Source organism: Hevea brasiliensis, chromosome 7 (assembly GCF_030052815.1).
Source record: "Hevea brasiliensis isolate MT/VB/25A 57/8 chromosome 7, ASM3005281v1, whole genome shotgun sequence".
NCBI classification, from domain to species: Eukaryota; Viridiplantae; Streptophyta; class Magnoliopsida; order Malpighiales; family Euphorbiaceae; genus Hevea; species Hevea brasiliensis.
In genome coordinates this window covers 104,244,225-104,305,172 of record NC_079499.1, presented here as the reverse complement: position 1 = coordinate 104,305,172, position 60,948 = coordinate 104,244,225, and the positions used below count along the sequence as shown (strand labels likewise).

At 30.6% G+C, this 60,948-nt stretch overlaps 3 protein-coding genes across 6 annotated transcripts in view; all 3 read right to left on the bottom strand.

Annotated features, from left to right (window-relative positions):
- Positions 1–1,634: 1,634 nt before the first annotated feature.
- Positions 1,635–9,797, bottom strand: LOC110664049 (uncharacterized). Of its 4 annotated transcripts, none has more exons than XM_058150413.1 (8): positions 9,672–9,797; positions 4,753–6,577; positions 4,565–4,655; positions 4,243–4,400; positions 4,091–4,142; positions 3,902–3,981; positions 3,722–3,815; positions 1,635–2,591 (listed from the first exon to the last, which is right to left on the bottom strand). In XM_058150413.1, exons 2-8 carry the CDS (start codon positions 5,698–5,700, stop codon positions 2,029–2,031), a joined length of 1,986 nt encoding a protein of 661 aa, XP_058006396.1. In that variant the 5' UTR covers positions 5,701–6,577; positions 9,672–9,797; the 3' UTR covers positions 1,635–2,028. The 4 variants fall into 4 exon arrangements, with proteins under 4 accessions (XP_058006396.1, XP_058006398.1, XP_058006395.1 ...); XM_058150415.1 differs by lacking the exon at positions 9,672–9,797 and adding an exon at positions 7,924–8,135; XM_058150412.1 differs by lacking the exon at positions 9,672–9,797 and adding an exon at positions 7,174–7,485.
- A 13,600-nt stretch (positions 9,798–23,397) lies between these two features.
- On the bottom strand, positions 23,398–25,065 carry LOC110664050 (U-box domain-containing protein 28). The gene has a single exon (XM_021823576.2). The coding sequence runs from the start codon at positions 24,948–24,950 to the stop codon at positions 23,694–23,696; it is 1,257 nt and encodes a 418-aa protein (XP_021679268.2). The 5' UTR covers positions 24,951–25,065; the 3' UTR covers positions 23,398–23,693.
- A 15,642-nt stretch (positions 25,066–40,707) lies between these two features.
- LOC110664042 (protein TONSOKU) overlaps positions 40,708–60,948 on the bottom strand; it is a 21,808-nt gene continuing 1,567 nt past the window's right edge. The window contains exons 2-21 of the mRNA XM_058150411.1: positions 60,306–60,948; positions 59,339–59,515; positions 58,974–59,065; positions 57,710–57,808; positions 57,306–57,496; positions 57,041–57,220; positions 56,918–56,961; positions 56,722–56,820; positions 49,678–49,822; positions 48,854–48,970; positions 47,108–47,208; positions 46,872–46,992; positions 46,615–46,724; positions 45,989–46,100; positions 43,758–43,862; positions 43,608–43,674; positions 43,393–43,513; positions 43,113–43,286; positions 41,720–41,837; positions 40,708–41,629 (exon numbers count right to left, since the gene is read on the bottom strand). The exon at positions 60,306–60,948 is cut by the window's right edge and continues 155 nt beyond it. Coding sequence (XP_058006394.1) covers positions 41,088–41,629; positions 41,720–41,837; positions 43,113–43,286; positions 43,393–43,513; positions 43,608–43,674; positions 43,758–43,862; positions 45,989–46,100; positions 46,615–46,724; positions 46,872–46,992; positions 47,108–47,208; positions 48,854–48,970; positions 49,678–49,822; positions 56,722–56,820; positions 56,918–56,961; positions 57,041–57,220; positions 57,306–57,496; positions 57,710–57,808; positions 58,974–59,065; positions 59,339–59,515; positions 60,306–60,948 — 3,358 coding nt within the window. The 3' untranslated portion in view covers positions 40,708–41,087. The remainder of the gene's footprint in view (positions 41,630–41,719; positions 41,838–43,112; positions 43,287–43,392; positions 43,514–43,607; positions 43,675–43,757; positions 43,863–45,988; positions 46,101–46,614; positions 46,725–46,871; positions 46,993–47,107; positions 47,209–48,853; positions 48,971–49,677; positions 49,823–56,721; positions 56,821–56,917; positions 56,962–57,040; positions 57,221–57,305; positions 57,497–57,709; positions 57,809–58,973; positions 59,066–59,338; positions 59,516–60,305) is intronic.

Genomic DNA, 60,948 nt, shown 5'->3' with positions numbered 1-60,948 from the left:
TTTCAAAAATGAAAATTTTTATATAAAAGGAAACAAACTAAATGAGAAACTTTTAAAAGGAAATTCTAATTATGGAATGAAAGGCTAAGATTATCAATGAAAAAACTTAGAAAATTATCTTCTTGCCAATAACAAATTTAGCTTTGGCAATATCATCACCTTTAATTTATTGTGGAAAGCCTAGTTAATATGGAATTTTTTTTTTCAAAGTTATTATTATTTATATATATATATAATTTCAAAATAAGATAATATTACAATTTTCTACAATATCATCAATTTGATAATTTCTATTCAACTTATTGGAAACTAATTAAATATCACTTTAATAATTAAATCAATAAAGAGTTTAATTAAATTATTTCAATAAATTTCTTCATAAATATATTCATATTCACTTTTTTGTTCCAATTCTTTCTAAATATAAATATACAATAGTAAATATTTTCATAAATGAGCTATTGACTTAGAAATTTGATCCCAAGTTTTCATTTTTATTTGTTTTAACATCTAATACTTGATTAGATAATGTTGAATCCCCAAATAATTAATCTCCTTGTCCTTTGTTTTTGTGTTTATTGACATAGAGTTGTGTTAGAAGCTTTTGAGTGTGAATTGGGATGTTAGAGTTTCAGACTTCCTTGAAAATAAATTATTTTTTGAAAAATTCAATTTAATTTTCATATAATTATATTTATATTTATTTTTTTAAAATATTTTTAAATTAAAAAAATAAATTCTTTTATTTAAAATATAAAAATTAAAAAAATTAATTAAATTAAATTCGTGAGGAAGCTAACTTCTGAATAGATTGAACAATAAATTTTGCCTTTTCTCTTTTGTCTTTTCAGGGAAATTTACTTTTCCCAGTCTCCTCTGGTAAGAATAATTGCGTGGCTTTCTTTTTTTTTTTTAATCAAAGTGGCTTTAGCATTACTTAGTGGAGTTTTATAATCTTGTTTTCACAAGCAAGCTCTTTGTTTTGGAGCTTTGCTCCTCCTTATCTAATAATAATAATAATAATAATAATAATAATAATTAAAGAAAAAGAAATTAAGTTAAAAGGTTGGTGTAGGGAAAAGAGAAGTATCCTCTTTGTGTTCATGTATATGATATAAGGATTGTGAGGCCACATGAAAGGTTCCTTTATAAATTATTCCATAAATTAGTTGCCGACATGGTTAAAAAATAGGGTTTAAGTAAGGTGACCATGCACGTTTGAAATTAAGTCTCTTGACAATAGCTGAATTCTTTAATGCTTTCATAACATAAATTAATAGAGTTCTCTGTATAATCTATTTTATATTTACGTTAATTTTTTAATAACTAAGTTTATTAATGTATTTAAGTTATTATACAACTTACGATTAAAACCCTTTCTTTTTTTATTTTAAATGTGTAGTTTTTTACGTTCGAATCGAGAGTAATATCAAAAGTAGTATTTAGGTAAAGTTGAAAATGAAAGCTGCAAGATTCTTATCTCTCACATTGCAAGTAAAGTTTATCGAGAATCGACCCCGGCCCTTCCTTTATGCAGACTCGATCAGTAAATTTTAGTTTAGATGATTATGATTGGTTTCTGCAAGTAAATATATTCTCTGGCATCCAAGAAGGGCTTACTCGTTAGCGAAAAGTAAAATAAATATTGTATTTTTCTGTGGCATCATATATATGTAAAATATATTATTCACAGAAGGCAAAAAATGAAAAGAAAAAGCTGTGCCATGGCTCAACATCAAGCATGACTCTTCATAAGTCGAATGACATGGAAAGAAGTCAAAACAAAAAATACCAACTTACAAAGCATGTCAAAAGACTCATCCTGTATTCCTACCACAGATTTTCAGCATATTCTCCAGGATTTAAGAAGAGATCCAGTTACTTTAAGCTGCTGATTAGCATGCTTGCAAGGTAGATGACCCTGGATAAATCATAAGGTGACTATCGGATAGCATTGCAGCATATGTTAAAAGATTTTCAAGTCCCTTCATTAGCAAGGCCAGCATGACTGGACGGGTTAATACTCTGCTAGAGCCTTACAGACAATCCATAGTTGTGGAAAGTCTTGATTGTTCCATCACACCCTGCTGTCACTATAACAAGTCCCCATGCATCGGATAAAGCAGCGTGGCCATTAGTGTTAATCAGCTGCTGCTGCTGCTGAAAATCTTCGTAATGCTGATGTTGACATTCCTCTTCTGCAATTGCTACGTCCCAACAAGGAAGTCTCTCCTCAGGCCATGTTGCGGAGCCCCCTCTGCATGGACCATCCACGAAGAACCAATTGCCAAGAGAAAAACGTTCTGAATCTCTCCTCCGGGAAGCACCATCTTCCGTTTGCATCCTATTCTGAATGTTACCACCATTTACGCTTTTCGGTTCTGCTCTCATGCCTGACCAAGGTACTGCAACAGAGACACCTTCAGAGAAGAAATGCTCACAAGATCTCACAGATTTTATGTGTTTAGATGATGGGGTGCACAATCCATCATAATTCCAGACATAAACTCGACAGTCCTCTCCAACTGAGATAATATGTCTCCCACTTGAAGTAAACGAAGCCGACATCTGACTTCCTGACCTTGATAGACCTGTAATATTAAATCACTGCTTTACTGTAATTGCACCACATGACTAAATAATGAATAATTCTATATGAACTGACAAGAGATGCATAGGAATGCGATAATTTTAAGAGCTAGCAAGTCATTCAAATGAGTTCAGATTCATTGTACTGCGCCAGTGCATACCATTGAGAACAAAAATCAGATTACCAAGCATAACAGATCATTGCATAAAGTTAAATGATTCTATATCCAAGCAATGAATACAGCTGGAGATGCTAGTTGAAAAGAAACATGGCAAAACGTTGATGATGTAGTCAAGGAAGTTAGATACAATGCATGTTTGAGCAGGGTACATTGTCCAAAGGCCAGTGTGAGTTTTTCAATAGAATGGACAGGCATTGATAATTGTGAAAGATCAAGAATGATGATCCCAAAGAAGAAAGTCTGAAGAAGATGCATCTTCTCCAACCAAGACACAGAGCAGTTGGGGGGGTGTGTGTTGGGTTGTGGGCGGAGGAATAAAAAAGTAAAATTTGAAAAGCTTTCTTACGCCCCCACCAAAAAATAAAAAACAAAAATTGGATTAAACATTATGGTTTGCTAATGGTCCAATTTCGAGAGATATTCCTGCAATAAGCTATAACATGGTTCCACAATCAATTCTTTTCTTTAAAAACAGACGGCCACAAATCATCTTTCCAATCAATCGGAACCCATATTAGGGCTATCACAACTATCATCCTCAAAATGTGCAAATTAGTTATAAGAAGTGGAAGCTGTAAATATTCAACTGTCTTGAACAAAGATGTAGCATGAAAAGCTACTTTACATGGAGGATAAAGTTATAGCCAACTCACATAACAGATAAAACATTGTGATTTGGGATTATAGAATAAATAATTAATAAACAAATCAATAATTTGCCCATGAAAGCATTGTATTTGCTATCAGTCACCCTCTTATGTGAGTTGATCAAGATCGAACGTTTGTCTTGACCAAAATATTTATGAAAGCTATTTGTATAAATTTTTTGAAACGAATAGCACTGCTGTAATTTAAGAGATAACGAAGTTCCCTCTTAGAGATAGAAAATTGTGATTGAGATCAGAACAAACAAATCTAGTATAGAGTTGAATATAAACAATAAATTTTACCTTTAAATTTGTGAACAATATCAACCCCATCAAATATGCGAAGCTTCGAATCTTCAGAAGAGATCATAACTCTTTGAGATCCTTCCTGGGAATACTGCAAGATGGGTAGACACCAAATGTTAATGATGAACAAATTATGGCAAGCTTAACTTTCTTAATAAAAAGACCTTCAAGAATGACCTGAATGCCAGTAATTCTGTTGCCTAAGGTTTTCTTTCTGCCTTGAACATGTATCTCTGATTTAAGCTGGAGATCATTGCCTACACCACCATACATCCAATTTAATCACTCTTCAAGGGAGAAGAATAAAATGAGACTCATTAAAAAAAAAATTAGTAAAACTCTTCAGAAAGTACAAGAAGTATTCACCTGATGCTTCATAGAAACGGCAAGTGCCTGAAATAGAGCCAACTACGAAGCCCTGCATGGATGGAAGAACATGATACGGTTAGAATTGCAATATAGAAAAATTAGTAGTGTAGAATAAGTTCAGGCAAGGAATGTCAAGATCAAAATCATACTTTTCCATCTGGCCGGTAACATATAGCAGATGTTACATCACGAGCGTCAACCCAATCAACTACTCGCTTCTCTAACACTCCCCAAATTCGAACTTTTCCATCGATTGAGCCACTGATGAAATAGTTTTCATCAACTGGATTGAACTGAATACATGTCACTGTTGCCATTCAAAGAAATGACACAATTTCAGCCTAGAATTTATCATCACATGATAGAATCAGGAGGAAAATAAACAAAAAAATTGTTAAAAGTAATAATCTGCTCCCGTTGAAATAAGATCACAGAACGTAGTGGTAAAAGGATAGGTGTTCTCATATTTACCATAATTAGTATGGTGAAAAACATTCAGACAATGATCACAACCCACTTGCCACAGGCGAACAGTTTTATCCTCTGAAGAAGAAAGAAGAAACTGCAACAAACTTTTCAATTTAGCTTAACAGCTCAGCCAAAATCCACAGATATAACAATCATGCAAAACTTATGGAAAAAGTTTCTAGAAGACTCACATTGGAATTGGACCATGCCAAGTCTAAAACATCACTGGTGTGGCCATGATATTCATGCACCGGTGAATCTTCAATCTGAAAAATCTTCTTAGGAATGATGACTGATGCATGGCTCATCTTTTTCCTATTCAAACCGAGTTTGCTTTCTTTCAAATTGCTTTCAGATGCAAACGACTTGTAAGAAGCATCCACAGATGTAACCCGCCAAATGCGCAAGATCTGATCTTCTCCACCGGTTGCCAAATACTGGCCATCTGGACTAAACTTCATAGTCCAAATAATGCCTTTGTGAGCTTGAAGCTCTTGTCCCTTATAAACACCTGTAAATTCCATGCAACTCTTCTTGTTCTGCTTCACCTTCATTTTGTTTGTTTTGGTTGCCTCAGGATTCAGCTTTGATACCTTAGATACGCATTTACCTTCTATTAGCTTCCTCTTATGTACAAAAAATTTCCACCAGCTCTTCATTTTCTGCTTTCCCTCGTCAAAATTTTTACATTCTTCTTCATCACCATGTTCACATTCTAACATGGAAGATGGAGATCCAGAATTCTCATTTTCACAAGCTACAGTTGTTTTATCAAACTGTTCTTGCTCCATTTCATCAATCATAGAATTGGCTTCAGAATTTCTTTCCCTACCACAACAAATCAAATTTGTCTCTTCTCCATATGTACACAAAGCTGAAGAACTTGATACAGCCCCACTGCAATTGGCAACCCTATCGAAGCCAACAATTTCATTACTGTTAGAGGCCAACTGAGCCAGACCCATTCCACGCAGAAAACTTTGGCGTCTCTCCTCAACACTTTTTGGCTCATTCAACCAGATTTCATACTCTGAATTATCACGCCCCAAGCCCCCTTTTGCTACAATGGACTCTTCAAGTGACAAACAATCCGTAGAATCAAAGAACAAATCATCCTCTCCCTCATCAGAATTCAGCATGTCTTGAGCAACTTAACACCAATATTCCACATAAAAAACCATTGTCCTAAACACTCCCTCTAGTTGGCCAAACCAAATGCTAATAACCTCCCTATATAAACCCACCAAGGCCACAGATCACGGACCGAGTTTTGCTCTTTATGATGTATAAAATAATATTATTAGCAACTACAGGGTCAACTGAATATACAATTCAAAAGCAAGGGCAAGTACTAGGAACCAACTCTAAACTCCACCACAGCCAATGACGAATTGACAAGTATGTTCTTAACCACCAAAATAATAGAGATCCCAACTCAAAATATATCAAGAAAACACTCCTAAAATCCGGAATTGACAACAATAATCAAATGAAGGAAACAGAGACCAAAGCTTCTACTAACCTTGGTTTCCATGCAAAGCAAAGACAATCCAAGACTATGTGTCACCGACTCTCCCTTGAATGTGGGTTGTGTAACAACTCAAGACTAAGCTTTTACACAACTTCAAGCACATATAAAACAAAGCCCATCTATCAAACCCAAAATTTCCTCAAGTGCTATGCATCGAACCCAATTTGCTAACTTACAAGAGAAAATGGCGGAGAAAGGAAAGTTGCATACATAAATTTAACCAATAAATGAAAATAACAAATGTCAAATCACCAATCGTGAAAAGTGTCCTCGAGATCTGGACTTTGGAGGAGGGTGAGGCCGTGAGGGTGAGTAGAGGGTGGAGAATTTTTATCTTGCAAGCGCACGAGCGACAAACCCGAGCGGCTAAATAGGCCCAGGATTCAAGAAGAAGATAGTGTTGGGGTTCAGCCAGCCAACTGTTACTGCATGTATTGCTTTCTTTTGTGTGCCACGATGATTCTGCAGCAGCCAGCCACCAGTGTCTGTGAAAAGAAAAAGCCAAAATTTATTAATATTGGTAACTAAATTAAGCAAGTTTGATAAGGATTAGAGGAAGGCCTGAAACTGATTGATTAGTAATCCAGTGAAAATTATATAATATTGCCAACCCAAAATTCACATACCCACAAGAAGAATCTACAGCCACCCAATTCAAGAAACTTTTAGCAGACAATAAAGCAGAAGGTTGTAATAAATCGCAAAAAATTCAAAACCCAATTGAACTATTTGAAAACGAATTAAAATCTTGGTAACCCACTTGAGGAAATTCAAATACAAAGCTGAAAGTCAATCTCAAACCGGAAAAAAAAAGTTAGTAAATAAGACATTAACATAGCCGTTTAATTAAGGCTTTGCAGTGGGTTGTGTGGCTTTTGGTTGAGAGTTTCTAAAAAGGCATTAATGGTGAAGTTTACAACAGCATAACAAAGTAGAAAATGAACCAACCAAAAGCCTGTGTGATACTACTAGTAGACCAGTGGTAGTAGTAATAATAGACACAACTACAACAACAGCTACTACCATCTTATAGCCATAGAGAAAAAAAAGAAGCAGAAAGCGATTACTCAGCAGTACTCACTTTACTAAGGCCTATAATAACCTTGGACTTCGTGTTTGCAATGTAATGTTTATTTTTAGCATTAAAAGATAGCTTAGAGACAGTAAAGAAGCTACTTGGCCACCAGTTTCTGTTTCTGGGTTCCTCTGGATTTTCTGTATTTGTTTCGTTTCTTTTCTATTTAGACAACACAATTCCGGGTTTTTGGGCTCTTGTTGGCTTGTAATCCACACAGTGAATTACTTCTATCAAGCAAGAAACAACCATTTTATACAAAAAGATAAAAACTTTTTTTTACTGATAAGAGTTTTGATCCAATAGAGCATCCACTAGTACTTGCAAAATCTGGTTTTTTTTTCAGAGCATTTGATCACATGAACTCAGCTTGATATCAATCTCATTGATTACAAATGTACCCTTTTCATTTTTGTTTGTTTCTATTCACTATATCATGTAAAACCTCTCAGTTTCTATCTCAGATTCTACGGAATCAAATCCCCATCTCTCCTTCTTACATGCATAAAGGGGCTTTCTTTATGTAAAATGGGTAATGGAGACCATTTATTTCTCTGTTTTTATTCTCAAATAGGATTTTGTCTTTTCCTGGTGATGTATCTGCTCAGAAATCTAGCTAAGGAACTCACGTGATTACTCGAATTCAAAAAACAGAAAAAGAAAAGAAAAGAAAAGAAAAGAAAAGAAAAGGGTCGTATAGAAATCAAAATGAGAATCATCAGCTATAGAAAGATGCGATTTTTCTCAAATACTCACATTGTTCACCGAAAATGAAATGAGACCCAGAAGAAAGAATAAGAAGACATGATTTTTCACCAAAGAATTGTACAGACAGCATGAAATTTTAAGCTTTTGCGGGCAGAATTGTACGAACAGGACATGGGAGGCTTAGGAGTGAGAATAGAAGGACTGCGAACAGTGAATTGAAAAGAGAAGGTGAGAGAGAGATGATAAGACATGCAATGGTGTAGTATCTATCAATGTGGATAATTCATTATATCATTTTATTTTGTGTATAACAAAGTAATGTGGGGTTATATGATTTGATATTTGGAAGCTTCTTAAGCCTCTTTCTTGGTGTCAAAATCTCTATGGCCCGCAGTTTTTATCCCCCCTTCTTCAACCGTTGATATGCAACGGACGATCCATGATGGTTGTTGTGTGTTTTGTATGGGCCCCAACCGAAATTGTACTCCAACCAATCAAATTCATAGGAAATCATGCATAATCTTGAGCAAATATTATGCAACTCGCAGTCTCAGCGGCTAATTATACTATCCTTTTACGGTAGTTAATTAGTTACTCTACAGAAGACATAATCAAATATGATAGGAAGTGATATCATTATTTTTAAATCATTGCACTCTTAAAACTACATAATTTTTTTTAGTCTTTAAAAATTATATTTTACTGTATAAACCTTTTATTTCTTAGCATTGGAGAGTAAAAAAATTTTAACTAAATCTGATCAATCATAAATATAAGATACAAGATATATAATGAAGTTCACGTAATAAATACGTTAATCTCATATGTCTATTTCTTAACTATACGATAAATCAGGTTAAATAAGAAAAATTCATGTAACTATTTGGAAAGGAAAAAATTTATTTTGATATTGGTAATAAAGATTTTAAAATATATATTAAGAGCATGTTGTTTACATATTTCATTAATCTAATAAATAATAGTAAAAACTTAATTTGAAACTAATAATAATTAAAAAAAAAATTGAAGAGTGTTTGTGGGCTTGTGCTCCCTACCTGGCAAAGCCATTTTTTTCTGTTTTCAGTAACCAAGAAAGATTGCAACCCACACGAGCTCTCCTTCATCATTTTGCATGGTTTTATATTTATATTTATATTTATATCTCAAACATAAAATATCAGAAAATAATTCCAACATATTGGATTCAATATTGTAATTCTTTATAGCTATAAAATGCATTAATTTTTTTTTCGTTAAATTACTTATTATGTACTACAAGGGATTAAAAGTTTAAATTCTGTATAATTTATTTATTTTTTATGATAAAATTATTAAAAATAACAGTAAAAAAAAAAAGAAAAGAAAAGAAAAACCCCAGTTGTCAATAAGTGGGATGCACATTGAAGCTGAGAGTAGGTCCTACTTTAGACATCAAAAACGACATTATCTCTTCAATTATTTGGTGTGTTAAAGCCCTAAAGTTTCATCTACTCTTGCTCCATTTCCCTTACTGTACAAGAGAGAGAGAGAGAGAGATTTGCTTCAATCCCATGGGATGGGACTCCATGTTTATCGGACACAAGAAATTTTCTCTCTTAATTTTTCTTTGTTAATTAATCCCCTCATTTTCCCATGCACCAAACAAACAAACATAACAAAACATAGAAAGATAAATAATTAACCCTTTAAGCCATATGTAAACATATCAAAACCAAGAATGAATATATATACATGAAAGAGTTAAAAGCCCCAAGAAATCAAGAGTAGTAGTGTAGGAGCAGAGAAAGATCACTAACCTCAAGTTGCTTGGGTGAAGAGAAGGGCATGCAGGCAGCCTTTGTAAAGGAAGACCAGAAGTCTTATAGCATATAAAGGGAGAGAGGGAGAGAGGGAGAGAGAGAGAGAGGTAGGCCAATTCTACAGTACCAAATGGTCCCTTAGCTGGTTGTTGTTAAGGGCAAATGATCTCTGCTCTATCTTCTCTCGATTTGCTCTCATTTAATTCCAAAAGTTTGCTTGCTTATCTTTTTCAATATAATTAATTATAATAATTAATAATAAGTTCTCTTTGCTTAATTATGGAGCTAGTTGTTGTTAAGGGCAAATGATCTCTGCTCTATCTTCTCTCGATTTGCTCTCATTTAATTCCAAAAGTTTGCTTGCTTATCTTTTTTAATATAATTAATTATAATAATTAATAATAAGTTCGCTTTGCTTAATTATGGAGCTAGGGAAATCCACATTAATTTTTTAAGGGATTTTGCATGCCAAAGCCAAATCCCTTCCTTTAATTATCCAATGCATGCCTACCCATATTATTCAATATATAATTACCAACAGTAAAGTTTTGAAATCTCATCAATAATAATAATAATATAAAAATTTTGATATATATATATATATATATATATATATATATATATATATATATATATATATATATATATATATATATATCCTCCAATGAATTCTCTCCATTAAAGCCAAAATGTGCACTTTGATTTCTTATTGTCTGCACAAAAAAATTTCTTTCCAATTTTATTAATTGGTTATAGATTCATGTATAGCCTTTTTCATTTTATTTCAATTGTTCCCCAATTCTTTAATTATTTTTCAATAAAATCCTTTTTTATTTAAAAGGAAGAGAGGAGAAAAAAAAAAAGAATTTTTATCTACCTTAAGAAATGCACTTTCCATTAGGTGAAATGTTAAAATCTGGATAATTTAAAAAGAAAAACAATGATATCAATGAACTTAATAATAATAGAATAATCTCTAAAAGTGAAGTATTGAGTTTAAATTTTAATAATAATAATAATAATAATAATAATAATGATAGTTTATGCAAGAGAAGAAAAGGGCAAGAAGGAAAACAACAAAGCATAGGGACACTTGTTAAATCAAAAGCATTTTTGATTCTCATATTATCAAACAACAGTTAAGCATTGATTCTCACTGGCTTGCAAAATCTAGGGATTGTATGAGGCCTTTATTTATTTATATTAGACCCCACTCACATGCTCTCTTGTTGGCTTCTTCACAGCCTCACCTCACCTGACTTGCTTAGAATTTTTTTGATAATTAAAACATAATTAGAGATTGTCCTCAAGATATGAAGATCCTAAAATTTGATAAATTATAGTCAAGTAATTTAAATGAGGATCAATGAGGCCATGTGATCATATATTTGGCTTACCTACTTGATGATTTTTCTAAAATATAACTGATTTACTGATAAGATAATCCTCATATTAATCATGATTAATCATGGGACTGTGCAATTGGATAATAACACCTATTACATGGCATCATGCATGGTAATTATTTCTTTATTATAGTTCTTGTTTCATAGCCATTTTAAACTTAGAAGATTGTTCTAAAATATTCAAGATGAAGCTTCAAATCTAATAGATATATAATACCAAGATCTTCAATGCAAATACATAATGAGAAGGGAAAAAAAATTATAACTCTGCGATGTTAGTTCAATTAGAAAGGTTATAAATTCTCTATTTTATTAATTAGAGTTCAACTCATAATTATTTACTTTGAATGCGTTAGATTGATATGAAAGAGTATATTTTTAAATTTATTTTAATTAAAATTTAATTTTAACATAAAAAATTAATTCAAGAAAATCCGTAAATAGAAAAGCAAAAAAAAAAATCTGTGTGTGTGTGTGTGAAGATAATACCAAGGAGGACGTTTGTGCAAGCACTCAACTAAAGGGGTATTGACTTTTTAGTGGCAATTGGCCGAATAAGAAGAGCACCAAATGGGCATGAAAATTGATATATGTTTTCAACTTTCAACTCAATTTCTGGCTGAACTAACTCTACATCTCAACCCATAATTTTCAAACATGTCATGAATCACAGGATAAATTCAGGCAAATACTTAATTGAAACACAAAAAAATAATAAAAAGTCTAATTCTCTCTCTAGCTCAATGAGCCAGCATCTTATTCAAATCTCTTCAATCTATAACACTTAAACTTTTAATTATAAGTCTCTGCTAACAGTTTAAGCTTTTTGCATAGTAATAAACATTCAATAATTATATTATGTAGTTCATAAATTTTTATAATTCGATCCATTAAACTTTTATTTAATTTAAATATAATACTTATTCTATTATACATTTACTCAAAAAGTCACATTATACATTTTTATGAGTATCTTATAATTTTTTTTCCCAACAAATAACATGCTAGTCTCCTCAACTCAGCATAAAGGTTGTATTGGGTCCCAATCTCAAGAAATGGAGATTACAAAGTGGCCTAAAGCATTTTGGACATAATGACCTATAAATAAAAGGGGTCATAGTTGTACAACCATTAATGTCCCTACAAGAAAGATACATGCCAATCTTCACAAATTTTGCACAAACTTTGATGGACCTTATATAATTTAAAGCTTTCATGTAATGGGCGTGGCACTACTTGGTTCATATTTTTCCCAATTCAAGAATTTGCCACAACAAGTTAAAAAGAAGCTATCAAGAAGTTGTTTTCCTTTCCTCTTATGTCACTATTTCTGAAACAGAAACAAATCCATCTTGAGTTTGTGTACATATAATTAATGTTGTGAGGTAGTTATACACCCACAAGTGCATATCTGTTGTAAGGAGCCTTCTTGTCTTGTATTCTTTCATGCAATTCTCAAGGAAAAAGCTTTATCATTCAATATCAAGAGAAATCTACCCATTGACATAACAACCCATTGGAAATTAATATAAGCATGTACAAATTTGTCAATATTCATGATTTTTTGAGAGATTCAATTTCATGGATTTATAAATATTTAATTTTGATTTATATTTATTACTGAAATAAATTTATGTATTAAATGTAATTAAAAATCTCTAGTAAAAATATTGGTAGGGAAACAAACAATCACCCTATACTAATTGGAGGCATAGAGGCTTGGGGGTGGCCATGGCTCTCTCTAGCTCCTACATAGGTTCGCTACAAATTTGTCATTAACTAAAATGGAAAGATTTTGAAAAATTTGTTGATTATCTTACCTTTTTATATATTTAAAATATCTCATTGAAAATATATCCAATTAAAGCCTTGATTTGTATGAATTAAATATTTTATTAACTTGTGAGTTAATAATTAAAAAAAAATCATGAGATTTGGAAAAAGATCACCATCTTAGCTGCCTATCATAACCCTCTAATGAAATTAAATTAAAAATCTTTTTATAAATCGGTAAAACCTGTTTGACATTGAGTTGAGAAATAAAAATAATTTCTGAAAGATTATTATTTTAATGTTATTAAAAATTAATTTTAAATTTTTTATAAATAAAATGTATTAAATTTAATTTTAAATTATTTTAATATTTTTAATTAATATATTAAAAAAAGCAATTTTTTTTTTTAAATTCCAATTCTATGGATAATGCAAAACAAATCCTAAAAAGCAAGGACGCAAGATTGGAAAGTGGTGGTTCACATCACATCTATAAAATGATACGAAATTGTACATTGATTGTGCTCTCTTTAAGCTTCATATGTGACCAATGATGTCCTTGGATTGATGGAAATTGCTCCATTTTTCAATTGTTCTCATCACAAAGCTAACCGATGTAGGAGCTTAAATTAATTATTTAGACCATACATCCAAAATCTATCATTCTTTTCTAGCCTATGCATGCCCTAGTCTAATTTTAGGCCAGTTTAAATTTATGAAAAAATAAAAATAAAAAAGAAGTCAACTTACACCAAGCAAAAATGAATTTCCCTTTTAAAAATTTAAAAAAATAAAAAAATAAAGATAAATCATAATTTATCCTTTTTTTCATATAGATTTTATAGTAAAAAATAAGTGGGTGGTTTTTTTTTTATAAAATATTTAGTAATTCATTAATAAAAATTATAAAATAGGTACGTAAAGAGGAAAAAAATGTTCAAGAAATCATGGAATTATCTAATTCTTTCATTTTTGAAAATCAGCTTGTTTCCACACTTTCCACAAAAGGAAACCCATCAACTCTAATGGGCTAATACGCTCCTTTAAAAAATAATAATAATAATTTTTATAAAATAATATGATGACAAAAAATTATTTTCAAAGGTTTGACTAATTGAAATGTTTCATCGACTCGATTTACACATGTCATTGTCTTATTTGCTCATTTTATTTTTCCTTTTCAATCCTCTGCCCATCTTTCACCAACCATCGACCGTCCAAATGGAAACGGCACAACACTACCGTACCGTCTGTGTCTGGCCCATTTCAAAAGTTTGACCACCCTCCCTTAACACCGTTTTGTTCAACGTTTTCTAGTGTACTTAATTATTAACCATATGCTTTTATAGCTCATTCTTCAAGCAAATTTTGAGGCTAATTGATTGATTAATTATATATTTTTTTGTAAATGAAAATCATCAAAATGAAGTATAAAATTATTAACTTTGCTTGTTTGATAGTATTATTGTTCAATAATCTAAATTTCTAATTTTAAATTTATAATTAGTACATTATATACCCATTATTCTAAATTTATATTCAATAATTAAAAACATATTATTCATCATAAAATCAAGATTCGAGTGAAAAAAAAAAATCACAGGTTATGTAAGGCAAAGCAAAATAACAACAAAAGCAAACAAAGCCCACATTATTGAGAGATTTAACATCTCAATCTCTTCGTAAGTTCTTACAGAGAGAGAGAGAGAGAGAGAGAGAGAAAGAGAGAGATCAATGAAAACAAACAACAAAGAACAAACAAGAAAAGCTTCGACAAAAGAAGAGCTGTAAATATATATGTGAGTGCATGTGATAACCATCGGATTCTTTCTTTCCTGGAGTAGCTGAGCTATGGATTTGTAGAGTTCAGCCTATTCCATCAACCTCAATGATTTTTCTCATTATAAAAATCCAATATCCATCCATCATCATTTTTTCTGTTTTTCTCCAAGAGGTAATTCATTCAATTGAAGAAGCTCTCATCATCAATCAAATAAGAAAAAGGAGTCACATGAGATTTTCATTTTGACCTAACATATAGCACCCCATGAAGATTAATTATTCTAGCTGTAGGTTTATAAGGATTTATGATTTGTCTGCAGATGGAGGAACCTTCACAATGCGTAATTTTTTATGTTGGTTTTACCTTTTTTTAAAATATTTAGCTGCAGATTTCTGCTGTCAATTGGGTGATTGATCACAGATTCCCTGCATAAATTCCAGGATCATAGCTACTTCAACTGATTTCTTTATCCTAAAATACCCATGTCAAATGAGAGTACTTAAAACATAGAAAAAATCAAGAACAATGCCAAGAAGAAAGTACAAAATGATCTGAAAAGATCACCTTCTATATGCATCATCAATATCAAACAAATGAATTTATGTTTTAAAAGCAGGATTTAGTTAAAGATTTAAAGAAATACTTTGAGCACAAGGTTGCTATTTGTCTATGCTCTTGAATTCTAACCTATGAAACATCCAAAGCCAAAGCCTTTTTTCGTGCATAAAAATGTAGCTTCATTGAGCCATTTTCTTGGTTGTTAGAAAAATAATCCTGTCAAATAAGCATCATTTGCAAGTACTCAAAGCCTTTAAACATCATTTTTTTAAAATATTTTTGAAATTAAATTTTCTTCTTCTAAATCATGGGCTTGATATTGTGATTGCTCTTCATGTTTTGCTAGATCTTTTTCTTAAACCCAGCCATCAACATTTCAATTTTGTTTGTGACTGCAGTTTGAACGACTGATCTGGTATCTAATTTTAAGATGTAGGTTTATTTTGAGGGCTTTATGATCTGTCTGTCTGTAGATGGAAGAACCTTCATAATGTTGGAAATAAACATAGAAGCTTGAGGGTCAAGAGTATACCTGTGTCACATAATTAAACTAAAATGGACAATCCCCGGAATACAAGAAGTTCTCCTGTTTTAACAACAAGAGCAGGAACAACAGTAAATCCAGTAAAGAGAGAAGGGAAAAAGCAGCTACTTCCCTGCTCAAATTCCAGGATCACAGCTACTTCAACTAATTTCTCTACCCTGAATTACCTATTAAATCAAACATGGATATGAATTATGAAGCTTTGGCACTTCAAATCCCCAGACGCATAAGTTCTTTGTCCTTGTTAATTTGGTGAGAAAAAGCATCAAGAAACAAATAGGATGAATCAAATTCAATGACAGCAAAATCAAATTCAGGATTTTAAAAGACTATTTATCTATGCTCTTGAATTCTCTTCTCTCTAAACATTTAAAGCTGATATAACAGTCACATGAATTTAAGTACACATACGCACTCACACAACTATGAAAAAGAAACAAAGGCTTTTCAGATCAAATCATAATTCTAACCCATAAAAAATTATATCCAAAATTCAAGTCACATCATCTTATCCTTCTTGGGTGCATCCATTTTTGCTTCCTTGAGCCATTTTCTTGGTTCAATATGGAAATATGATCCTGTCAAATGCAGGTAACAAACCAGCAAAGGATTCCTGACGCCACAGAAATGGAGAAAAGAAAAAGAAGATGCTCAGTGAATACAGAGATGGAATCTATTACTGCTTGTATCTCCCACACCCCATGCCCTCCTGTGAAATCTTATCCCAGAACTTGAAAAAGGATAAGTGAATTAGCCAGGAATCAAACTCTTTGGACTCTCATATTAATGGTCAAATGAACTACAGCTTCGCAAGCGTAAGCTTCTGCTATCAGAGAGTGAAGTGCAAGTCTTCACACATTGCAAACCATCTACCAAATTACCTCTGCATTCTATGAAAGCCACCACTGCTTTCCTTTCTATGAGCTGAGGTTGGGGACTTGAATCATTGAAATAGCAATCATTTCTAGCTTTCCAGATGTGCCAAGCCATGAAGATAATATCTTGAAAATTTAGCTTCCATTAGTAATATCTTGCAAATTACTTAATATAATTTTTATTAAGCAATAAATATAATTTTTAAAATTTATTAATAAAAATAAACATATCACTTGAAATATCTTTTTTATTTTTATAATTGATTAATTTAGTGATTTATTTAATTATTCATTATTGAGTTAAGTAAAATATATTTAATTATAAAAAAAAAAATTTGAAGTACAATGAGCATAGCATGCGTCTCTCCCTTTTCTGTTCTATGTGAGGCAAAGCAAAGGAACAACAGAAACAAACAAAGCCCAAATTATTGATTGATTTCACATCACTCATTCTTTCAATTCTACTTGAGAGAGACATTGCTCCATGGAACAACAAAGAAACAAACATACAAGAAGGCTAAAACAAAACAAAATATATGTAATTATAGGTTGTCACATCTAATTTAATTAGTTTAATTTAAAATTAAAATCCATCAAATTAAAATTAATTAATTTAATTTTAAATAAAATTAAATTTAAATTTTTTTAATAAAAATAATTTTAAAAATTTTAATTATTAAATTCAATTAAAATTTAATTAAATCAAAATTAAAATTGAAATCGAAATCCTTCCATTCGAATCTAATCCTCTAACCCTATAATCAAAATCAAATTAATAAACTATTTATTTTCTTTGAACTTTTTTAAAATTGTGATTTAAATGTATTTCTTAAACCAAATTTTATATATTATTGAAAATTTTTAAAAATTATTTACCTATTTTATAATTTTTTAAATAGTTTTTAATTAATATATTTAAAATAATATTTAATAATAATTTAAGCAATAATATCAAAGAATCCTTAATGAAGCCCTATTCTAGTATTCAATCAACCTCAAAATAATTTTTTATTATAAAAATAATAGACTTTAATCCACGGTGATGATCATGCAAGGTCTCACTTAGAAAATTCAATACCCATTAGCTTTTCTTCTTTTTGCTTCAAGAGGTACAATACAAAAGTTAAAGAATACAAGAAAGCTCTCTCATCATCAATCAAATAAAAAAAGGTCACATGAGATGTCTATTTTGACCCAACATGACACCCCATGAAGAATAATGACACCTCCACTAAAGAACAATCAACAATTTGCAACCTTCCAACACTAATTTCAAATCTCTTTCTTTAAATGTTAATTAATTACTCCTCTAATTGTCAATCTAATGCCCATATAAATTAAAACCCACCCCACCAAAGTATAATGCTTGAAAAAAAGGAAAAAAGTAAAAGGACCTAACTCAAGTGCTTGGAGAACCATCCCTTCCTAACTTTTTATATGCATATGGCAACCAATCCCTTGCTCTTTTCAGGACACAAAAAGCCCACTGCAAAAGTAAAAAAAATTATTGGGTATTGTCAAAGAGTCCATATTAAAAGTTGCAAGAGGTTGAAAGATAATATAAATAAGTGGAAGCTAAATTTAATTAACTTATTTTGGTTGAAATAATTTTAAACTCGATTGAATTATGTCAATAGTTTTTAATACTCTTCGAGTCAGAATTTCATATATATTATTTATTTGTTAATTATAGAATACATAGGGTGTATTAAATTAATTTTCTCTTTTTCTATGATAATAAGGAGTGAAACTCATGATTTTGTATAAAAAAAAGCATGTGGTGTTAGAGCATATAATAATTATTTGTATAATAAGTGTATAATTGCATTTAATATAGTTTATTAATATAAAAATTACAATTTTTATGACAAACTATATGGGAAACTATGTTGAGCGCAAATTACATATAATGAATTATAAATTATACTATATCTATTCATTTGTATTTATTATTTACAATTTTTATACAATAATTAAAAAAATAATTAAATTACTTAAATTATAATAAAATATTTTTTTAATTTGATTAAATTATTATGTTTCTCACCTAATTGAGTTTAAAAAATTATAGAAATAATTATTGTCATCAACTTAGATAAAAATAAAATTAAAAAAAAAAAAAACTAGTGGGTAGGCTTAATTGTTTTTAATTAAGATTGAGAGTCATGTAGATGAGAGAGATTGGAGTGGTCAAACGTCTATGTGTATCTTAATATTTCTCTCTTGAGGAGATTTCTTATGGGATTGTGATTCATATCCCTATCTCACTCATTTCTATGTGTGCTCAATCAAACAAGTTTTAATTAATCATCAATTGCGGCACTTTGTCTTACTCTAAATACTTAATTAAATTTTCTTTCTTTATTTGTTTACTTTCTTGTTCTTCAATGCATACAAAGTCGGTTTTATAGTCAAAGTTTGTATCTTGTTTTCAATTCCTTCCATTGCAATGCCAGATCAGAGTTTCAACCCTTTATATTTTAATATCCTCTTGCTTATGGTTTTAATTTTCCTTTATTTTTTTTTTAAATTTGGATTTAACCCATCAATCAGAAAATCAATTTTAATCGATTTAATTTTAAATTTTAAATTAGACTGATTCAATTATAATTCTAATTCAGATAGTGATTAATTTGTTTAATTTGGTAGGAATGGCTAAAGATTCCATATTTTTTAAATAAAATTAAATTGTGCATCCTTCCTGGTAGTAGGCACAAAAATTCTTTTGGGTTAGGTGCACACTCGTACGTGAAAAAGGAACAAAAATAGGAATCCCAAGAAGAGTGCAGTGAACCCAAGCAAACTACTCTATGACTTTTAAATAACAGTCGGAAGACAATGGATATATATATATATATATTCACAAACATTATTTATTTAAATTTTAACTAAATTAGTATTTTTAATATTAAAACTCATCTTGTATTAATTAAAATTTACCATATATTAATTAATTGATGCATAAATTTATTTGATTTTAATATTTTTAATTAATTATTTACATAGCTTTAAAGAAATACTGTAGATTAAAAGGTTTTAAATTAAATAGAACGAAAACAGAATACATATATTACAAGTTCATTGAAAGTCGAATTAGTGATAAGGAAGTAGTTAGTTTGGATGTAATAGTGTAATGATAAAAATGCATCACACTTTAAAACCATAGTAATTTTGAGAGATCTTTATTTTTATATAATCTAAACACACGCACACATTACCTATATAATCTAAATATACGCACACTCTATAATCGAAGGATACAGATCTTATTCATTTAAAATATAATATTTACATATTATATAAACAAATTTAAACTCCGCCTAAGTAGTTTGCGCTTAGCCAGTCCCAAGCCCGAATAAAGGAGGAGGGTTGCGGTAGATGACAACCAGCTTAAAAATTTTGTCACACCCTATGATATGAATTCAAATGATATAAACGCTGGGGCGTCCTCTACTAACGACGCGCTACATCAGAGTCCGGGTGTAGTGAGAAATATGCAAGGGTGTAGGGCATTCACCGAAAGTGACGCGCCATGCCGGCGCCTGGGTGTAGTGTTAAGTGAGCAAGGGTTCCCACATTATGGACGGGTGTGGGTAAAGAAGTTAGTCCATAGGACAGATAGTAGAATAAATAGTGAAACAGAACACAAGATAGAAATAGAAAACAATAGAAGATATTATAGAAGGAGACCAATTAGGAAGGAGCAGAATAGTAGGAGGATCATGGTTGGTACTTGGAATGTTGGATCACTTACAGGAAAATTAATGGAGCTTGTGGATACCTTGGAAAGGAGAAGGGTGAATATTGCTTGCATTCAGGAGACTAAATGGGTAGGAGAGAAAAGTAAGAAAGTGGGTAATTCAGGGTACAAACTGTGGTTTACAGGAAAGGAGAGAAACAAGAACGGAGTGGGCATAATCATAGACAGGATATTGAAAGATACAATAATAGCTGTGAAAAGAGTAGGAGATAGAATTATACTAGTAAAGCTAGTACTAGAAGGAGAAACAATAAATATAGTTAGTGCTTATGCTCCACAAATAGGACTAGACAGTGAGAGTAAACAAAGGTTTTGGGAAGATATGGATGATTTAATGCAAAGCATACCGAATGAAGAGAATGTTTTCATTGGTGGAGATTTGAATGGGCATGTAGGAAGTGATAGACAAGGTTATGAGAATGTTCATGGAGGTTTTGGTTTTGTCAGTCGAAATGAGGAGGGAAAAAGCATCTTAGATTTTGCTATGGCATACGACCTAATACTAGCAAATACCTACTTTATAAAAAGAGAGTCACATTTAGTGACTTTCAAAAGTGGGCAACATAGAAGCCAAATCGACTTCCTCTTAACTAGGAAGACAAATAGAGCTCTATGCAAGGATTGCAAGGTCATTCCAGGAGAAGCTTTAAGAAGTCCACATCGGTTGGTGGTCTTGGATGTCAAGTTTAGGAACAATTCAAATAAGGTCAGAAGAAATAGTGTAGCTCGAACAAAGTGATGGGAGTTCAAAGGAGTAAAGCAAGTGAAGTTCAAAAAATGAGCTTCTCGAGTCCGAAGTATAGAAGCTGGATATGGAAGCCAATGATATGTGGATACAAATGGCATCAAAGATTAGAGAAGTAGCTAGAAAAGTACTTAGAGAGTCTACAGGACATGGACCATCCTCAAAAGAGAGATGGTGGTGTAATGAGGAAGTACAAAAGGCAGTGAAGAGAAAAAGGGAATGGTATAAGAAATTACCTAAATGTGATAATAATGAGGCATATGAACAGTACAATATAGCAAAGAAATAGGCAAAAAAGGCAGTTAGTCAAGCAAGAGCACAGGTTTTTGAAAAGTTATATGAGAAACTTGGAACTAAAGAATGGGAGAAAGATATTTATAAATTAGCAAGGAGGAGATAAAGGAAATGTCAAGATTTCAATCAAGTTAGGTGCATTAAGAATAAAGAAGGAAATGTGTTAGTGAAAGATGAGGACATTAAAGAAAGATGGAGAAATTATTTTAATGATCTCTTTAATAATAGTCAAAATGGTAATAGCGTGAATATAGATTATAGAATAATAGAAAAGAATGTGAATTATACTAGAAGGATTAGATCTTTAGAAGTAAAGGAAGCACTTAAGAGAATAAAAGTGGGTAAAGCCTGTGGGCCCGATGAAATACCAATTGAAGTGTGGAAGTATTTGGGAGATATGGGAGTGGCATGGTTAACTAAATTATTTAATAAGATTCTAAACTCAAAGAAAATGCTTGATGAATGGAGGAAGAGTATTTTAGTACCTATTTTTAAAAATAAGGGAGACATACAGAGTTGCTCAAACTATAGGGGAATTAAACTCATGAACCATACTATGAAGTTGTAGGAGAGAGTTGTGGAGTATCGACTATGTCATGATACTTCTATCTCTCTCAATCAATTTGGTTTCATGCTTGGTCGTTCAACTATGGAAGCAATATTTTTCATTAGAAGCTTGATAGAGAAATATAGAGATGTGAAGAAAGATCTACACATGGTTTTTATTGATTTGGAGAAGGCTTATGATAGTGTTCCAAGAGAGGTCTTATGGAATATGTTAGAACAAAAGAGGGTATCTATTAGGTACATACAAGTATTGAAAAATATGTATGAAGGAGCAACTACTATTGTGTGCACAGTGGGAGGGGATACAAAAGATTTTCCGATCTCAATTGGATTACACCAAGGATCAGCCATAAGCCCTTACCTTTTTACATTAGTTTTAGATGAACTGACGAAACATATACAATAGAGTATTCCTTGGTGCATGATGTTTGCGGATGATATTGTTCTGATAGATGAGACGCAAGAAGGAGTCAATAGAAAGCTAAAACTTTGGAGAAGTACTCTAGAGTCAAAGGGTTTTAAGTTAAGTAGAACGAAGACATAATACATGCATTGCAAGTTCAGTGAAGGCCAAACTGGTGATAGGGAATGAGTTAATTTAAATGGAGTGATACTGCCCCAAAGTAATCACTTTAAATATTTAGGCTCAGTCCTTCAAGTAGATGGGGGATGTGAGGAGGATGTTAGTCATAGGATTAAAGCCGGATGGTTGAAGTGGAGACGTGCCGCGGGAGTTTTATGTGATCGTAAGATTCCCAATAAATTGAAAGGAAAATTTTACCGTATAGCCATACAACCGGCTATGTTATATGGTAGTGAGTGTTGGGCATTGAAAGAGTCGTATGCATCTAAGATAAGAGTTGCAGAGATGAGAATGTTAAGGTGGATGAGTAGCCACACTAAACTAGATAAAGTTCGTAACGAGAGTATTAGAGAAAAGGTAGGAGTGGTGCCAATTGAAGATAAGTTGAGGGAATGGAGATTGAGGTGGTTTGGTCATGTGAAGCGTAGACATACAGAGGCTCCAGTTAGACAAGTAGAGCACATTAGGTTAGAGGATAGAAGCATTACACATTTCTGAGGATTTAACCTAAAATCATTCAAAATGTATAAAGCAAATCCATATAGTCAACCCAAAATTTTTGGGATAAAGGATTGTATAAATAAATTTAAATAGTAAAAATAAAATTTAAATCTGATAAAGATATTATTTATTAAATTTAAATTTATTTAAATTTAATTACATATTTTTAAAAAAATTATATGGTCAAAGCAAATATAAAAATACTCAATTAAGGCTGTGCACCCGATTCATCGTCATGACGAAGTTGGGACAATCAATAATCCATTCAAGAAATTAAGGAAATTTTCTGATAACAAACAGAAGAGAAAAGGCAAATTCAAACTTGAGCCTAAGATCAAGAACAAGAACAACTTGTATTGATTTGTATTTCTGTCCAATTCTTTCTGTGTTTGATTTACAGAACAAACAAAAAGAAAACATGAACAACAAAGGAAAAAAAAAATTAAAATTGAAATTTTTCCTATGCAAAATCAAACGAATTTGATTCTCTCTTATATTCACTAACAAAATCTTTTCCTTTTGGATTTATAATCTGTTTCTCTATATGCACTATCTCTCAATTTCTTGCACCAAAAAAGAGAGAAAAAAAAAGTGAAACTTGGCATATATCCCGTCCCATGGCGTTTGGAATCAAAACGGCATAATATGGGTAGTCTTAGTATCATAGCTGGAAAGGCAAGACTTGGAATTCACCTTGAAAATTTTCAACAAATCCGCCGACATCTGCCTCACCGCCGGCGAGCAATTACTCTGCATCAGCAATAATATCTTCGTCAACCCGTTACTATTCGTCACCGCCTCTCTCGCCTTCCCGTCTCTAAACAAATAACATACGCTCCACAGTATCGTCACGGCATGCTCCGTCGCCTCTACCGATACTTTGAACAATTTCTGCACCACTGCTTCTATGCACGCCATGTCACTGCACATCTCTACTCTCCCCTCCATGCAGGACGACACCGTTTCGAGCAGCTTCAACGCCTTCTCAGTGATCGAGTTTGAAACTCCTGTGTTTGGCTCAGCCGTTAGTATGTTTTTCAATTCTGGAATTGTTTTGAGATGGACTAGCTTTACTTTGACGCGTTTCGACTTCGAAATCGCGATTAGACATGATAAGCTCGCTTCGATTAAGCTCGGATCGGTTTCTAGGCCGATTGATTTTACTAATTCGGATAGTAATCCATCTTTTTCGGCGATTAGCAAATTCGATTCTGCATCCATGGCGATTGATTCTAGAATTCTGACCGATCCAATTCTCGAGTCCACGCTTCTTCCTCGTTGAAGAGCGAGAAGGAGCGAGGACAAGCAATCGACATTTTTGTTCTTCAATAGCAATGTCATTAACTGCTTATAGTCCCCCATTTTGATTAAGATCAATTCTAGAACCCTAATTACTTGCTCAATGAAGTCAATGCTTTTATTATCGCCGAGAAAATCAACAAGCATTTGCACGAATCCGTCCATTTTTGCTAGAAATTCCCGATTCTCCACCGATTCTTCGGCGAAACACAGAATTTTCGATAAAGCGTCGAAACAACAGCGATCCGGATCTTTTTCCGTTTCAATGTCCTTAACTATGCACTTGATTTCATCCTGTGAAGGAACTGAAGTAGTTGCTGAGTCAACTCGGTGAGTGCGGTGGTGCTGTACCGAGTCAGACCAGGACTTGATGAGTCGCTGTAAGTTGCGGTTGGGAACGACCTCCTTGCTCCGGAGGACCTGCATGGTTAAAGGGCAAGTGTTATTGCCGTTGTCGAGCCACCGCTGGATGCTAGTGCGGTCGTAGGTAACGCCGGTGCACAGACTAACAGGGGATTTCATCACGTCCAGTGAAATCGGGCACCGGAAAAGGCTAGGAACCGTTATAAACAAATCATCCCTCACCATTGTTTTGTTTGGCCAGAGAGAAAATTCGGCGAGAAAGTAAATAGAAAGCAGAGAGTGGAAGACAGAAAGAGAAAAGGTGGAGGTGAGGGAACGGAGAGGTGGGGGTGGGTTTAAAGAGGAGAGAGAAAGAGTCAAAGGTATAGTGACGCAAGCATTTACTTTCTTACAAGGATTTTAATGCTATTTTAGTAATATTCGTGTTAGGCTTTAAGTCTTTGGTCAAAGGAAGGTTTGCTTCTTTAGTTGGCGAGAATCTTTTTCTATGTGGTTTCGCGTGTAAGTTGTGGACTATATCTCATCAAATAAGAACCGCTCGATTATTAAAAGAGAGTTGTGATTTTCAATGATGCACCGATGAAAGGTACACGGATGGATGGAGGATGGTGTATTGAAATAAATGCGTCTGATGAAGAGGGGAACGTGGGGGGTGGTGGGGGGACCACACAATGGGTTAGGTTGGTCCGTCCGATTGCACACGTTGAGTAGACCAAGAAGAGAGAGAAAAAAAAAATATATCATGTTGGAAGGGGCATTTTGTACTTTTGTGTTTCCTGCTCCTTCTTTCTTTCAAAAATAATTTTGAAATTTCAAAATTATTTAAAAAATTACAAGCTTTTTCATTAAATGAAAATAAAACATAAATATGATTATAAATTCCTTTCACAATAAATTTTCTTAATTTAATATAATTATAAAATTAATATATGCAATATTATAATTGAGCAATAAAATTTACTTGTAAAAATTTCATATTTATTTGATTGAAAGGTTAATATAAAAAATTATTTCTAACCAATCGTCCTTTTCTTGAAAAAACATCTAAATCCTTTAATCGACAAGCCATCTACATCATTCCCTTTCAATATTATCATTAGTTTTAAAGTGATTATTGAAATTTTTGTAATAATTTTGATAACACCATTAAATAATATATAATAATATTAATTTTTTAAAATTATAATTAGGAAGAAAATGACTTTAAAAAATAAATTAAAAAAAAAAAGGGAAAATCCCATCCAAGCCATCATATGTGCACTCTATTATTGGATTAAAGCTTTACCTGGCGTACGTGTGAAAGAAGAGACAAGCTACGAGAGATATAATCATGTGATAATAACCCCACGGTAAGAGATATGATTACAATTCCAACACCACCGAAAGCATTTCCCTACCCTGTAGTAATAATTATTATCTACATTCTCTCTATTAAAGTTACCATCATTTTTTCACGTTTTACCTTTAATCATTTCATGTCATTTTTTTTATTTAAGAAAAAAAAAATCATTCCATTTCAATTAAATCTTTATCCCCACATTAATTATAATAAAAATGCTCATTTTCTTAGGATTTAAGGGGAAAATGCTATCCTGCTATAGATTTTAGCTTGAATTTTAAATTAGACTGAAATTATTTGAAATTGAAGTTAAATTAAAATTTTATAAATTTAATTGAAAAATTATAAATTTTACACCAAACATAGCCTAAATATTCATTATATAGTGGGCAGGAAGGAAGGAATCATATATAATAAAAGTTGTGTTTTGATTTTGCTTCTAATGGATGATGTTACTTATATTGTTAATTAATATGATGTCACATGCCCATGTCCAATGAGTGAAATTATAGCTTTCATTTAGAACCTACACTCTCCACATTTTTTGCTTATTGGGGAAAATTTTGGTGGGTGAAATTTCACATCATGAAAAAGCTTATTATTGCTAATAGTGAGTAAATAGTTGAGTTTGCTCCACACAATAAATAAATAAATACTTGAGATTTATTCCTAGCCTATTCATTGCATATTTATATTTTATAATTTTATTTTTAAAACAATAATTTTTTGAATGCTTATTAACAAAAGATAATTATTATTATTGTAAATTTTAAATCCCTAAATTAAGATAATTTTTCGCTTCATTACTACTTTCGTCGATTATTATCTATCAACTAAGTTTTTTTTATTGTGATTAAGAAACTAATTAAATTACTTAAAATATAATAAAATTTTATATAATTTGATTAAATTACCCTTCATCTTACTTAATTAAAAGAAAGATAATAAGATGAGTAATTATAAAAAAAAATAAATTAATTATTGTGCTTAGTAGAGATACGAATAAAATTAAAAAAATTAATTAATGCACTTTACTATTATCAAAGTGACATATAATTTTAGATAAAATAATTTTTAAAAAATAATAAATAAAAATAAACTAAATTAATAATACCGTATTTAAATGTTAAAATTTTTATTAATAATTACTCTTTTTAAAAATAAAAATTTATAAAGATAATATTTAATTATTAATTTTTTAACTTTCTACTCAAGTTGATATTAAATAATATTTTTTATCCCCTATTCTATGTAACAACAAATAGAAATTCATCAATATGTGTGTTGTGTCAAACTTGGCCTTTTCATAGAGAGTATGCTCACACCTTAAAGTCAAGGGCTTTTAGTTGAATCTCCATGTTATAGTTGAAAAAGTTATTAAAAATATGCAAATTATAAGGTATTTTTAAACTTTTTTTTTTTTTCAAAAAATTGTTCTTCAAAATATTTAAGATAATGTGTTCTGAATTTGATAAATATGTATCATGTGATTAAATCCATTAAAAAAAGATTTAGATATATTAACCCCATTAACAATTGATAACATATGATGTTATATTTTAATTAATTTATGATATTAATCACATGCAAAAAAAATAAAAATAAAAATAAAAATAAAAATAAAATTCATGTGGGTTATTTTAGTTAGATCTTTTTTTTTTTTAATTTATAAATGGATCTCTCAAGTAAATTAAAAATAAATTTCAATTTATCAGCTGTCATAACGATGACATTAGAATATTTGAACCTTGATTGCTAATGAATTTGATCATATGATACTAATTTATAAAAATTAAATCACACAATTTTATTTAAAAACAGCTCAAATTATATAATATTTTTTATACTTTACCTTTTTTATCTTGTCAATAATAATTTTTTTTTTCAAGAAAATAGTGTTATTAACGTGATTTATATACTTGATGCATTGTATTATAAAATAATATATTTAATGAATCAGAATGCAATATTGTTTTTTTTTTAGAATTAATTGTATAAGGGAAAAACCCTCTAAATCATATTATTATTTTTAAAAAATAAAAAATAAATTATTTAACCCTTTAATTTAAAAAAAGAAAATTTCCACAATCAAGGATTCTTAAGTAATTATCTTTATAAATTTAGTGTAGAAAGGTACGTAGTAGTAAAAGTAGTGGCCGGTGAAAAAGACAAGAGTAGGGCAGGGAGCGTGACGTGAGTTGCGGGTTTAATTAAAATATTTGAAGCGCTTGACCGAGGAAAGGGGCAATTAGGTGAGGTTGATCTGCTCCATACGGCACTTTGTTTACCATTTCAAAGTCCATTTCTCCCAAATTGTCAAATTTCTTATGAAGACTAACTACTCTATTTTCAACCATACAATTATCACTTTCACATGAGATTTTAAGTTTGAATTTGACTTCAAATTAAATTTTATTTTTCTCTTAATTAAAATACTTTATTTGTGTTTGGATATTAATTATTAGGGTTGGCCAAAATTTACTAAGTGTAACTGAAATTTTATAAATTAATAAAAATAATTATTAGAATTGATAGTCTTAATTATGATTTTTTATTATAGAAATAAAAAAAATATTTTATTAATTAGAAATAGAGGATAGTGCTCTACTTTTATAATTCTTGTTATAAAAATAAAAAATCAAATTATTATTTTTTCATTTAAAATAAAGAAAATGCATGTATAATAATAATAATAATAATAATAATAATAATAATAATAATAATAATAAAGATGCGACATCCATTGGTGCTTCTTAGGTCACTAACGCACTATTAGTGGACATGAAATTCTTTTAGTGGTAGGAGTTAATGCTGTCTAATCTTTCAACATAATTATTTACTTTCAATTTTAGATTAGGCTTGTGCTAGTTCACAAATTCAAATAGAAGATGATTTCATTCGAATATTATTATTATTATTATTATTTATTCATCTTAGTGTATATTTAATGTAATTTAATCCCAAAAAATCCAACTCTGAGTCGAGTTAATCAAGCCTAGTCTTGAGTTTTCATGAATAAAAAATCAAGTAACAGGATAGATCAAAGGTGATTCCAGCCATAGCTGTTATCTCTATGAGTTTGGAATAAAATATAACAGTAATTAAAGAGATCAACGCCTTTAGTTCGAGATCAGAATGACCATATATCATATTAAAAATTGTGGCTGCATCAAACACACTAATTAAGGTTCATGCCATTACATACAAATTAGGCAAAGGTAAAAAATTCAATCGAGTTTTATGGTGATTGCCCCTCATCCTCGTATAAATAGGTTTCAAGGGGTGACTCATATACATTTTTATATTGATTGAAAAGCTATTGTTTTATAACATATGATTGAAAAGCTATCGTTTCATAACATATGAAAGAGAACTCAATTGCTGACTTGAGCGTTAAAGTGATTATCATATAGCCACCAAACCTCACTTTACTTTTTGATTTCAGATAAATCAAGAATTCGATATTCATTTAAGACTCAAAGAGTCACAGTAATATTAATATTAAAATGATTTATTTTATTTTTATAAAAAAGAGAATGGTTATAACAATATTAACAATTCAAATGGCTTTTACCCACAATTTATAGCTTGTTTTAGAAAATTGGTCTAAAATTATTCCCACACAATAAATTTATCCAAATATAATACCCATTTATTCAAAATAAGGCCAAAATTTTAAGAAAAATTTAATTTTAGACCAAATTATAAGCGAGTCTACTTTAAAATCAGAATAGAAGTCAATCCTTTAGCTCACTCTCTTACCTCAGCCTCATTTAGCTGCAACGGCTGGAGCATCTCTCAACAGAGAAAGAATGCTATCAAAACAGCAGGCGAATATTAGAGGACTTTAGAATTTTAACCTAATCAAGACACAGACACTGTATCCTCTGCCACTTTTGTTATCATTTTTCTGTGGTATCCATAAATGTACCTATGGAAGAAAAGGGTGACCCATTCATCTGGGTTTATTAATTAGTCCACCTTATATATTTTTATTTGTGGGGTCATTTCATTGGCTGGTTTGTACTATGAACAGAGCTCTCTAATGCATGCCAAATCTCTGTCCATTGAAATCTCTTTGCATCACAAGAGCATCTTACTTTAGGCATTCTTTGGCCCCTTTGTCTCGTCTTTGAATATGGGTTTTCTTTAATCACAGCTTAATCATGTGTTTTGGTGTTAATATTATATTATTAATTTTATTACATAATTGATTATGTCAATATTACGTTACATCTTAATATTTATATTTATGAATTTAAAAATGAAATAAAATTTTTGAATAATGACGTGAGGATTACAAAATTATTTGCCACCTAAACGGGCTCACCATACTGGAATTAATGCAAAAAGAAGAAATTGGTGAGGAGTGGGTGAGATTGAGTTGAGGCCTAATCAATTCATATGGGCCTATAGCCAAGGGGTTCTTATTTATTCAATCTCATAGATTTAGGTACGGACATCCCAACACTTATGGGACCCATCCCCACCCATTTACGCTTAAGAAGAAAACAAGGAGATACTGTTTGGAAATTTTGTATTTTTAATGTCCAATGATTCTTTTAATGCATTTTGTTTGCAATTTAAAATTTAATTAATATTTTTTTAGCAATTTCCATATTTAAAATAAAAAAATTTTAATTTTTTAATTAAAAAAATGATAAGAGTTTATTTGATATTATTATTTTGAGAAAGTTATTTTTTTAAACATATTAAATAAGGAGTATTAAAAAATAATTTAAAATTAAATTTAATAAATTTTAATCATAAAAATATTAAAATAATAAAATAATTTTTTAAATTAATTTTTTTAAATATTTAAAATAATATTTTTATTAAAAAAATAATTTCAATTTCCTAATACCAGTGCCAAACAGGCACTAGAAACTCAGGAAGTTTAACATCTATAGAAGATCTTCAAAAGTCAAGTTAGAGTTTTAGAAGCAAAAGGGTTGAAAAATCATATCTACATCAGAATTATAAATGAAGGATCAATCTCCAAAGGAAAATCCAAAAGCCACCATAGTTCCCATCAAAGGAAAAGAGTCCAAAGAAAAAATATTTGCAGATGGAAAAAGGGGTAAGTCTTTGATGGGACAAGCTTTCTCATATCAATATCATAGAGTAGAGTTTAGGGTTGTGTGTGTGTGAATTATTTGAGACTTGGCGCATTATAATTTCCCCAAGATTTTATGATGGGATGTTTCATGTATATATATTATAAAAAAATTCATTTAATAATATTAAAATTATGAAATTTTTATCATTAAAATATGTAAAATTTAATTTTAAAACTTTCCAATTAATATAATAAAAAATTATATATTTTTTAAAATCATGTGCCAAACATGCCCTAGTTAATAACCCTTTTCTTCTTGCTTTGAATAATCTGCCAAACAAAGTCTTTAACATTAACAGTAATTCAAAATCATGCTCTAAAATCTTTAAAATTGTCTTATTTATTGCTTTGATAGAATTTTCCATATGTATTCTTTTGAACATTGAAAATTCAAGAGGCTTTTTCATCTAAAAAATTTACCTTTTAACTTAGATATAATAATATAATTTACTCTCAAGCAAATTAAGTATGGATATAATAACATAGAGAGCCTTCTAGGTACTCTCATATTACTTTTATGAAAAATTTTTACCTAAATATATCCCATAATAAATTAAATCTAAATAAATTTTCCACATAAAATAAATTGTATATAATTTCACCCCAATAAATACATCTAATAATAATAATAATTTAACATTAAAATAAAATAAATTTTGATAAAATAAATGAAATCTAACTCTATTCTTAAAATAATAATAATAATAATCTAAACCACCTTATATTTAGTGCAAAATACTTAATTCAGACAAATGTGGACAACGCCCTAACCTACTCCTGGGGCTTGGAATCCTGTCTCTCTCGCTCCTTCTTTCCTGCAAAAATGGGAATGGTGGCCCTTGAAAAGTTAAAAGCAGTATGGGAAAGGAGACAGATTGAGGTAATTTGTACGTGCAAATAATTGCACAATATACTGCAAGAGATAAAGTAGTCAGATTTTTTTTTACATACTGTTGTTGCACATAGACGGTGCTGTCCCTCTGATTTAGAAGAAGAAACTGGCAAAATATCCATGCATATAATTCATTCAGAATTTTTTTTTTATTAATTCTAATCAATATTAAATTTATAATTTTAAAAATAATTAGGATAATCAATGAGGTTTAATTAATAATATTAGAATAAAAGAAACAAGTAAAATTTTAATGTTAAAATATTAATTTTAAAAATAATTAGGATAAAATTTTAAGATTATAAAATTTTTAATTCAAATTTTAATAAAAGTAAATCAGTTCAATATATATATATATTTATTAATTTAATATAATTAATAATAATTATAATAATCACTTAATGAGTTTTAATTAATTATATCAAAATCATTTTTAAAATTATTAAATTTTCAATTCAAACTCCAATTCAAATTAAATTAATTAAAAACATAAAAAGAAACAAGTTCAATACATAAAAGGTTATGAGTGATACACGGAAAGAATTAAAGTTTATGAAATCAAGGGTAAATTACATTAATTATCTCTCAATTTACGTAATTATTTCATTTTAATTACATAATTTTAAATTATTAAAGTAAAATCTTCAATTTTAATTTTATTTTAAAAAAGTATTCCTAATTTACAATATCAGTTTCTAATTTTAAAAAAAAAAATTGTCATTTTATTCTTTTTTTTTCTTTTTCTATTTCTTATCTTTACGGTTAAATTAATTAATAATTATTAATAAATTTATTTTATTTTAATTAAATTTATTAATAAAGTTATTAATTATATATATGTTATTTATTATTATATAAAATTTAATTTGTAATAGCCTGGAGAAATAATAATTAATAATAAAATTTAAAATAATGTTATGATATTTTATCAATATTTTAATTTTTATATAAATAATAATTTATATATTTATTTTAATTAAATATTAATTTAGTGTTATTTAAAGGAAAAGAAATTGAATATGGAAACCTATACTATTATATGTTAAAGAGACTTTCTAAAATAAAGTTAAAGTTGAAAAATTTTGTTTTGATAAATTAAAATTGAATAATTAAAATAAAATAAAATAAAATAATCACCTAAATTGATAATCCGCGGTGCACTTTGCCCATGAAATCAAGCCCCAGCTACAAAAGGAGTATGCGTGGATGGGTAAGGTAGGGCAAATTGAACATGGCCAAGGCTCAAACGCGGATTTGAAACATGATTTGGATTGAAATTCACTATTTAATTTTGCAATTCAATTCAATTTAGTTTATTTTTTTTAAATAAAAAGAAAAATTAAAATTATTGAATCATTCAATTTTGATCAAATTAAAATTAGAATTACATCTATTAGAAATTAAAATTGTACAATCGTTATATAATAATTATGTTATAGCCATTAATTAAAATGAGTCTCATAAAAATATTTATTTTAATTAAAAATTAAAATTTTATCTATTATATAAAATATATAATTGTGTATGAGATAATTTCAATTGGAGACCACAGGTTTCGAACTGAAAATGGGCAGGAAAGCGAAGGGACAGAGTTTTCCTGTAATGGGGTCCTAAAACAACAGTTGCCATTCCTTATTATTCTCGGGCATTAATACCCAGTGGGACCAAACACTCACCTAACCACAACAAAAGATGACATAACCCAACCTTCCCTAGCTAGCTTTAATCTTTCCCTCCTTTGCTTCATCTCTTCTTGCTTTTCTTTTCTTGTCATTTGACAAAGAAAAATAAATAAAAAAGAAAGAAAATCCCTTTTCTTCCTTATTCTTGTTCTTCTTCTTCTTGCTTTACATCTTTTCTTTCTTTTCTTTAACTCCATGAGACCCATTCAAAAGCTTTTTATCTACCCTTTTTCGTTTTCAACTTTCTGCTCCAAACATCATAGTACTATTACTAGCTTCTACTTGTAGAAGCATCTGATAATTTCTTTTAGAGCTCCTCTCTCTCTCTCTCTCTCTCTCTCATTTTGCACTCAAACATAACCCAACGGTTCAGTCTAACACCGCGATTGTGAATTCAATTGCCCACGTTTCCTGCTTTCATCACCACCTTTTGCTCTAGCTAGTACTTTTCTCTTCTTCTTCTTCTTCTTCTTCTTCTTCTTCTTCTTCTTCTTCTTCTGTGTGATCAGCAGCTATCTGTTTTACTTTTCATGATGGTTCAATGTTCTAGACCTTTAATTCTATTACTTTGGATCTTCTTCTTGTTCATTTTCTTCCTTGGTTATTGTCATGCCACAAGAACCACCAACGTTTTCAGTCTCAACCCCAAGTCTCAGCAGTACAAAGGCCATTTCTTCAATTTCTTGCCCAGACATTTCCCAATACCCACTTCTGGCCCTTCAAGGAGACATAATGATATTGGGTTACAAAGTTGGAGATCACCTTGAAGATTTAATGCCATTTTTGAAGGAAAGGTGATTCTCTTTTATTCTTGAGTTTTTCTATTCCCTTTTTTTTTTTCTTTATAATAGCAAGGACTTGGTGGGTTATGTACATGGGATTGCTGGGCCTGGGCAGTATAGTTCTTTTATATTTCTTTTAAATTTTAACTTTTTTCTTTCTCCTGAGGTTTGTTGACAATGTTTGGTGAAGAAATTGTAATGAATATGTGTTGTCTCTCCTTCCTCTCAAGGAGGACTTATGGGTTGATCTTAAAATTATTTTTTTTCCCTGGTGTGTATCAAATGTAGACTAAATTATAGCATATGAAAAAAGTCTAATTAATTTCTTGAATTTCTTCTCTTTTTTCTTAGTTATTATTATATTTTGTTTGTGATGTTATGGATAATAATTTTTTATGCAAAATTAATCTCATAGATTTTTGTTGAAAGTTATCTTCTTCACCATTTTGCCACCTTCTTCCTCTCATGATGTTTATATTAGCCATGAAATTAAATAAAGGCGATTCTTATTTTACACATTTTTCTTTAGGCTTCTCAAAGTCATGAAGCATTTAATTAGTTTTTTATTATTTTATCATTTTTTTTCCTCGGTTACAAATAATTAATAATTTTTAGTGCAATATTTACAAAATAAACACTAATGACTCAAGTCCAACTCTCTTTAATTTTCTAAAAGTTAAGGATTGAGCTCATTTAATGCAATAATATTAGATAGAAATACTTTTATTTTTTCATGTGAAATTTTATTTTTCTATTTTTGTTATTTTTTTTATATCTCTCTTTTATATAATTATCCTATTTATTTTCTCAACACAATAAATTATCAATATATTATTTCTAATTTAACACACAAATTATTTACTTTTGTTATTTATTTTTAACAGTTGCATTTAATTTTTTTTATTTAAAATTATTTGTCGCATTTAAATAATAATGAGTATTAATTATTTTTTTAATTTTATTTTTTATCTCTATTAAATATAATAAATATTTATATAATTTTTTAAAAAATTAAAATAATCAGATAAAAAAAAATAATTTAATCAATAACTTGTATGTATTTATAAAAATGAAATCATTTGAGAGGGTATTTTACAATATTTTGAAAAAAAATTATAAATTTATTTCTTAAAAAAATTAGTATTATCTATTAGCATAATTACGCCAAAAAATGGTTTCTAAAAATGGAATGCAGGGCAGCAGATGGGGCTAGAATATTTACTTACTGAATTACTGCAAGGTAAGTAAATCGGACGGTTGCCATGTGATACAGAATATGCATGATACAATAGGTGATATAAGTCAATGTACATATGTCTCCTATTCTATAATTATATTTAATTTTATTTACAGTTTTACAAAAATAAATTTACTCTTATCATTTCCTTTTACGTAAAATACTTTTTTTTTAATTTTCAACATGAATATCTTATGTTACAAATTACATTAATTAAAAATTAATGTTAAAAAATTATCACTAATAAAATTACTTTAGCTTATAATGATGAAAACATCTTTCTTTATCGATCAGGATTAGACTCTGCGTTAAAATATTTCAAGATTATTTATCATAAATGTATCAAATTAATATATAAAAAAAATATAACTTTAAAATTATCTATCAAATTAATTTTAATGTGAGAAATAGAGAAAGTTTTTTTAAAATATTAAATATGTAAATTAATTTAAAAATAATTAGTAAAACAATGATGAGAGAATTGGAGTGGGGTGTGTCTGTAGATTTTGTGGATATAATGAAATAAATTTTGCGCAATTTGGGGCTTTTTTTTTTTAAATTTTCTGTATATATTTGTGGCATTGATAGATAATGTCATTATTTCAAAAGGTAGAGGTAGTCTCCATCAAATCTGCTAAAAATTTTAATTTAAAAATTATAAAAACTCAATGACCCAAAAAAGAGAGTCGTTGATGGACATCTATCTACCCTTTTGGTTATTATTTGAAATTCCATTGGATTCCATTATAAATGAGTATTGAAATAATTAGGGCATTAATTGAGTCTTTTTATAAATGGAGTATCATTGCTTGTATTTTCATTATTATTCATTCTCCTCATTTCCGGCTTATTGTTACACTAACATTAAAATTAGATATTCCTATTTTATTATCTATGAAAATTATTTTATATCTATTTAACAATATTACAAGTTAAATTGTTATTATAGAAATATAATATATTAAATGTATCATCAAAGACTATTTAAATTATTTTTATATTAAATTTAATATATTCTAATTATAAAAATTTTAAAATAATTAGATAATTTTCTAATTAAAATTATATATTTTTGTCATTTAGAAAATAATTTAATTAATCTTTCTTCATTTTTAAAAGTGTAAAGAAATTGATTTTCCTTCGCCATCTTTGAGACATTAATAGTGGGATTGTCTCAAATTTGAGTATTTTTATATACTTATTTTAAGATTATTTATCTTGATTATGAAAAATATAGTGTGTAACTCATTAATTTTTACTTGCTCATTTTAATTTTATTGAATAAAAATTATTATTTTTTAAAAGATTTTAATGAAAGCAAATTATTGTCTTTATTTTCTTATTATTTGATGCATTTAAAAAACCAAATAAAAGTAGGGAAGAGTTGTTGAAAGCCATTAATGGTTTGAGTGAAATTCACATGTGCAGTTGTCGAATTAACATCCATTAATTATATATATATATACAAAAAAAAAAGAACTAAAAAAAGAAAAGAAGTAGAAATCTTGAGTTGACAATTTGGGTTCATTTCGTTGAATTTTGCTTTTGATGATCATAATTTTTTATTAGAAATTTCTACTACAATCGAGAAAATAATATTATTAGAGACCCTTTTTTGGATTTTTTTAATATATTAATTAATTTGAAGAAGTGGATTGAGTAGGAGTAGAATAGTACAGAACTGTTCCTTGTTTCAGGGAAAAAGAGAAAGAAAAGAAAGGTTTCTAAAATGAAGAAAGAGTTGGAGAAGATGAATGATGGAAGAGAAGTGAATTAAAGAAAAAGAGTGGGCCAATAGCAAGAACGGATTAGAAGTAGACATCATTATTATCATTATTTTACAGAAGAAATGATGATAATCATTATCTTCCCAAAACCTAAGATATCTTTGCTTTGCTTTAACCACGTTTTGTCTCTTAAAGCTGCCTAATCATTCTCTTTTCTTCTTCCTTCATCCCTCTCTTCAGTTTTTGTAAGGGAAGTGTTAGAATAGCTTTTAAAATGGAAATGGGTTTTATTTTATTTTATTTTTTTAATTTTGTTATTTATTGTTTGATATTTAAATCAATTTTTCTATGTAAAATTTTTAATTTTTTTAAAAAGGAGAAAAGTTCTCTCATATCTATGATAAGAAAGAAAAATAGTAACTAGATTAAGTTTCGATTGGAGTTTAAATTTAAGATAATTTTAATATTATTAAATTAAAATTTATTAATTATTTTTAACAAGAAAAATAATTAAAAAAAATGACAAATCCAGTCCAAATGATTGCAAAAATATGTAAAAATAGGTACGTGTACATGTATATAATGCTCTTATGCTCTAGAAATGAGTGTGTGCATGATTTCTACCATGTACATAGATGGAGAGGAAATTACAATCATGAAGTATAAATACATTCCCGTCAAGATTTCTTTCGTTCGTTTAAAATAAAAATACGTAAAATTTATATATTTAATAAATAAATTTTATCATATATTTTATATTTATTATAGATAAAATTTAAGTAAAAATAATTTATATGTATATAATTTAGAGCATTATATACACGCTAGAAATGAGTGTGCACATGGATATAGGATTGGAAGACAGCCAGGATATTGTAATAAGGTTTTCATTTAGAAATTATTGAAATCAAAATTGACAATTCTTAATGATTTGACCTTATGAAGTAAACATGAAAAAGAAATCATTGGCTTTACTCCGCATGCTTCATTATTTGATTAATGTTTTTCAATTATTGCCATTGATTGCTTTTATTTGTTAATGAAATTAAGTGATTCGCACTATAGTTATTTCTCTTATCAAATATATAATTCATTACTATATATATATATATAAATTTTAATATTCTTTGCTTTTTAAAATGTTATTGAGATGAAAAATATGAATTCTTTCATTCATAACTAACAAAATATAACATGATGATAAATGTATAAATGAAATATTATAGAGTTATTAATTTAACTTGCTGGTAACGTATTCTTTAATAATTTTTATTAATATTGCAGCGAACAGAGATATCTCGAGTTTAAGCTTTAAAATTAATTATTTTTATATTATAAATATTATCATAATAACAAATGGAAAATGGGCTCTTACAGATGTTGTTGAAGGGCTTAAAGCAAAGAAAGGCACACTTTTTGACCCTTGAAATGGCCTAATCACAACCTATCTTTGCTTATTCAATTCAATCACAATCTTTCATTTTTCTATATTTTTTTATTTTAGAGTTGAAAATTACTTGACATTGAGAGTGCAACTATAAGGCTATCAATTTAAGTGATAAATAGCAAATTGAGAAATCATTGAACCCCTTTGGCCCCATAATTGGCTAAAGAATAATCAGATGATTCCAAAAAAATATATCTATTGAACTACATTGATTAAACATTTTTCTTATCTCATTTCTGCTTCTTTCTCAATCCTCAAACACCCTAATATATCAATTTGAATGTAAGGTCTCTTTCTTGTCTATCTATCTATCTATCTGATAATTAATAAATCTTTACTATTTAGATTTATGAGAAAATAAAATGAATCATTTACAATTGACTAATATATATATATATGGAAAGGAATTTGAATCTGACACCTAATAGATAAATAATATACTTTTAATCAGTAAACTAAAACAAGTTAGTCAAGCATATAGCGTTCTCTTAATATCTAACAAATTAGCAAAATATAATCGTATTACAATAAAAATTTGTGAACCCTACCAAATTAAAGATTATTTTAATTTATGTTGGGCTTGTACTTAGATTATCATTGAATTGACTAGTCAATATGTCTTCTTTTTCTTTGATTCAATTGGTGTCTATATATATATATATATATATATATATATATATATATATATATATATATATATATTTTCTTGATACTATCGTTGAATAATTAAATTATTAGAAAAATCAAGGCAAAAATCCCACATGATCTAATGTTAATATGGAACAAATGATTACATTAGATATTGAAAACTCTAAATTTGACCAAAGAAGAATCATAAATTTTTATGCTTCAAATTTAGAAAGGGAATTGGCTGTTGCTTATTTAATTGAATTATTATTTATAAGCATAAATGAAAAGAGGAGTTCCCCTTAAAAAAATTAAAGAAAAGAAAAGTTCATTATAAAATATTTAATACATTAAAAATTAATGCCAAATAAATCAACCTATGCTATAATAAATTATTTTCACATATAATTAAATTATGATAAAAAAATTCAAATAATAAATTTTAACAATATTAAAGCCCTTTTAATCAAATTTTCAGTGCTTAAAAAAAAAAAAAGATAATGATGTGAATGCCATGTCAATGTAATTTCATAAATTTAAAAATTAAATTACGAAATTGAAAAAAATCTTTAAATTCCAAATATGATTTTTTTATTCTTAAAATTGGAATGTTTCAAGTATTCATCATTATGGCTAAAAAATGGTTGATGACTCCACTAAGAAGTAGGCCATTAGATACTATTTATACATACACAATAAAATCTCCATATTCATCTCCTTTAATTAAGGCTTGATGTTCATAACAAAATCACACACTAATTGCAAGCATGAGGCATATCACAAGTGGTGAAAATAGAAAATTAATGATTATTATCTCTATTAATCGATGTGCAATTACACTAATCAATGGTAATTTTATTGAGTGCCAGAGGTATATACCTGTTATAATTGCAAATGGAATTTGGGCCCATAATTAGCTATCGCTTAACTACAAATATTATGTTCATAAAATTATGGTAAATCCAATGTATCAAAGTTTCACCTTTTTCTTTTCTCATTTGCTGAACTTTAAAAAGTTGAAGAGTATTTGTAAATCACAAGCTACAAAAATAAAATTATAACAGGCATATATAATCATATGGCCAGATACCTTTTACACATGTATTTCAAAAAAATTATAGCAAGTACAATGAAAAAATAAGGGCTTTATAGCTATATTCATCACAAGAGCTCAAACATTTGTCAATCTACCTCAACAACGAAACATATATGCATATAGCCAGATGAATTATGCAGATAGATGATTAGATAACATCAATGAAGTAATTATGCAGTAAAAAGTCAAACAAAATAATCCACTTCTGCTTCAATCAAATATGTTCAGGACTATATCTGGCTATATGTATATATAGACATTTCCTCAGTTGCTATATACAGTTACAATGATCTGATAATATCTTACCATAAAACGTTTAACAGATGTGGCATTTGGCTTGCACTTGTGAGAAGAATTTTGGTTGCATTGATAATTCCCCTGATGTTCCGCTCATTGATTAGATTGCAATTGTAGTTAATCCCTTCTACAGCAGGGTTTTACTGTGCAGCACTTGTTGATTTCCATTGAGAAATGAATTATCTGGTCCTTAATGTGCCTCCAAGAGAAACCAGTTCCTAATCTAGATGACCACGCTGTATATAGTGCTTCTGCAGCTAGATTTGAGAAACCATTATTGCTTAGGTCCAATAACTGCAACTGCTTTGTTATGCTGATGGCTGTTGAAAGTTCTTGAATGAATTGGCACTCTGAAGATGAATACTTTTTACAAGAACTTGTACAGCTATCATCAAATTCTCTACCAGCTTCTACCCTGACCAGATTATCTTCGCTATCAGCAACTTCAAGTTGATTACAGTCGGTGTTTACAGCACGTAAACCCGGCTGGTCAGTGCCAGCTTCTTTAGATACACACAACTTTGAAGATGGTTCGGAAATACTGAGGTTTGGCCGTAGGATATCTGCACTTCCTTTAGATGCTGAGTCATACTGTAACATATAATGCTCCTCCAAGTTGGTATTATCAGCTAGATGGAGCTCCTCTAGTTGATCATTCTCTACCCAAATAAGTAAATAAACAAATAAACAACAAAATCAACAATTTTTAGGTAAAATAGGGAAAATTAATTTGAATTTGTTTTAAAAACCTGACAGTGCTTTAATCACTTGAAGAACTCCAGCGAGCCCTAGCTGACATTTGTTTAGGACCAGAACTTTGAGGCAACATCGTGGATTCATAAGCAAGGATGCTATTGCACTACTACCCTGCATTCACCCTTAGTCAAGTTCATTCAACCATATAGAACTTAATATCAGGTACTTAAGATTTACAATTTCACATAAAACAAATGAAGGCATGAACTAGATAGAATTTGATGTTATTATTGTTCAGTGAATCCAATTTTAAACATAGAGTTCATGCATAAACTTAGCAGCTCTATTAAGACGGGAAAAACATTAGTGAGAACTAAATCCACTCCATGTGAATGATATAATTGAACCATAACGATTGAAAGGTCAACTTAGATATTGTGACTTGTGGCCCTTTGCAATGAAGGCAGATAAGAAGTGATTATTGTTCATGTTGGAACAGATACATAAATAAGTGAAGGACCAAAAATGGCATAGGTTGATGTTTAAAATCAATTGAACTTCAAATGACTTAAAAAAGAATCTACGAAATAAATATATTCTAATATAAGGGATAATGGTCCCCTAAGCTTGAGCTTTGCAAGAATTTTCAATCTATTTATTTCTATTGATTTTATCCCCTTGCTATTGATAGCAACTTGTATCCAAGGTCACAAGGGGCAAGCTTAATAGCATTTCAAATATTTGACAGAAGCTCAATTGAAGCTACCTAACTTCCTAAAATGTTGGAATTTTCTGCATAGAAAGAGGAAAAAGATGGAATATTGAAGGGTTTAGAGGCTCCAGGTGGGCCCCAATTACTAGCTAAAATCTTATTCACCTTTTGGCATATGCCAATTACACCAACTCAGTATAAATACATGACCCATGGCATGAGTTTCATTTTTTTTTTTTTTTTGGTCAGAAGATGTTTTGCGTGATTTGTACCCCTTAGACGCAACTGATGCATGAGATAAGGTCAAAATAATTTGATAAAATTAAAAATTCACACAAAGTTGATAATTTATAATAGAATATAACAAGCACGTAATGAATAAATAAGTGAAATAGACTTTGTAGTTCATCTTCATTCATAACCGAGAGACTAGATTTACCTAGGAATTAGTTTGGCATTCCTATATATTATACATATAAGGGAATATCATACAGTACATGTAATCAATTTCTTTTAAGAAGGCATATTTATAGATGTTATTGACTGTTCATAAGTACATACTGTGCAGCAGTTTGGTACACATCAACTATCACACAGTTATTTTTGACAAAAAAAAGGAAAAAAAAACTATCACACAGTTTGCTATCCACTCCTGCAACATGTATGCTGAAACAAACACAAGAAATTTTGGGATAAAGAAAAACCAAATTATCACAAATTGTAAAAGAACAAACCTCTTGCAGAATAGAATTCCCTTCAAGGTTCAGCTCATGAATGCCAGAAATCAGAGTATCATCAATTTTAAGTTTATGAATATACGTGCTCATTAGTCCACAATATGAAAGGTCAAGTTTCACAGACTCTTGAGAACTGTTGAACATTGATTCAGTCAATTGAATTGCCCCATCCTAAAAACAACACCAATTTCTGATCATAAATAGCAGAAAATGCTTGAGTTGAACTCAAAAGTTGATAAAAAGTAGAAGTGACAGAACAGTGTACAAATTTACTCACAGTTCCTATGCCAGTGCTTCCAAGCATTAGTCGTGACAAGCTTGACGTTTTAGCAAGTTGGCCAAGGCTATCAATGACAGCCCTGCTAATCTTTAATCCATTCAGATTCAGCTCTGCAAAACTATATAAGACATAATTAGTATAACTCCTAACTACATAAAAATAAACAAATGAATAAATAATTTGGAGAAGATTGAGTTGTGTTGTTGAAAAACCATTTCAAAGTAGCAAGTTTGTTCAATAGATTAATGATAGCATTTCCAGATAGAGGGTTATTATATCCTGCAAAAGTTGGAATTTATCAGGCAAATATATAAGGAACAAATTCAAGATTGTCATTCACTTATTTTCTAATTTAACTGTACCTATGGACAGTTGTGACAAAATGGAGCCTGAATTTAGTGCATCAGTAACTTTTTGAATTGTCCTTGATGTGATAGAACATCGCTCTATATTCAAGCTATAAAGAGCTACAAAACAAAGAACATAAGAGACAGAGATATAATAGAGAATCCTAATTAAGAATTTTAAATGCAAAACAATATTGACAGTGACAAAGTAAGGAAGTTTAGAATTTTATTTAGGAATTTTAATTATTATAGAATTAAGAAATTTAAAGATTTCTTATTGTTTAGGAATTTTATTATTATTAAGTCTATTATTTCCTAATTTACCTTATTTAGTATTCGTAATTAGAGTTGAATTAGAATTTCTATTCCTAACTTGATTAAGATTGTAAACTCTATAAATAGAGCTAATTTTCTATTATTCAGTAGCTTTGGATTATGATTATTATTGAGATCAAATAAAATTATTGAGAATTAGTTTTCTTTTTCAATGATTGGTCCTTGATTTCTCCTAATTCTTTATTTTTCTTCCCTTTGTTCTACATCAATTTTGGTATTAGAACCCAAAATTGAGCCAAATTACCAGATTTATCCTTCAAAATTTTTCCTTGCTGCATATAGTTCAAAAAAAAAAAAAGTCAAAAACCAAAAGAACCCAGCAACTCATTGTTAGTGGATCTATTTTTTCGCATTATTGGAACTTCAATCTGATGCATGTGGAACTTTAACTCGATGGGTCGGGTATTCGGATCGGCTTCCACACCCACAAGTTCACCCTTGTTTTCAGCAGAAACAACTCTTAAAAGCTGAATTTTGAATTTTTTTTTTCCTTCAAGTAAAGAATGTTTTCTTACTTCAAATGCTGTGGAAACTTATATTGAGAGGCTAGAAGAGGAGATCAATTACTACAAAAATATTCCCAAAGAAATTAATTATGACATTGGATTTCATAAGGGTAAATTACTATCTCTGTATCATTAGATAGATAATTATAGTTATAGACGTGATCATGAAAGATATTTTTTCTTACATGGTGAATATCGAGAAGTTAGACAGATTTTACTAGATAAGGAAAGGAAAAATAAAGATTTACAACAATTCTTAGAAGTTAAGGAAAGAGAGCTTGAAGAATGGAGGAAAGAACTTGTGATTTCAGGTGTGAAAAATTGAAAGCACAACTTGATAAGTTATCAAAAGTATAAGTACAGGTTGATGAGTTATCAAAAATAGAGTTAATAAGTTATCGGTAGCTGTGTATGAACTTAAAGAAGAAATTGAAATTGTAAATCAAGGAAAGAAACTTGACGTTGAAGATGAACAAGAAGAAAAATTCGAAAGCGGCTTGAAGATGAGAACGAGGAACAAAAGAACAACCTAGAGAAACAAAGATTGAAAAGTGTGAGATTGAAGAATCCAACGATTCAAGTCTTGAGCATTCACATGTTGAAGAGCCTTTTCCAGAGCAAAAAATTGATAAAACTGCACAACCAAAACTTGAGGAACATATATTGGGGAATGAAGAAGATTCTATGGAGACATAAATGAAAATTGAAGATCCTATTGAGTTAAAAACATTTCAACTGTTGTTCTAATTGATTTTATCTGCCCCGATATTTCTAAGAATACAAAAGTGAGCACAAACATATTCAAGTCATTCTTATTGCTACCATCCAAGAAGATCGTACTGTGTATTCTCCTTACTTGGTTCTTGACCCTTTAATATTTTAGAACTCAAGGTCGAGTTTTCTCCAACTAAGGGAGAATAATGCATAATAAGAAGTTTAGAATTTTATTTAGATATTTTAATTATTATAGAATTAGGAAATTTAAAGAGTTTTTATATTTTAGGAATTTTATTATTAGTAGGACTATTATTTCCTAATTCATCTTATTTAGTATTCTTAATTAGAGTTGAATTAGGATTTCTAATCCTAATTTGATTAGGGATGTAAGCTCTATAAATAGAGCTAATTTTCTATTATTTAGTAGCTTTGGATTATGATTATTATTGAGATTAAATAAAATTATTAAGAATTAGTTCTCTTTTTCAATGATTGGTCCTTGATTTCTCCTAGTTCTTCATTTTTCTTCCCTTTGTTTTACATCACAAAGACAAGTCCATAAGGCATTGGCCAAATCCCATTCAAACCAACAAAGATTTAGAAAAGCTATTCATAATTATTTAATTATTATTATAAAGTTGTAGCTTGCATTTAAATGATTGAGCAACAAGAATATCATTTTTTTACCTCTACAGTTTTCCAATATGGTTGCAAGGTAAGAGCCACATGCATCAGTGAGACGATTTCCAGAGATATTAAGCACTTCTAGTCGAGCAAAGAGCACAGGGCATTCACAAATCTGAAGAATAGAAAAATAAAAGATTCATTAAAAATGAAATGAATGAAAGTGCATTGCCAAGAATCTAGCATCCCTATAAAAAGAAAATTTTTCCAAATACATTTATCTTGAACAATGACAGCTGTATAACTTCTTTTCTCTGAGAATGTCCCAAATATAGAGCTTTCGACATTATGGGTTACCTAAATTACATCATACATGCAACAAATTTTCAACAAATAGCTTGGTGTTACAGTGACATCCTTGCTGTACTCTCTTACCAGAGATCGGCAGATCAAATTAAGCTGGGATATTTACCTCAATAAAACAAGAGTTCCCTCTAATAGAAAACAATGAGAAAAGAACAAAAAAAGAATAAAGAGCAAGGGGATGTAGATTCACAGTTTACATAGAAATAATACTTGAGAGAGAAAAACTGTGAGAAGATCAATCAAATCAATAGCGCAAAACAGTAGAAGTATTTGAATCTTTCTATATGCATAAATGAGAAAAGTTGTAGTTAAAGGAGATAAACCTGAAACAAAGCTGTTGGACCAAATCGATTGCAATGCAAGTCCAAAGTCAAATCACCATATTTTTGTCCTGATGTGAAGAACTGTTGAAGTTTCTCCATTGTTCCATTTCCTGGAAGACAATATCCAATAGACAGCTGATATTGGCAAGGATAAACAAAACTCAGGACTGCCATTTCTTTTAAAAACTAGCACGCAATGCATTTTGTATTCAGAAAACTTCGTATAAAATTAGAGATCCAAAATCAGATGACACCACCTAATAAATTGTGAGAAAGGTCTAGCATGGCAACTGTTTTGTGCATATTCAAGGCATTCAGCAATGGAGTTATTGATATATCTTGCAATTCGCATTCAGATGCAATGATTTCATCCTCAACCTGGGAAAGCAAAGAAGTAGTAGCGGTAGCCTACAATTTGAGAAGGAGAAAAAGAGAGAGAGAGAGAGAGAAACCTATACTTTCACTTATCTGCTTATACTGAACACTTTATTACCTCTGAAATGTATAGTTTTTTGAGCAATTTCATATTAGGTGCCTCAGATAACTCCTCGCAATAGTCAATGTACAGTTTCATCAAGCGCTTTGGAACCCATCCTGTTAAAAGAAGGAACAGAATTGTCTAACAAATAAAGAACTGTACATTTGGAAAAACTAAAAATAGAAAAACACCTGTTGTATACAAAATTAGCTAGTGAGAACCCACTCTATGACTGGTCAAATTGCTTATGCAATCTACATTACGTCATTGAGTGTATTCATTAAGTAGCAGATCATGAAAGTTCTAGTTTATTTTCCGCAGAGATGTTCTATGCAGTTTCCTTCAAAAGTGTTGCAGAGGAAAGAAAGAAGGAAAACCTTGGGGAGGGGAGTTGATAGAGTAAGTTGGCCAAATTTTTTTTTGTCTAGCCTCGAATCCATAGTCCATACAACAAAATATCAAGACCATAGTAACTCTATTGCAATTGCATTCCATGCTTAGATTTACACCAACTACTAGTAATTTTGCCAATTATATATAAACTATTCACATTGGTGTAAATTGTAGCCAAAATTAGAAAATTATTTACAGAACTTTCATTGATTAGCTTCTTTAACATGCATCCATCATACATACAACCGATTCAATTCCACCATGATCATGGTGGGCCTTACCATGATCAACTATCATGACAAATCTGTCGTGCATACAACAGATTCATTCTATAATTTTCCTTTATTGACGCTAATAGAAATGTTATGCATATAATTGACAAAATTAAGATTTGCTATTCTCATATGTTAGATTAAAGCTTTGGATATTTCTTTTTGTCATTGACCCTATTATTATATTTTTTAAAATCAATCATTTTTAACAATATTAGCGTTGATTTTTGAAAAAGACATCATTTAGATATTTCATAGTTTTCAAAGATCTTTTAAAATTTAGAATTAGATAATACTATTGTCCTTTATATTTAAAATGTAGGATTTTAAATCCTTGAGAATTTGAAAAATCCAAGTATAAAGCCATGCAAACTATTGGTTTAAGTTGATTCTTTTTTTTCTTTGATGCTTCTCTAGTTATCTCTGCATTTCTGCGCTATTGATTCTATTTCTAAAATATTATTGGAGTTTGATTGACATTAGTAGTAGTGGTAGTAGTAGTACATTTAATTATAAACAAAGATTTCACGTTTCTAATGTAAGTAGTATAGTTTAAATTATTATTACATGTCCTTAAATATAGATTTATATAAAATAAGCATACAACATAATTAAATTTGTATTATTAAATTAGTACTTGATTAATAGCTGCTTTAATAATTTTTTTAGTACTAAAATATATTTCACAGCAATAATCAAGCATTTAGGCTTGTTTACTTGTAAAACCATAAGTTTAAGTGGCTTACTCTCTTGTTGTCAAGAACTTAGTTCAAAACACTGTGGGTCAACTTAAGTGAACACCATTGACCAACAGCCTATATTGAAAATTACTTTATTTTTCTTCAAACCAACATGGGAAGCTGTCATCTAACAACCAATTCAAGTAACATAGATACTATGTCCATGGCCTTCTTAGACATCATTCCTTAACATATATATGATGCTCCCACTGACATTGAAATAACTGAGGTGGAAAGAAGCAACATATAACAATAATTCTAAACAGGCAGTGTCTAAGATTTCCAGGACATAAACAGATAAACAAAGTTGAAGATATCATATCTTCCAGCAAGGAAAAGGAAAATGTAACACATACCATTAACAGTAACTTCTATCACAATATTTCGTAGGTCATTCTCAAGGGTTTTAAATGCTTCCAAGGATTCTAGAACTTTTCCAGCGCATGTCATTTGTTGAATGATGGGCAGGAGACCTAATGAGACAACCAACACTTTTGTAAAAATGATGTAATAAAAAAATGGGAAAAAAAATAATAGCATGAAAATGGTAAGGAAGCAAGCAGAGCAATAAAGTTCCTGCTGATCAACCTTTGCAATTCTTGTCATTTGACTTATGTCTCCTAAGTCAAGTTTTCTTTAGTGGACAAAGCAAAACCCTCATATGTACTGCAATGCTTTGACATTGCAGCTCACAACAAGAGAGGATCACTAAAACTCCAGGCAAAGGAGGGTATCCAGCACTTTTCATATATTTTACTGGGGTTATGGTACATTTTATTAGCCTTATAAATCACTCCATCAGTCAATATGTCATTACTTTAACAAAACCACTTTGTGATAGACATTTTATGTCCAGTATCATATTGCCAAACGGGTCTTGACTTCTTCAGCCCAAGAACAAAAAAATTATACCTTTAACAAAACCCAGATTATTTCCTAATTGATCTGAACTTTCAGATGGGTTCATGGTCAAGATGTTGGAAGCTACATTTTAGTCCAATCTTGTTGCCGGCTACAATAAGATTTTCTTGTGAATTTATTTATGCCATTTGCATTCAAATGTGCAATTTTTTTTTTGGTTAATTGCAAAATTAATTAGGTAAGTGGAGCAGTTAAATGACCAGAATATTAATTGGAAATCAGAAGGCAAAAGCTCATTAAATCAAACAGACGTACTCACCCTTTGATCTCCTCTCTGTAGGGAGCTGCAAATAATATGAACAAGCCAGCTCAACCTTTAAAGACTCGATGCTCAATTCATCAACTGCCAAATATGAGCCTCCAGCATTTATCAGGACACTGTCAATTCTGAACATAATGCATTGCTGCAGTCAATACAAGACATCAAAAGTTAGGATAATATGACAATGGCAAGAAAAATCGGATTGGTAATAGCATAGGTAGTACAATAATAAGCATTATAGCTAAAGCCTCAGTGCCATGATGGGACTTGGGCTTGCAAGCAAAAGGTTTCAGGTTCAATAAGGCTTATTGAAACTGGGAAAGTGGCCTATTTACCATTGCAGATAATGAGAACACCATATATATAGGGCCTATCACTCCACAAGATTCAAGAACATTGAAATTTATATCTTCACAGATACAATACCAAATATAGGCCCAAAAAATTTATATCTTCACAGATACAATACCAAATATAAGCCCAAAAATACATCAAAGCTACTTGTTTTAAGGATGTTTGGTATAGTTGCTACAGGCAAACCGATAGTTGTTTGACCCTCAACAAGTCAACCCATTTGATGAAACATAAAGGTTAGCAAGTGATAATTGTTGAAAGCCTAAATAATTATTGCTTGTCCATTTTGGAGTTGATTCATATCAATTGCTTTGACATAATTTTTTATTTGAACATAGCTACCCTTATTAAAATTTATTAATGACAAAATAACCTTTTTTCCATATTAATTTTCTTATATGATCAAATTATTTATAATTAATAAAAAAATAAATAATTTTAAAAAAATTATAAATAATGATTGAAATAACTATCATATTCATATTTATTTGCTAATTGCTTTGTATAACACAATAAAAGAAAAAATAATCTAAAATATATGAAAATATGTTCAAAACAAATTATCCCTTGATGATCATTTAACATATGAATAAAAGCAACAAATATCAAAGTTTTACCAAATGGTTAACACTTATTAGCTACTAGCAATAACTATCAGCTATTACTAACAACTAATCAAATGGGTAATGTAGTTATTAAAGGCACTAGGTGCATTAAGACACAAAGGATTCCAAAAGCCTAAGCACAAGGTCAAGAGACACCAAAGTGAAGTGAAATGCAAAAAAAGTAAAATAAGACATATACTGATGTTAATAACATAAAATATTCAGAATTCTGGCATAATCATTTTTGAAATACATATAAAAATAAAACTGAAAATATTAAGAAGCATAATCCTACATTCCTACCAAAAAAAAAGATCTTTAAAACCATAAGACAACTACACATCATCAAGAGAAACAGTCTTTTCTCATGACAAAAAAAACTTGTATGTTGCTATTTTTCATTTGCATTAAATAATGGCCATTAAGTTATGCATCAACCATTATATAGAAACTGTGGTACCCTCATACTAAATCCAATTGACATTACTAGTTCTCATATACGTATATAAATGAATTATGCTCTTGAAAAGTTAGCAATCTTATAAAAATATTTAAATCCCTCTTTCATTTAAGGTATCATTCAAAAGTTAACTTGTAATCCTTAAAAGCATTTAATCATATATTTATTGACATAAAATGAGTTTGGTAGCAAATATTCAAAACACTAAATTCAAACCATGCAATCCATGATAAATGGACGTATAACTGGTGACAAGTAAATTGCAATTAAAATAATAATAATAATAATAATAAACGAAACATAAAGAACACATTGCTTAAAATATAAACAAAAATGAATATGTAATTAACTTAATATGTAAAATGACTAATGTATTAAAATTAAAAATATCTAATTCCATTAAGACTATAAATATTCTTGATGTTGTATGTAAAAGTTTACATAAGAAAGTCAAAAATGAAAAGGAAAATTAAGTCAATTCATGATCTATAATTATATATATAATATTCTTTCTTAATTAGTTAGCATAATTAGTGGGATATCACCCCAATTAGAATACTTAATTATAGGACCCTTTGTATATAAATACGTTGTATCTTATTCAATAAAATACACACAGAAAAATATTTACCTTCATGGTATCAGAGCCTAGCTGGAAAAGAATTTTTTTTTCTGAGAAAACTATCAAAATCTTTACTGTGGAGTTAGGTCACAATCTCAAAGGGACATTTAAGTCTCACCGCCCACCTAGGAAGGAAGATCCCTTGCCGGTGACCTCACCTAGAAAATCTGGTCACCAGAAGACCAGCGAGTGAGGCTCACGGGCCAATACAAGCTTCTGCCGCTGTCCCATTCGCCGACACGTGGAGGCGCGTCTGACATCCTCTGCAGCTCCGATTGCTCTCGCCAGCATCGCCTAGGGTGTATAATGCATCCCTGTTCATTGTTTTGCCATAAGATGCCTTTGTGGAGGTGACTTGTCTTGATCCACCTACTATTGGGTATGTTTCTAGCTTCTGTTATACACTGAACTGCTTTAAAATTGTGTCTTGAGGTGTGTTTGCTCTGTGTTTATTGGTTTGGGAAAGGAGATTTTTGTGATTTGCTGACATAAATTTTTTTTTTAATGGCAGAAAGTAAAAGTATAATAGCTGATGTGATTCCTGTGATGACTAAAATCACGAAACACAAACTTAATGGTTCTAATTATCTGGATTGGAGTAAGACGGTCGGGTTTATTTGCGGAGTATTGATAAGGATGATCATCTCACCAAAGATCCACCTACTGATGATACAAAGCAAACTTAGATGAGGGAGGATGCTCGTTTGTTCTTGCAAATTCAAAACTTCATTAACAGTGAGGCAATTAGCTTAATTAATCACTGAAAGTTTGCTAAAGAATTGATGGACTATTTAAAATTCTTATATTCAGGTAAATGAAATATCTCTTGTATTTATGAGGTATGTAAGGCATTTTATCGTACAGAGAAACAAGATAAGTCCCTCACAACCTATTTTATGAATTTTAAAAGAATCTATGAGGAACTTAATGTCTTAATGCCGATTAGTCCTGATGTGAAAGTTCAGCAAGTTCAACGAGAACAAATGGCTGTTATGAGTTTTTTAGCAGGTCTTTCCCAAAGTTTGAGACTGCTAAATCTCAAATTCTTTCTAATTCTGAAATTTCATCTCTACATGATACTTTCTCAAGAGTACTTCATACTGAAGCTCCCCAATTCTCCTAATCTATTAATAATACTCTTGTTAGTCGCACTGACAGTGGCAGGCAAAGTCATAAAGAAGGCAATAAAGGAGAGCATAGTGGCAATAGGGGTAACCAGCGTAGTGGAAAGGTTGCCCCTAATTGTGACTCAGGAGGAATTGAATGTTACTATTATTATGAGCCAAGTTATACAAAAAGGTTTTATCCGAAACTTCATAATAAAAACCCACGATCTTAGATGGCCAATATGGTAGTTGATGACTCCTCAGTAGCTTCTTCTGAGAAAGCAGTTTTAGTATCTGCTGAAGAATATACACAGTTCTCACAGTATAAAGCCTCTCTAAAGTCCTCTAAGTCCCTAGTCACTGCAATAGTTGAGTCAGGTAAATCCACAACATGCCTTATCTCCTCCAGATGGATCATTGATTTTGGTGCTACAGACCACATGACAGGTAATTCTAACCTTTTGTCTACATTTCAACCTCATCATCCTTCATCCTCTGTTGTTTTGGCCTATGGGTCCAAGTCTTGTGTCATTGGTTTTGGCATTGCAAATCTCACACCATCCATTTCTGTATCATCTGTTTTGTGTCTATCCAAATTCGCCTTTAATTTACTCTTTGTTAGTAAACTTACTCGAGTCTTAAATTGTAGTGTCTCAATTTTTCCTAATCATTGTTTGTTCCAAAATCTTACGACAAAGCAGATTATTGATAGAAGATATGAGTCTGGAGGCCTCTACGTCCTTGACAAACAGGTGCCAAGATCTCTTGTGTGTTCCACTATTTTAACTCCTATTGAGGTCCATTGTCAGTTGGGATATCTGTTTTTATCTATCTTGAAAAAGTTATATCAACAGTTTCAATCTTTGTCAGTTTTAGATTGTGAGTCCTGTCAATTTGCCTAACATCATCATTTGCCTAAAGTGTCTCGAGTCAATAAATGAGCTTCGTCCCCTTTTGAGTTAGTTCATTTTGATGTATGGGGTCCATGTCCTGTTATTTCAAACTCTGGATTCAAGTATTTTGTTACATTTGTTGATGATTATTCCCGTGTTAGTTGATTATTTTTAATGAAGAATCATTCGGAATTATTTTCTATTTTTTGTGCCTTTTGTGCTAAGATTCAAAATCAATTTAATACATCTATGCGTATATTGAGAAGTGATAATGCTAAAGAACATCTTTCTGGTAATTTTCAAACCTATATGTCACAAAAAGACATTCTTCATCAGACATCTTGTGTTGATACTCTATCTCAGAATGGGATTACTGAAAGGAAAAATAAACATCTCCTTGAGGTAGCACGGGCACTCCTTTTTCAAATGAAGGTTCCTAAACAGTTTTGGGCTGATGTAATTTCTATAGCTTGTTTCCTAATTAATCATATGCCATCCTCTGTCCTTAACGGTGACATTCCTTATACCATTTTGTTTCCTTCTAAATCTTTATTTCCTATTAACTTCGTATCTTTGGTAGTACTTGTTTTATGAGAGATGTTCACCCACAGGTTACTAAATTGAATTCCAAGTCTCTTAGGTGTCTCTTTCTTAGATATTCTCGACTTCAAAAAGGGTACATATGTTTTTCTCCAACCTTTAATCGTTATATTATGTCTGCTGATGGTACCTTTTTTGAATCTACTCCATTCTTTCCTCCCTCACCTATTTATGAAAGTCCTGGGGAGGAAGATAATCTCTTAGTCTATTCTGTCCATCCAGTGTCAAGTCCTCAGCCAGGTCCTCAGAATTCTCTTGCACTAGCACCAGCTCAACCTCCTCGCCCACCTGTTGTTCATGTTTATTCTAGGAGATTGGAGACTCTTGACTCAGATCCTTCGCCAGCTTCTTCGTCAGAAGATCTAGTTCCATTCACTACTCCTCAGTCTGACTTAGATCTTCCCATTGCTCTTTGCAAAGGTAAACGTCAATGTACTTATCCTATCTCTTCCTTTGTATATTATGATCACTTGTCTCCTTCATCTCGTTGTTTTATCAGTTCTCTAGATACTATTTCTATTCCTAAAATTGTTGCTGAGGCATTGTCCCATCCTAGCTGATTTGTTGCAATGGAAGAGGAAATGGTGGCTTTAGATACTAATAGTACTTGGGAATTGGTGCATCTAACCCCCGATAAGAAAGCTATTTGATGTAAATAGGTTTTTACGGTCAAGGTGAATCCCAATGGTACTGTGGCTCGTCTTAAGGCTCACCTTGTGGCTAAAGGATATGTTCAGACTTATGGAACTGATTACTCTGACACTTTCTCTCCTGTTGCTAAACTAGGTTCTGTTCGCTTGTTTGTTTCTTTGGCAACTAGATATTATTGGCCTTTACATCAATTAGATATCAAAAATGCTTTCCTTCATGGTGATCTCCAGGAAAAAGTTTATATGGAGCAACTACCAAGTTTTGTTGCTCAGCAGTTTGGTATGAAGAAGAGCAAGTCTGATCATTCGATATTTTATAGACATTCTAAAGCTGGATTAACCTTACTTATAGTATATGTTGATGATATTGTTATTACTGGAAATGACTCTACAGGTATTTCATCACTTAAGTCATTCCTTCAGACTCAGTTTCAAATAAAAGATTTAGGTTTGTTGAAATATTTCTTAGGCATTGAAGTTTCAAGGTGTAAGAAAGGCATCTTCTTATCTCAGAGGAAGTATGTCCTTGATTTATTGACGAAACAGACTGTAGTTTCTCATTCGAGTGTTGAATCAGAATATCAAGCTATGGCCCAAGCTGTGTGAAGTAATGTGGACACGTCAGTTATTGGAAGAAGTGGGTTTTGAGACCTCATCTCCTGCCAAACTATGGTGTGACAATCAAGCCGCTCTCCATATGGCCTCAAATCCAGTGTTTCATGAGCGTACTATGCATATTGAAATTGATTGTCACTTCCTTCGAGAAAAGATTCAACAGAAGATCATCTCAACAGGGCATGTCAAAACTGGAGAGCAGTTAGGAGATATCTTCACAAAGGCTTTGAATAGGGTTCGGGTTGACTACATTTGTAACAAGTTGGGCATGATTAATATTTATGCTCCAACTTAAGGGGGAGTGTTATAGGAAGTCAATCCTATAATTATGTAAATAATATTCTTCCTTAATTAGTTAGCATAATTAGTGGGATATCACCCCAATTAAAATACTTCATTATAGGACCCTTTGTATATAAATACGTTGTATCTCATTCAATAAAATACACATAGAAAATATTTACCTTAAAAAATAAACGTCCATGAGAAGATGACAAAGTTTTATCCATAATGTGCAATAAAGTGCTTGACATAATTGTTAAAACATCTATCAACAAACATTATTTAACCCAAAATCATTTAGAGTGGAGAAAGAGAATCCATGTAGCCGACCCCAAATTTTTGGGATAAAGGCTTAGTTGAGTTGAGTTTAATAATAAATTCATAAAGATGATTAGTCAACTAATCATGAAAATAATTTGCCACCCCACCAAAACACAAGACAAGTATTTATTTTTAAACCCTATCCATCCCAAACCTATTTATAGGATATTTCACCCTATATAATTGGATAGGATAGGATTTAGCAACTGAAAGTACCAACAAATCATGAAACACGTTAATGAAATGCCATATGTAATCCTATTACCACAAATTCAGCAACTTCAGAAGCCAAAAAGAATATTACTATAGCAGGAGCACAACTAAGCATTGAACCGATTTACACAAGTAATAAAACAAGCACTCACTTTGTTATTATTAGCTGAATCATGCAACTTGAGATGGTCAGCATTATGTTTATGCATTAGGCTTTCAGAGATGTCAATATCACATTTAGAACCACTAGAAGTAAAATCAGGTGTAAAAGCAACTTCATCAGACTCAAAAAATCTGAAAACTTTGCAAGTCAGAGTCACCTTTTCAGTACTTGGAGATTTATATGAACAAGTGCTTTCTTCAATATTAACAGGATTAGAGGAACTGATAGCACATTCAGATGCAACTTTCAACAGATCCTAGCAAACCAAAAGTGTGATGCACTTAGATGTTTAGGAGTTATAATCACAAGGAAAAGAACTTAATTTTCACTGCTTGATTCAGATGCTTGCGTACCTGAGATTTGCTCGTAGAATTAGCCAGATTGTTTTCCTTCTTAACTGCAATCAGATGAGAATAATTCTCAGAGAAACAGAAGTGAAAATCTAGAGCTCAAAAAAGTTAATAATCACAACTCACATCCATCAGAAGCAGTAACATCCTCCACTGGGTGTTTATGGAACCCTCTCTCACAGCTGTCTTCATCATCTGAAAGGATTACTCGACGTTTACGACCAATAATGGTCTGTTGACTACTAGTTGTTTTAGACAGGCATTTTGGAGAATCCTCAGTTGGCTTATCATAAGTATTGCAGTTATCTGCATGAGCCAATTTTTTTCCCTAGATGAACATTTACTGGACAGGAGGAGTGAAATCAAATGTACATCATCATTCAACTCTTACCAGCTATAAGTTTTGATTGTGTAGAACTGGATTTGCTAGTCTGCTGTGAATGAGATGCATTATCTCTGATATCTGACAAATGATCATCCCCATCTGTATCAGTCTCAGAGCAGCAATCCCTTACCAAATTTTGTCTTTCCAGCTCCCTTCTTTTAGACTGCTTCAAATTGTCAATTTCAATCTGGAGCCTCCTAGAAAAGAGAATCTTTTTTTTTTAGCAATAACTAGTGTATATGCCAAAAATAAAGTCTGTAAAACAACATAAATTCAGTTGACTTTGGAAAAACACGAATTTGAACTGTCCACTTTGGTTCTTGCAAAAAAAGTTTTTTTTGGTTTATGAACTTCCAAGATCAGGTTCCCAAGTCTCTCATGCAGAAGCGTGCTGCATAATCCAAATTTACCTGGACTCTTCAACATTATTAAATCTTATCATGTGGCTATAGTGCATATTCTCTAGCGCTGAAAGCTGAACAGATGGAAGGTTAGCTTCGACAGCAATCCTAAAAAAAAGGAGAACAGCATATAAGCCTCAAATTCAATTCAGCTAACTATATTTACTTCAAAAGCAAGGAAGAATGATTTCCCATGGTAAATTAATGATTTCAAATTGCTCTTATGAGGAAGACACAATCAGAAATTTATTATCATTGTTCTTGTCTTTTTCTTGGTTGCAATGCTTATAACAACATGGCATTTGACATCACCTTAGGAGTTAAGTCAAAGTCCAAATTTTGAACAAATACTATTTTGATTATAATGGTCAGATTTTCTGTATAACAGATGATAACAATGCTGAAAAGATTGGTTATGCATAATCACATATTTAACATACAAAAATCTTATGGAAGAATAGTGCAATTATTGCCACATGGCTAAAAGGAGAATGAGATGTTGGCCCATCTTGAGTTATCTCATCTTTAAGTATATTAGTCAAGGAAATTAAAATCCATGGAAATGCAATTTTTGCTATGCGTCTCATCTAGAGACCACGAAACTCAACATCATGAAAAAAAAAAAAGATTTAGCTTTTTGAATGGGCTGAAAAACAAAGTCAAAGCATAATTTCATTTCAAACATATAAAGGACCCATCAAATATGCATTCACATCCAAAAAGGCAAGTGTAAATATGATAGATTTTCACTGTTGTCTATTACATAGTTCCTCATATCACAAACACTACTCACTGTCACTGATAAGCATACCCTTGCAGTTTTTAAGAAACAAACAGCCATACCTAATATGCACACTGCCCATTTAACCCTTGTTTCACTAAATCTTAGCTATGAAAACTTCATGCTTAGTGCAAATATCGCTCAAAAGAAACTAGGTTATTCAGTAAGCGTTTCATCATTCTATGCACCCCTTGATCCTCTAATTCTAATAAAGGTGTTAAAGAACCATTAAACCTAAAAGCTCAAGGATGAGACAAGGGCCAAATGATAGGTTATATCTCTAAAACATAATGCTCATGTGAAAGCCCACACTTCATGAATGGATAAGCATAAGCCACTTCTATATTGTGATACAAATGAATTAAATAATATAATGAGGGTGTGTAAGATTGAACTCTGGATCAATTGTTCAAAATTCAAATAGACTGATACTTTTTAAATCTCTAATAAAAGGAACATTCACAAAAGAAACCAAGATTTAGATATAACAACCTATAACTCTCTTCAAATGCATTTAGCGCTCCCATCCAATCACCACTGCAGTCCAAAATGTCACCAATGCTAATTTTTGCTAATGCTTCACCCTGAAATTAATAAGAACCAAGAGTATTGAGTATATTGACTGTCAAAATACAGTAAAGCTTAACCTACAAATTGTTCATCAGCTCTAACACCATCTCTAGATCAGTAGATCCCCAGTTGCTCAAATTAGATGCATGTACCTTGATTCTCAGTTCATTGACAAGGATTAGAACAAAAAAGTAAAAATAAAATTCCTAGGTCTAGTAAATGCTTCACTGTCAGTAAAAGAATACTTTAGTATATACACGAGTAAACCTCAGAACCAATAAACTTACCTCCAAGTTGACAATTGAGTTGTATGTTTCCCAACTCTTTGTGACTGATTTAATGGCTTTATTGAAGTTTCTGAGCTTCTGGTATGACTCCCCAAGAACCAGATATGCATCACCCAACTTTTCTTTGTCACAAAGTTGTTTTGCTATCCTCTTCTTCAATTTTGCATATTTACAATGCTACAAATAATAACATCACAAATTGCAGAGTTTTGAACTAGAGAAACACTGAAAACATAATTACCAGCTACATCAATAAACTCTGAAGGTCCCACAGATGGAAAAGAAAGTGCACATCAACTATAGGGGCAAGATACACATGGATGTTAGTCAGCATAGATGAAATTTAACAGTCTACCTTAAAGATTAAAAAATGAAAAAGAAAGCTTACTTAAGCATTCAAAATGAGTAAATACAAGCATACACCACCAAACATTCCGCTTATTTGCAAATACCTAAATGTCCTTTTCTTTGTTAAGTGTCTTTGCAAAATTGCCTTGTCATTCAATTGAGACTAATTTCTAAGAAAGCTGATCTAATCAATATGATACCAAGAACCTTAAAGATTGACTGGTCTCTTTTATAATAGTAGTTATGTCTAATAACACAAATTTAACGATTGACTAGTATACCATAACGCAAAAAAAATTAGAGAGGTGTAGTTTCAAACTTAGTGCTATATTTGGTAAAATGCAATGGAATATAACAATATTATTAATTTTGTATATGAACGATCTATACAATTGCATCCAATTACTAAATACACTGCTAACTAATGAGCTTTTACTTGGTGGTATTGGAGTTGTCTCCAATGTTGAGGTTTGAGTTCAAGTCTTGATTGAAGCCAAATGAATAAAAAAATAAAAATAAAAAGCACTTTTAAGTACGTTTCAAATTTTTAACTGAAGTACAACAATTCAACACAGCAAGTAAAGGAATATAAAAAATTGCATATTGTCCAGGAGATTACCTCCTCCCATGCAAAGATCATGCTTGACTTCTCAATAAGACGATCAAGCAATTCATTCTGCTGCAGCAAAAACTTCCGCTCATGTGGTCTGCCTATTGCATTCACTGTATTCCTCGTTAACTTCTTAAGATTTTGGTCTTCTTTCTTCAATTCATCCATTACCTTGTTAGCTTCTTTTACAGTTGCAATATTTTGATGAATTTGTTTAACCAAAGCAGTCTCATCTTCCATGGATTTTGCTAAAACAAGTGCCCTCCGATAGCAACGAATTGCTTCCTCATACTTTTGAATCCTATAATGCAATTCACCAAGATTGATGTATCCTTTTGCCTCCCCTTGACAATGCCTAATTCTCTTACAAATTAGGATATCCTTCTCAATGTGCTCCCGAGCATTGCCCCACTCCCTCAGCTCCATGTAAACATTTCCAAGATTGTGATGGAGCCTACTCCGGGCATCATCGTCTTCATTGACCTCTTCCTCATCACAGATTCCTAGTCCTTTGGTTAGGATTTCCCTGGCTTCTCCCAGATTATCAAGATCAATTTCAAGCATTCCGATATTGTTATGTGCATCTATGTATTCTTTAAGGAAAGAGGATTTATTAGTTGGAGGATTCTCCTTAAGTGTTTGAGCAAGCTTC

Excerpts from the sequence above, each read along its gene's own strand:
- LOC110664049 (XM_058150413.1), bottom strand. The coding sequence starts at position 5,700 with ATGCTGAATTCTGATGAGGGAGAGGATGATTTGTTCTTTGATTCTACG. Across the intron at positions 4,656-4,752 it reads TGGCATGGTCCAATTCCAAT|TTTCTTCTTTCTTCTTCAGA; the intron begins GTGAGTCTTCTA and ends AGTTTGTTGCAG. Across the intron at positions 3,982-4,090 it reads CCGTTTCTATGAAGCATCAG|GCAATGATCTCCAGCTTAAA; the intron begins GTGAATACTTCT and ends ATGGTGGTGTAG.
- LOC110664050 (XM_021823576.2), bottom strand. The coding sequence starts at position 24,950 with ATGGTGAGGGATGATTTGTTTATAACGGTTCCTAGCCTTTTCCGGTGC.